Source organism: Schistocerca americana, chromosome 2 (assembly GCF_021461395.2).
Source record: "Schistocerca americana isolate TAMUIC-IGC-003095 chromosome 2, iqSchAmer2.1, whole genome shotgun sequence".
Classification (NCBI taxonomy): domain Eukaryota; kingdom Metazoa; phylum Arthropoda; class Insecta; order Orthoptera; family Acrididae; genus Schistocerca; species Schistocerca americana.
Window position 1 is genome coordinate 658,907,548 of NC_060120.1, and position 72,089 is coordinate 658,979,636.

A 72,089-nucleotide genomic window follows, 5' to 3' on the forward strand; every position below is an offset into this window, starting at 1 on the left:
GGTCATATTCTGAGGCATCAAGGCATCACCAATTTAGTATTGGAGGGCAGTGCGGATGGTAAAAATCATAGAGGGAGACCAAGAGATGAATACACTAAACAGATTCAGAAGGATGTAGGTTGCAATAGGTACTGGGTGATGAAGAATCTTGCACAGGATAGAGTAGCATGGAGAGCTGCGTCAAGCCAGCCTCTGGACTGAAGACCACAACAACAACATAGCGAATATAACCCTATAGTTTCGTTTCTGGTGTTCAATGTTTAAGTCATATCTGATCTCTTACATTGAATGGTAGGTATATGTGAATACTATCTCAGAAGGTGTGGCGAAAGTTATTAGTAAATAACTGATGCGGCAGTTTTATTGCATGAGCAGCAAAGATATAGCAAGGCTAGAAGTTTAACCTTTCATCATTTTGTGGAGAGTATGAGCGAGAAAAAGTTTCGTAAAAGTTTGAAATTATGGTTAAGTTTGTTGGAAGTCATGGATGCAGAATCGACATTACACCTGAAATATAAATATTTCAGTGTACTCTATTTTGAAGGTAATTGGAATTGCAACAAGCTGGTCGACTCCCTACAAAATAATTACATTGACACCAAAATGAAACAGGCCCTATCAGCGTTTTCGAGCGTTTCGTGACGTCATCTCAACAACTAAGAGATCGTTAGATTTTGATGTAGTGGTACAAAAGGCTGCCCTTTGTGGCTTCTTCTGTAAAGGACATCTCATATGTTGATTATAGTAAACATATATAATCTCAGAATGATTAACGTTTATTTTCATGAACTCTTTTAAGAGAACTTAATCGTAGCGGTATTATGGAATGGTTGTAACATATCTTTAACCACAGAAGCGATAAATACGCCGTTTTATTCACTGACAGAAATTATATTGCGGTGCGACAACCAAAGTGACCACCACTGGCCACGCACCACGCGCCATTGCGCCCTCTAAAAACGCTGTGTACCCAACCTAAAAAAGCGACAAGGAACATGGGAAGCAATTCGTCGAGACGGGTTCAATGGATCCCTGTCAACGTCCGTTGCAGAGTGATCTCAGACACCTGATTATACTCGTCTGATCGAGCGTCTGTTAAAATCTAGATTGTCTCAGATTACAGCTCTAGCCATTCATTGTTAGACGATGGAAACTTTAGATAATAATTTTCTCACCATAACTTAACTGAAAATACGTCCAATGAGGAATCTTACATTGCAGAAACCACGAACCACATTGTTCATTGCCAGAAGAACGTCGGTGAGCAGGGAAATTAGGGAGAGGCCGCCCTTGTTTATTTAATGCTGTCTTCAGTCAGAAATTGCTTAGTATGAGTCGACGAAGATGTTGTGCCTAATCTTATGTTTTAGCCATGATGAAAGATCTGCTATTAGAGAACTTAGGTTCTACTTTGTTCTTAAGACAGTCTTAATCACCAAGAGTTTCAGTCGGGTAATCCCACTGGAAGGTTCGAGTGTGCTACTGAGGGTGCGTTTATAACAGAAATGACTGTGGAACTCCTTCACCAACCGCCAACGTTTCGTGCTAACAATTGCTATGAACACGCAATGCACTACTCGCAGAACACCATACTTTAACAAATGTGAAATGGTCTCTTGAAACACACCAGTAATGTCTTACAGCCAGTGCGCTATACCTCACACCCAACCTCTGCAGAGTGGACATTCGAACAGTGCAGATAATATAGTTATCAGCATTTCGATAACGGAGCATTTATCCAAGCTATAAATGGATCGCCACATATATCAGACATGGCAACAGATCTTTCATCATATCCGTAGTCTATCAGGTAAGTAACGATCTTTCTGCAACACACAGATATTCTGCGGCAGTAAGACACGAGAAACTGGTCACCAGACACATATTTCTGGATTGGAAGTGATCTGACACACATGATTCGTAGCCGATGAAAAGCCTGAAGCATAGTGTTTATGGGTTTTGAAATGTTTCACAGTGGCCCGTTAGTATTTTGTAACTGACATCAAGAGTTCAACAACCAACATCTGTTATCTTCGTTGATCCATTAGGATCGTGGGATAACGACTGGCTTGTATTTCTTGATGTAATAATTTACCAACAGCCGTATGTATTGCAGAAATTTATTTTATGAACTTCTTATGTGCTACCAGTTTCGGCATTACATTGATGCCATCTTCAGGCCCCACACGACTGTGGCGGTCTACGAATGTGGTTGTACTGTCACGAAATCATTGCACTGTATGTTGCTTACATAGGATGCTCCTATTGCGAAAGCTGAAAGGCTTTACTCTTCCGTTAGTAGCCAGATTTTCTTCTTTTTTCACAGCCTGCTCCATTCCAATGTTCGTAATACTACATGTGTGTGTGTGTGTGTGTGTGTGTGTGTGTGTGTGTGTGTGTGAACTTGTGCAGTGTAATGTTTGTGTTGTATGATGATGAGAGAAGGGAGAGGCTGAACCCCTGTGCCGGAACATAACCTACTTCTCGCGAAAAGCACTGAGGGGAGCGCCGCGTCCACATCCGACGGACGGGTCACACATGCCTTCACTTCAAGTGCCTCTGCAGAGAGGTTTGGTATTTGAACCAGGATATTGGCGCAACATCTGGTGATGAGAAATTTTACGCCAACACCTCTCCTCCCCTTGCTGGCCAAATACTGGAAGTGAAAATCTTCTCCAGTACCAAGAATCGAACCGGCTTACCGTCGGGTCGAGCTCCACGGCGAAAGAGTGCATTAGCGACCTCAGCAGTGTAGGCGGGCTCACTAGCCAGAATATGATCGCGTTTAAACTTGTTCTACGAAAACCCCTACGTAACTAGAATGTCATTTTTACACAGGAATAAATGTCGAAAAAGTCTTTTGTATCTCGAATATTACTAATATTACCATACAGGCACTATTACCATGGGTTATTTGTGAAGAAAGCTTCAGCTAGCTCTTATTGCAGTTGGAATCAATTTATACGAATGTAATTAAGTCTATATTTTCAACAACCGCATGTATCTGGATAATGATGTTCATAACAGTGACGAGGAAAATTGTAGCTGACGTAGTTGGGAAGAAAGTTCTTGTAACGCGCTTCCTAAAGTAGAAAGGATACACAAGTATGTAACGTGTTACCAGGGAAGACCGCCGGCCGGAGTGGCCGAGCAGTTAAAGGCGCTACAGTCTGGAACCGCACGACCGCTACGGTCGCAGGTTCGAATCCTGCCTCGGGCATGGATGTGTGTGATGTCCTTAGGTTAGTTAGGTTTAAGTAGTTCTAAGTTCTAGGGGACTTACGACCACAGCAGTTGAGTGCCATAGTGCTCAGAGCCAGTTTTTTGAACCAGGGAAGACCAACACTCGTCCTGTCCAAGGTGGCACCACTGTATTGTTTACTTTTTGGAAAGTGACGAGAAGGAAGTCAGAGTAAGCAACAACGTGGTCTTACAATTGATTTGCTGTCACGCGCTAACGTCTAGATTCCCGAGCGAATTGATTTTTTTCTCCCTAAGAGTATGCCATAGATTTTAAGGATTTGAAAATATCTCATAACGAATCCAATAATAATCCGTTGTGTGGATACCATTCTTTATCGATTAATAGTTTCGATCATGCGATATCCTGGCCGTTATAAAGCGTGTACACGGCAGCTCCCTATAAACACCCTATTTCCCACCTTACACTGAATATAACATATGTCTGGGGTCATCAGACGTAATGGAGTTGATAAACCTTTTCTGGAGCCACGTTTATTTACATGGTGTCAGAGACACTACATTGTGATCGCAGCTTACCTTGGGCATATATACCCGACAGCAACGGACCTACTGTACAAGGAGTTGCTGTCTTAATTGTAAATAGCTACCAAAAGCATAGTAAAACAAATAATTATCTAATATGTTGGCTGCAATTCAAGACCAGTCTTCAGGCATACAGCCCATTATCAGTTGCTTCTCTATCAGATATCTGACGCTACTATGATGGGCTGTGTGTCCAAGTATGGTCTGGCAAATAAATACTTTTGAACTGCAGCTCAAGGTATATAACAAAATGTTCTTTATCAGAAATTATTATCAATTCAGCAGTGACTTCATGATGACATTTTGAAATGACGTTGTAACAAGCACTGTAGGGCACAATAAGAGAATGTACATTTATCTCTTGTTAACTGCTCTTGACTATACTTAGATAACCATGTGATCGATGTTTCAGCGAGTCGAGTGATAAAGACCAGGCGCCAGGCGCCGTAATTTCTGGAGCGCCTGGGGATCACTCCTCTTTCATCATACTTTTTAGTTCATTTATTTAATAAATATAATTGTATACTTCTGAACATGGAGCAATACTGGTTGGCTGTTTCGTTTTAATGGTCAGTAAAATACTGGGCCGTGATTGGGAGAGCAAAATGTGTGTGTGTGTGTGTTTTGCATACGAGGCAGAATTTTTGCTTACGTAACTGTGTATCAGGTTCCTGCTGACACGCTCCTGCAAGTGGCAACCACATGTGTGACGTTATATTCAAGGACAAAGACAGCACATGCCGAAAGTAGGCTTTCAGTTCAACTAATACTTAGTAATTACAATTACGAGTAGCTTAAAATGGAACGATCAAATAGATGTTGTGAAGAAGGCAAAACAAAGACTGCATTTTATTGGCTGAACACTTAGAAGATGCCACAGGCCTAGTAAAGGAACTGCCTACACTACGCATTTTCGTCCTCTGCTACAGTATTACGGTGCAGTATGGGATCCTTACCGGACAGGATTGACTGAGGACATCTAAAAATTCCAAAGATTGGCAGATAATTTTGTATTATCGGAAAACAGGGCAGAGAGTGTCACGCATATGATACGCGAGTCGGGATGGAAATCATTAAAACAAGGTCGTCTTTCGTAGCGACGAGATCTTTTCGCGAAATTTCAATCACGAACTTTTTTCCTCTGAAAGTGAAGATATCTTATTGGTCACCAACCTATATTCGAAGAAATTATCATCGTAATAAAATATAAATCAGTGCTACATTTAAGTCCTCTTTCACCCTATGCACTGATAGGGAGTCGAACGGTAGATAAATGGTCTAAAGATGGTCTGAACACTTCTCCAGGCACTTAACTGTGAACGTCAGAGTAAGCATGTAGATGTAGATTTATATGTACATACAAAGTTCAAGAATGCATAGCTGTACTACTATCACGCATTTGAGTTGATCAATAGATTGTAGATATTTGTCCAGCTTTTTCCACGCCTTCCAGTTATTCTCAATTTCCGCTACCAGTACCCTTGTGTTCCAAAGCATGGGTAAATATTGTAATAAAATGGTCAAAAATCAGGTAAAGTTATATTTTTACTCCGTATATTTAGCAGTTTTTCTGCCTCACTCTCAGTTAATAGCAATAATTTTCGATAATGACTCCTCATTTCTTGCTTATTGAGTATCATTGGTTAGTGAATGTTATTTTCATTTTTAGATGAAACGACACGTCCGGGAACAGACTTTGTTCTGGACTGTATGTGGAAGGCGAAGTTATCATTATGATTGCAAGTTCTCGTATGTCTACTACCAAGTTTTAGGTTTCTTGCAGCATGTTAGCCGGTGTTGCATCATATCCTCTACGTTACAGCGATGGGCTTGCCCTATTTTATGTAGTTTGCTGTTTGTAATAATCTTTTGATGGATCCCCTGTGCCACAGATATCGTGCACTGAGTTGATCAGTCTGTTGTAGATATTTTCCCGTACGTTTTTCCACTCCTTGCAGTTATTCTCAATTTCAGCTTTGTTCGTATATTGCATTGCATACCTCCCTAGTCGTTGTAATGCCTTACACTGAGTTTTGCACACAACTGAACTCTACGAAGGATGTTCGGATGCATCTGTCAACTGAGCAGAACAAGCAAGATTGATGAATCGCCCTTTAATTCCAGTCTCGGTCACAAATGCAGTTTTAATCCACGGGGAAATTTCAAATCAGTCCACACTCCACTTCATTCTGAAAAGCTGTAATTCTTTGTCAGTAATATTCGTGGAACACTTCACTTCTTTCCTCAACGTAATGTGCACTGCTTTTGCCAGTTTTGTGTCGGTAACGCTACGACATTGATGAGCACTTGTGCAAACTTGTGTTGTAGTTGTATTACTATAGACGAATACGAATAAGAAAGGAAACCCACTTCTCTATGGAAAAAAGAGAACAGGATGAGCGCCGAGCTTAAAGTTCGCATCCGAAAGGTTAGTCTTCACCAACATGCTAGACACATTCACTTTAGTTCACTTCAGTGAGACGCAGCAGAGAGTTTCGTGATTTATTCCACGACCGTGTTGTGCAGAGTATCTGTCAGGCCATACGCGCCACATCGCCTCTTTCCCCGTCTGCCAAACACAATGGTCGGCAATAACCGCACGCTTAAAACCAATACCGGTACTTCAGTTCTGAATAATCGTTATTTTTCGATATTTGTTTGGTCTCTGCTATAACAGGTATTTTTGTTTTCTTACTGATAACCAGATATGAAACCGATACGTCAGTACACCATGGCAGTGGTGCTAAAATTTTTGGTTTTTAAATAAAATTTATTTTAAAAAAGATTTTCACAGAAAGTTCTGTGGTTTCTGAAAGATAAGTATCGTTATTGAATGACAGGAGTCAATTTACAGATCAAAGCATCACAGAACGAGAATTTTTGAATAAATTGGACAGTAAATGTTGACTAATCGATTAATTCATTACTGAACTTTTACTACTCTCATATAATGAGTTTGCTAAATATTACAGATATATATTATATTTTGCATAATATGCAAACTGTTCACTTCAAGTTTTTGAAAGAACATTTTTGGTTTTACCAGTAAAAAATCTATTGTATTCAAATTATCCTCAAAATATAAAGATACATATATTTAACTAGAAATGATTAAAGAAAAAGAACCTATTTTTCACAAAAGGTTATTATTTGTTTGTGATGCCTAAGAAAAAACAAAAGGGAAAATATGTTATGGAAACAATGATACACTAAAAACTTCAAAATATGTTCATTGTTCACAATAGCACAGATAGTAGCTGATCTGCTGTCTCTCTCTACGTAATAAGCCTTTATCTGCTCCTCATTATTTTTCGAGAAAAGCAGCAAACGATTGACTGGCTAATTTTTGTTTTATTTGCCTAATTTATTTGACATTTTGATTCTATGTCTACATAGAATTTTTCATTCTGTGTTTGATGCCTAAGTTTGTTGCCGGAAATCATAGCAACAAAAATGCCCGAAAGTGAGTCATTTCAGAAACTGCTTATTTTCAGCCGTTTTAAGAGACAGGATAAACTGGAGATGAAAAACCGGTATAACTGAAAGCCGGTTGTTTCAGCGGTAACCGCCATCCCTACCAAACACTGGTAATAAAATTTTTTCCAACATCCCACTGGAATCACTTGCCTCTAGCTCTAGTACCGCCGTTATCGTATGCTGTACGCTGATCACCTACCTAATAGCAGGTATGTCCACCTTCGGCACGCATAACAGCGGCGACGTTTTGTGGCATAGAAGCAATGAGGCCTTGGTAGGTCGCCGGAGGCAATTGGCACCACAACTGCACACACAACTCACCTAATTGACGTAAATTCCGGACAGGAGGGCAATAAGCTCTGAAGCCACGTTCAATCACGTCAGGGATGTGTTCTAGATGGTTCAGATGTGGTGAGTTAGGGGGCCAGTACATCACTGGAACTCTTCACTGTGTTCCTCGAACCACTCCATCACACTGCTGGCCTTGTGACATGGCGATTATCTTGTTGAAAAATATCACTCCCCTCGGTAAACATGATCGTCATGAAAAGGTGTACGTGATCTGCAAACAGTGTACGATCCTCTTTAGCCATCACGGTGCCTAGCGCGAGCTCCACTGGACCAATGGATGCCCACGCGAATGTCCTCCAGAGCAGAATGGAGCCACCGCCAGCTTCTCTCCATCCCGCAATATAGGTTTCTAGGAGCTGTTCTTCTGCAAGACGACAGATTCGTGCCCTCCCATCGGCATGATGAGGAAGGTATCGGGATTCATCAGACCATGCAACGCTCTGCCATTACTCCGACTTCCAGTGCCGACGGTCGTTTGCACATTTCAGTCTTAGTTCCGATGTAATGGTGTTAACGTTGGCACACGCGTGGGTCGTCGACTGCAGAAGCCAATCTTTGGATTGTTCAGTGCAGTGCCTGTTCATACACACTTGTACTCTGCCCAGCATTAAAGTCTGATGTTAGTTCAGCGACAGTTCGTCGCCTGTCCTGTTCTACCCATCCGCCTAGCCTACGAGGTCCGATATCTGTACTAAGGGGTGGTCACTCAACCCCACGACGTCTGGGCGTGGTTTCTCCTTGATTTCACCACGAGTTGAAGACACTCGCTTAAGCACTCCTCGACCACCCAACAAGTCGTGCAGTTTCCGAAATGCTTCTGAGCCATCACAACCTGCCCTCGGTCAAACTCAGATACATTGCGCGGCTTCCCCATTCCACACACCGACAGAGCAGTCACTAATACTACATGCACCGTGCGTGTTTCTGATTAACAGTCATTCCTCACCAGGTGATGTTGCTATCGCCTATACGATGTATCAATAGTAGGTCAGTGGTCAAAATGTTATGGCTGATCATTGTACGTCTTCGCTTACTGACAATAATATTTTCTTCGTTTCTAGGTCCAAGCAGTTCAACCAGCATGGAGAGCGTGGAGAAAAATCCCAGTGACGACGAATGTACACCATCGTGGCTGGACAGGGATTTCATTGGGAGGGCTCTGAAGAACGACGATCCTACCATCGACGCATCCAGTGTGGAGCTGATTTCTGTACATACAGCAGGCGGCGGCTACCTCAGTGAGACCCTTCGGGTGGTCGCGCGATCAACTGGTGGTAGCGCAGCTGCTCGGGAGACGTCGCTGTTTGTGAAGGCTGCTCTGAAACCGACGGGTGTCGCACGCGATATGACAGCGTTTGGAGTGTACGATAAGGAGGCGATCGCTTACAGCCACTTTCTGCCTTCGTTGCACTCCGTTCTTAAGGAGGTCGAAGGCCGAAAGTTTCAGCCACTGGCGCCGAAACTGTACCTGCAAGGTTCGGAACCGCTGGTGTTCATGGTACTGGAGGACCTGTCCGCCACAGGCTTCCGGCCGTGGCCGCAGGGAGACAACCTGGACCTGGCCGCTTGCACCACCGCCATCAGGGCCGTGGCCCGCATGCACGCCGCCTCTGTTTGCCTCCTCAGTCACGAGCGGTACTCGACAAAAGTCTTTCACCAGTCACTCGTATTCAACGAATTTGTGCTCCAGCGTCTCGATGAAGACGAGGCTGCCTTTAAGGAGGACCTGAGAATCTTGGACGAGAATCCGTGGTTCCGCAAGTATACGGACAAACTGCGCGCCTGCGCGAGGGTCCTGCTGCAGACACCTGTACTGAGGGTGAAGTACTGTGCCGTTGACTTCAAGGTCATGCTCCATGGAGACCTGCACAAAAACAACATGATGTTCCGCACCGATGAGGACGGTTCGCAAGTCCGTTTGTACGATTTTCAGGTTAGTATAATCACTAGCACATTTGGATCCTGACTGACACGTATTTCACCTTCATTTTCTTTTCGATATTTAGACAACTTATACCTCAGATGACACATGGGCAGGCATTGGTGAACGCAGGCCTGATTCATATACTCTCTTAAGCTCGCAAGTCGCCTAGACACGTGACGCGACAGCAGTGGTCTTAGGGCAGGAAGTAAGAACTATAGCATCCGTGAAATCTCCTTCTTTTTTCTGTCTTGAATTCCTCTTAAAGTGTCATCTTAGCTTGTATAGGCGTTTGTATGTATGTAATGTATGTGATACATTCAGGGTACACTGAACGATTGATTGAAATAATTAAATTTTAGATTACTAAAGCTGTGTAATTGTAATGTCCTGCGATGTCTTGTTCCTGCTACTTCTACACTGATAAAAATCGATCTCGTAACTAAGTGAAATTATTCTCGTTAATTATCCAAAGTCCAGTATACGCTCGGCTTCAAGACTGCCTGTGTCGCAGTCATATGTTATTAGACACTTCCTTTGAGTTGTCAAGACTGTACGCCTAGTTGTTTAGGAAGGAGTTGAAGTTTGTAATGTCTGAAGATGGGTGTAATCCCGAAACGCGTAACATGTTCTAATAAAAGAGTCAATTGAACATCCCATGACTTTATTGCGGTTGTACAGCATTGGTTGCCAATTATTAACATAAAAATGATCACAGGCCTCAGACGGGATTTTATATCCTGTATATCAAAGTCCAGACTAACGTAGCAAGACTGAATGGTTCTGTATTATAGCGTCAAAGTCTCGCAGAACATAAGCATTAATCGTTATGTCTTCGTTGAAACCCAGTGATACAGTGTTTTGAAACGGAGTTGTAACTTGCCAGTAATAGTGAAACTGCAGCTATGGAAACTGGTCGAGCTCGTAATGAAGAAGTAACTGTTTTTAAATAGGAACTTGTAAAGAATCCTCGGATGCTGATTCGATGCAGTTCTGTTCGCATTTGGTCATATAATGCGCACATGTAAAGCAGAATTGTCCTCATTGCAGTAAAACACTTTCTGAATTTCGTTGAGCCATGCTTGCAGATTCATCAGCAAATATCACTAACCAAATGTTCGAAGTTCCTATACAGAAGCCTGGCACAAATTCACTTTCCACAAATTAACCTGCTGAAAATAATTAAGGCTTGTAGAATTACCGTTTAACATACGAGGCGTGTTTTTTAAGTAAGTACCGTTTTGAAATTAACGAAAGACGTGCTAAAATATCTCAATAATTTTATTTTTACATGAAAGCCTGTACCTTAATGTACTTTTATACATAATTTCCGTCAATATTGAGGCGCTTGTCATAATGTTGTGCCAATTTTGAATTCCCTCCTCATAGAAGTCTGCCGCCTGACTTGTTAACCACTGCATCACCACTGTTTTGACATCGTCAACGTCTTGAAGACGCTGACCGCCCGGGTGTTTCTTCAAGTGCAGGAACAGATGGTAGTCACTGGGCGCAACATCGCGGCTGTACGCAGGATGTTCTAGAGTTTCCCATCGAAAAGATGTGATGAGAACTTCAGTCTGATTCGCCACATGCGGACGGGCATTGTCTTGCAGCAAAACGATGCCCTTGCTCAACTTCCATGGACTGTTGGTCTGATTCTGGTGTGACGTACGACACCCATGTTTCATCCCCCGGAACAATTTGGCTTAAGAAATCATCACCGTCGTTCTGGTACCGCTCAAGGAAAGTCAATGCACTGTCTAAACGTTTGGTTTTGTGCGCATCCGTCAACATTTTCCCTACCCAACGTGCGCGCAATTTTCGGTAATTCAAGTGCTCGGTCACAATGCCATACGAAACACTACGAGAAACATTAGGAAAGTCATCCCTCAAGGAGGAAATCGTAAAGCGTCTGTTTTCTCTCTCCTTATTGTCCACTTCCTGCACCAAACTTTCATTAACGACCAAAGGACGCCCACTCCGTTGTTCATCATGCACATTTGAGCGGCCATCTTTAAATGATCTCACCCACTTTCTTACCATCCCATCACTCATAATGTTTTCTCCGTAAACTGCACAGATCTCACGATGAATATCGATCGCTTTTAGGCCTTTAGCACTAAAAAATCTTATAACAGCCCGTACTTCACAGTCGGCGGGACTCACGATTACCGGAGGCATCTTAAACACTCAGTACACAACGTAAACAAGGAAGAATCAGACTGAAATGGCGTCAGTGTGTAGATTAAGGCACAAGCTTTCATGTAAATATAAAATTATTGAGATATCTTAGCACGTCTTTTTCTAAATTTCGAAACGGTACTTACTTAAAAAACACGCCTCGTATTAGTATATTCGTGCTGAAACTTACACTAATAGCTTCTTTTTAGCTTTTTCTATACTCGTCAGACACTTCAGTTCCAATCCATTTTACAACTGGAGTCCAACAACAGACATCAGGATCGTATACATAATCAAGCTAGCGTTTGTTGATAGAGTCCCCGTTGATTGTTAATTTTTTACATAAGTGATCCGTTGACCGCGAAGTAGCTATATGTCACGGAGTAAGCGCATTTCTCCTACAGGCGAAATGTGCTAAATCACTGCTTTTTATAAATTTTCACCATAGCAGCACCACAGCCATTGACCTGTCAGCTGATGGTCTCAGTATTAATACAATTAATGATAAATTATCGCGAATCCTGATTCTCTCCATTCATCTCAGAGCGGCACCAGCAACCAACGACCCCAATTGCTTGCTGGGCGCACCCCAATCCCCACCCCACCCCAAACACGCCCCCATAGCAACCTCCACACCCCGCCCAACGTTACGCGATAAGTCACACAAATCTGAAGACTGTAAATTCAGCTAAGTACTTAGGGATTACAGTTACAAATAATCTAAATTGTATCACATACATAATATTGTGGGTAGAGCAAACCAAAGACTGCGATTCATTGGCAGAACACTTAGAAGGTGCAACAGGTTTACTAAAGAGACTGCTTACACCACGCTTGTCCGCCCCATTTTGGAGTACTGCTGTGCGGTGTGGGACCCGCATCAGGTGGGACTGACGGACGACATCGAAAAAGTACAAAGAAGGGCAGCTCGTTTTGTATTATCGCGAAATAGGGGAGACAGTGTCACAGACATAACACGTGAATTGGAGTGGATATCATTAAAACAAAGGCGTTTTTCGTTGCGACGGGATCTTCTCATGAAATTTCAATCACCAGTTTTCTACACCGATTGCGAAAACATTCTGTTGGCTCCCACCTACATAGGGAGGAATGATCATCACGATAAAATAAGAGAAATCACGGCTCGCACAGAAAAATTTAAGTGCTCGTTTTCCCACGTGCCGTTCGAGAGTGGAACGGTAGAGAGACAGCTTGAAGGTGGTTTATTGAACACTCTGCCAGGCACTTTATTGTGAATAGCAGAGTAATCACGTAGATGTAGATGCAGATGTATATGTAGGACACAAAACACCCCCCCCCCACCCCACCATCAGGGAGCCATCATGGCACCTCCTTCCTGACACGTCATGCCCACAAGTGATGCCTTCCACAGAGCGCATTCATTTCATGTCCACGCTATCTTCAAATGTTTACTTTTATCTATGTGCAATGAACATTGTTTCCTTCCTTACGACGTCTTAAAGCCTTCTATTGCAAAATTCTGCGATGTAGCACTTTCATTTCATGTCCACGCTATCTTCAAATGTTTACTTTTATCTATGTGCAATGAACATTGTTTCCTTCCTTACGACGTCTTAAAGCCTTCTATTGCAAAATTCTGCGATGTAGCACTCTCTTTCCCAATAATTCGTTCCGCTGGCCATATTGAAATCAATCGCGGACCAGATGCCTCAAGCGGACCGTCCGTTGTCCACCCTTTTTTAAGATAGTCCTTGACCACAGATATTTTCTCACCCCACCATTCCTCACAAAAGTAACTTGCCGTTACCATCAGTTTCAATATCGCATAGATGCTTAGGATATTGAAACAAATTATTTTCAGGGTTCTGTAACTTAGTCGGACTATTTAAGACCGCTTTTCCTCAGGAATGGATAGACGAATGAATTTATGTCACATACTGTGGTCGGCGGTCCCTTGGTGCTGCAAAAAATTGAAGCTTCTAAGTCAATGCAATTAAAAGCTACAGTCTTTTATGTCACATATTTTGATACTCGCAAACTCTCTCAACAAAATCCGTGTGGTAACTTCCCCCTCACCTAGAAAAACATAATCTGAGGAAAAGCGAGTTATCAAAGTAAAAGTAAAGGAAAAAATCCGATGATTGTTAATTTGTAATTATATCACAGAGAAGAGCAACGTTATGCCATTTATTGTCCATCTGTCTGTCTGTTAAGGATGCTCGTTCTCAGCAAAAGGTGGACGTATAAAGTTGAAATTTTTTCACATACTAAAGTCTATGATCCTTTGGCGCTGTAAACTCTTTAAGCTTCTAAGTCAATGCAACCAAAAGAGACGGCCATTTATGTCACATATTTTGATATCTTGTCAGTACCGGTATAGATGACAGGAAAAATCGTCAAAATTCTCGATTTACAGGATGGGTAAACTATCGATGTACATAAAACGATGCGGAACCTTGGATAAGCGAGTCTTACTCGCCCTTATTCGTATTTTTACGTAATAACATTAATTTGTGTAAATCAGTGATTAATACGTCGCCCAAGCATTGCATTAAAGAATTATTTTTTTCAGAGGATTACTTCATTTGAAAAGAATTCGTCACAAATTTGGTACAGCGTATCTGTCATACAATTCATATAAGATGTATAACAGCAAAAACTTTGACTTTGTTATTTCCGGAGCATAAAGTGAAAGCATGCGATCGCCATTATCAGTATTTCAGTTATAATTATAAATGTGCCAGAAAATCTAGAGACTATGGCTACACAAGTGTGAAAACGGAGAGAAATGCTGTTAGTTTTGGTCGTTTTCACCTACCCTTGGTTAAATTTGGATTTACTTTGAATTCCGCCTTACGCAAAACACTATTTATTACCTTTTATTCACCCAAACACCTATTGACAGCTATGTGTCATATTCTGCGGGTCAAATTTATTTCAAGGTATAATACAAAGTTTATGGGCGTTTATCTGTTGTAAGCCTAAAATTCATAGTGTCTACATATCGTTTGGCTTGTTTCGATTGCTTGCCTCAAAATTACGTTACTAGCGGAAATGCATTTTACACATCAACTTTTCGTCCTTTTTTTTTTTTTTTTTTTTTTTTTTTTTTTTACAATATGTCATCTGCAAATCATGAAGAAAAATTTATGCATTTTTGAAGAATTTTTTCGTTGGTATTGGTTAAGTATGTTACATTACTTGCGTATTGCATCGCATTCCATATATCTGGTGGGTATCTCTTTCTACTGCTGTTGTGTGGACTGTTCGCACGCCGTTATTTTATGTAGTTTCACTCTCACGTTTACTTCACACGTGTTTTCCACAAAGCAGGCTTTGAGCACATACTTTTGTCTCGATACCTACAGAGAGGTGTTACTGTCGCTGCTCGCTTGTTTATCATTTACCTTAAGTTTAGTATGGCGCTAATTGTAATCGTCTCATGAGAACTATTTTGATGCCTCTGTAGGGGCATAGCCGGTCACTCCACCGACCCACCTCTCAAGTACGCAACTGATAAATACAAGGTGTTTCCGTAGTAGTGGTAGTAGCTTTATTCGTCTGTAGATCTCTTTTTACAAGGATATAGGACATGTCGAATTATTTACAAACTTAGATCAACTTAAAATAAGCTAATTCGTATACACATACATTTACAGACTTCTAGTTATAGACGATCATTAGATTTACTCCCCAAAAAGAAGAAGGAGTGTTAGTATTGGAATATGCATAGATTAGGCGTAAGTTTTTCTAGAAAAGGAAAAAAAAAACATAGTGTGAAGGTGTTACGAGGAATGTTGGATGTTTTATAATCATTATTATTATTTATTTGTGTAACATTTTTTTTTATCAAACCCCTACTCTGTTTTATCTAAGTAATCCTTCAATGTATAAAATGTATTGCATAACAGGTACTTTTAGCTGCGTTTTTAAATAAGTGTATTTTTGCAGTTTCTTTTATCTCTTGTGGTAATTTATTATACAGTTTTATAGCTTGGTAGAAAATTCTGTATTGAGTTTTATGTTTATTTTTTATTGTCAAATGCAAGTTGAGTCTACCTCTTGTTCCATGGTCATGGACAGAACTGTTTGTGCAGTAATTCCAATGTTATTTTTAATGTGTACAGCTGACTGGCAATTGTCTTCACATGGGGCAGTTACAATCCCTAATGTTTTGAACAGATATTTACAATGAGCTCAACTAGTACTTTTGGTTATTATTCTTATGGCTCTTTACTGGAGTTTGAAAATTGTGTTCATATTTTGTGCATTTGTTCCCCAAAAAAGAATACCATAGCTAATAATTGAGTGTACATATGAATAGTATGTAACTAAAAGACACTGCATTCTACATACTGATGATAGGATTCTCAGGGCATAACATGCTGATGACATTCTGTTTGCAAGTACCTTTGTGTGTTCACTCTCTTTCAATTGAGAATCAATATTCATTCCTAGAAATTTTGTATTTGTTACACAGTCTATAGAGGTGCCATCTACATTTAATACACTTTCCCTCTTGAGACAGAAATTCATGCCATTACTTTTCTTTATGTTCAATGTCACTTTATTGCTTATTGACCAATTGTAAACTTCCTTGAGAGTTTTATTTGCTTTCTCTGCAAGGAGTTCTCTTGTTTTCTCAGTGACTGTAATATTGCTGTCATCAGCGAACAGAATTTTTTCACCATGAGCGACACTACTGGGAAAATCATTAATGTATATCAGGAATAGTATTGGTCCTAATATACTACTACCTTGCAGAACCCCTATATTAATGAATTTTGGTTCTGATAAGTGTTTTATTAAATATGTAGGTCTATTTGAAGCATGTGTTATCTCTACTCTTTGCACGCTATCTGTTAGATATGAATGAAACCAATCATTAGCTGCCCCTCTTATTCCTCATGCTCCTAAATATATTTAATAGAATCTTGTGGTCAACTGTATCAAAGGCCTTAGAAAGATCCAAATACATGCCTGTGACACACTCATCTTTATCAAGAGCATCATATACAACCTTTGTGAATTCTACTACAGCTGACTCCGTATTTTTGCCACTTTGGAAACCAAACTGTGATTTTCTTAAAAGATTGTATTTATTCATTAATCTGTCTTCCATAATTGCTTGTATTATTTTTGAGGATGGTGACAGCAGGGAAATAGGCTAGTAATTTCCTATGTCTTCTGCATTGCCTTCCTTAAGCAAAGGTACAACTCTTGTCTGTTTTAACTGCTCTGGAAAAGTCCCTGATGTGAAGGATTCATTTATTTTATTTGTTAACGGGCCCTATATAATCCTTATGCATTGTTTCAGTTGACACATTGGTACTTCATCTAAGCCTACTGACATTTTATCTTTTAGTTTATAACTGTTTTATTGACTTCATTCTCTGTGGTTGACAGTAACATCATCGTATTTAGGGAAACATTATTGACAGGTTTTGGGGAACTTTTCTGTAACTTCTCCACAATACTTGAAAAATGCTCATTTACATAGTTTACTAAATGTTGTGGATCATTTATTACCTTATCACCCTTCCTTGGCAGTATGTTATTCTGCATTTCTTTGCCTCTCCCCATTTCCTTTTTTATAGTATCCCAGATTGCTTTGCTTTTATTCTCTGCATTATATGTTATTTTGTCATTAAATGACTTTGTTGCAGCAATGAGCACCTTCGTATAGATCTTTTTGTATCTATGATAAAAATTTAAGAATTCGGGATCTTTGTGACTCCTTTTCATGGAACTGAGGTATTTAAGTGTTTGGGAGGCGTTCTTAATACCTGCTGTTGTCCATCTGTTTTTGTGAGATGTTGATACAGGCATGCATACTTTTGGAAATGCCTTTTAAAAGTTCAACTTAAATAATGTGGAGAATTTAGAGAGTTTCATATTCACAGTGGTTTCTTTATACACTTCATCCCAGTTTTCTTTAGCTAGTTCCTTTGAAAAATCTTTTATTTTGATTTCTGATGGATGTCGTTTGCAGGCTTGTAGTTTAGGGCATAATTCGATGCCTGATTTTATTGTTGTTATTTGACACAGGTGGTCTGATAGCCCGAGATCTTTTACAGCTACATTTTTCCCTGTCTATATTTGTAGCCACATGGTCGATTACTGATGCAGTCATTGTAGTAACCCTTGTTGCACTATTGACCAATAGGAACATGCCAAAACTTTGAAGGATATTTATGAAGGTGCTGCTGGATTCATTTATGATACTAGTGCTGATGTTAATGTCCCCACAAAGAATTATTTTGACATTTGTACTTGATACTTTATGTAGAACTTCTGTTAATTTATTGAAAAAAGTGTCGACACTACCACTGGGAGATCTATACACACATAAAATGATTAATTTCTTGATGATATCAAGCCCTTTTAATTCAATAGCTGATATTTCAAAGTGTTTGTCTTCACTTGATGTACTGAGGCCATGTCTTCATTTGAACTGTGTTCCTTTTTGATATAAATGCATGATTCTCCACCCCTTGAAGCGGTTCTGCAGTAAGAGTTTGCCCTTTCATACGATGATAACATTACGTGTTGGATTTCTGTCTCTCTACACCCATGCTCAGTAACACAAACTACTGTGCAATTCAAAGATTGGAGCTCAACTTCTAATAGTTGTATTTTATTCATTATTGATTGGATATTTTGATGGAGGGTTGTTAAGTCTGTGACATGCCCCATGTTACTCTTTCCAACTGTTTGTATTTCTTGTGACATCTGGCATGTGTGATATTTGGAGTGTTAAAATCTGTCTTGTGAGTGACTGATTCAGCATTTTTAGTGCTGGAGATATTCTTTAGGTAGGGGAACCTGTTGTCTGGATTTATCCTAAAAAAATACTTACTTTTCCTACCCATGACAACAGGTATTTAACCACGTATGGCCCTGGATCCACCCCCTATACTTTCATGAATCAGCTGTACCAATCTTCCCTTCGCAGTCCTGTTTGTGTGTAGGCCATGCCTAGTGAAACCCCATCTGTTGATAGTCCCGATGGGCACCAGAGAAACTGGCTGTGCTCAGAGCCATCCCTCACTCCTAGATTCGTCACACAGCTCCATCAAGGTGTGATCAATCATGACGCTGAAACAGCTCAACAAGTGTAGTTGGTGCCATGAGTCAGGGAAGCTATCTTGTCCAGGTCACCACCTATATCATATACCCCATCCCTGTCCAAACTGTTTCTTGCCCAACCCACTATCACTACATGGTCCTCTTTTGTAACATCCTTACATAAGGACCCTAAGTCATCTATCACGTGACTTAGCCCCGCATTTGGCTTGAAGATACTGGTGGACTGGTATGCTGCCCCTAAACTTTCTTGTAACTGAGGGCCTACACCTCGCTCATGGCTACTACCTACCAGCAGCACTTTCTTCTCCCTAACACTTTGTACACTCCTAGGCTTCTTGGCCTCGGTTGAAGTGTGCTGCACATTTTATTTTCCTCGTTCTACCTGAGGCTGTTCTCCATCTAACTCTGGCAGTGGTAGATACCTGTTTTTGGTGTTTATTATAAAACTGTCAGATCGCGTTCTCTTTCTTACTATCCTCCTACCAGCTGCCAGTTCCCAACCGCCATCCTCCCCTCTAAAACTCCGTGATCCTTATCCGTTCCTTCCTGCATCCTCCAACTGTACCTGAAGGGCAGAGATTTTCCTTTACTGTTCCCCAATCAAAATGTTCCTACTGCATGCTCTGCAGTTCCAGGAGAGAGCCTCCTCTGTTGTACCAACAGTCTCCCCAGTGAAACTATTTCCTACAAGATACGCAAAAAATCCCTCTACTCACTACCCTGTAACAGCTCCCATATTTCTCACTCGTGGTCAGTTTCGAAAGAACAATTAAGTTTAAAGAATGTTTTAAATGTGTCAAGGAAGCGAGATTAGGGGGTATGTAAACAAAAAAACCAAACAGAGGTTTTATGTGCGGTTGTCGTTGTTTTTGTACTGATTTGTAGATACAATGACATAATAATAAATCAGTAATTACTTTGCTGTGGTCAGGTTTTTAAACTTTTTATAACTTGGACAATTTAAGCCTAGATTGCATCTATCTAACTAGTAAACAATTCGAAATGTGTTAGTTAAATACAATTTAGAAACTTTCATTACATTTTTTTGCGACAATAGACACAAATTGAACTAGTAGCTGTCTTTCTTTAACGAATTTTCACTATCAAGAAAACTTAAATAGAATTTTTTGTGTTTATGACACGCAAAATTTAGGGTTATGTCGCGACTATCGGGACTTCACATAACGAGAAGTTTTTTCAAGAACAAGGTCTGCTGGGACGCTAATACTCAGTTATGCGACAAGAACGGCCATTACAGCAAGTATAAGAAACAAACAGAATTTAAATTTGACACTGTTTCCTCTTAAATAAGTTCATTTAACGGACGAAGAAAATACCTGTGATCTCACTCGACGGCCATCTTGAGCACTTCTCTAAACAATTTGAGGTAGGGAACGTGGCCTCTGAGAAGCCAGCTTAATGAGATAACAGAAATAACCTCACATTACTGTATACATTTTTTTACAATAGTTAACTGCAAATATCATCACTAACACAATGAACGTACCATTTGTACTTTTCTTACGAAATCGGCTGAAAATGACTCCCATAAACCTCAAAGCAAACAGAAACTGGGGAACAAGATTCTGACACAACCTGACAAATATCCCTGGTTTGTTTCGAATCACATCACAGGCAGCTACAATTCTGGCAGCTAATTATATCTCCGTATCCACTGGGTTCCCATACATAAGTGACTTTAGATACTCGCATTGGAAATAATCAAGAGGATTCAGGTCAGGTGACCTCGCAGGTCACTGGACAGGACCTCCTCTTCCAGTCCAGAGAGCAGGAAATACTGTACCGGTGCTGTTCCATCGTATTGTGCTGTACGTCTATGAATAACTGAGTAATGACTGGGTCTATCGTCCACTCATAGAACTTTGTATCGTGGGACAATGTAAATACGATACAACAGAGCCGCCTTATGGATACGTAAAGTAAACAAAACCTGCATCATGGATTCCTGGTCCTTGCAGGAAATAAAGAATGTGCATGTATATAAACAGCACAGTACGTGTAAACTTGTATGCATGTTAGTTGTAAATGAGCTGGAAAACAGTAATGCTAGACTAGGCATAGCGGTAGACAAGCTTACTTCCATATCTCATTAAGCTGGCTTCTCCGGCCCCAGGTTCCCTATCTCAGTTTGTTCAGTGGAGGATGTGTTATTACATTTCTACACGCTCTTACGGAAACACCCTGTAGAGTTGTCCACAGTTTTCGAGACCCTTAGTTTTCCGCAGTGGTTAAACACTGGACTCGCATTCGGGAGGACGACGGTTCAATCCCGCGTCCGGCCATCCTGATTTAGGTTTTCCGTGATATCCCTAAATCGCTCCAGGCAAATGCCGGGATGGTTCCTTTGAAAGGGCACGGCCATTTTCCTTCCCCATCCTTCCTAATCCGATGAGACCGATGACCTCGCTGTTGGTCTCCTTCCCCAAACAACCCAACCAACCTTAGTTTTCATGTTACGTTACATGCCATTAAGTTGGCTAAGTTTTGGAGACTGACGTGTGTAAAAGTATAAAGAATTTGAGAAAATTGTTATTTGGATGTTGGTAACCCATGACTGTCCTCTTGGAACTGCACCTGTACCCGGCAAGAAAGCAGCTACTGAGGAAATTTTTATCAACAGAGCTTAGCCAACAAGACCATGAGTACGCTTCCTGGTCACAAGACTGTTCGCCATTACCCTGGCTTAAATCGCAAAGTTGTCGACGTCTGCGATTTGCTGTCTCGTAAGGCAAAAATCTTGGTTTCGAATCCCGTCTCCTGTATGGAAGTTGGAGACAAATGTGCCATTTCTCTGTGTACTTTCTACGTAATCAAAGCTGTCCCGGGAACTGCCGAGTTGACCACTGGATTCCACGGGAAGCGGACCCGCCGGTGGAAAAGGATTTGATGAGTATTTTGATCTGAGTAGAGAAGCAGTAACACCATACTGAGTCGTCAAGAGAACTCAGTGATTTCGAGCGTGGGCTAGTCACTGGATGTCACCTGAGTACGAAAATCCACCAGCTCAGGTTCAACCCTTCTAAAGTTTTCCAAGTCACTTTTAGTGATGTGATTGTGAAGTGGCTAAACCAGCTAGACCAACGTCAGGCGAACCTCATATATTGACGGACAGGGACCGTCGAGCATTGTGGGGAGAGGACGTAAGAAATCGCATGAAATCAGTGGAAGGGGAAAGCAGCGTTGCTCACGTCCGTAGGTTTAACCTTAAAATACCCTACATGTGCCTCCTGGATGGTGCTAATTGAGCAACAGTGATTACAGACAGCTAGATTATCCATAGGATTTCCTGGCAATGACATATCAACTAAATAGCAGAAACAGTTCTTTTCAGAGCCCATTAACAAGAAACATTGGACCAACTATGAGACTCCTTCAACTTAATATCGCAGGCATTAGCAGGGCAGAAACGTTACTACCTGTCAAAATTTTGCTGGACAACTACATCGATGTCGTCACCATTCAGGAAACTCGCGTTTCCAGCGAAGAAATATCCCGAAGCCGAGATCGAATTCCTGGATATTCTGCACTTGAGGTAACTTACCACGAGGTGTATGGAATTGCTACGTATTTCCGTAACAACATAAACGAAGCTTCACTGCTTTCTGTAAGTGTAGAGGCAGATATACATACAGTTGTCATACAATTGCACGGAATTACTATTACAAATGTTTACAAACCACCCGAAACAACATGACCCGATTATGTCCTACTCACGGCAGAACATCCTGATTTTTACATAGGAGACTTCGATAGTCACCACGAACTTTGGAAGAACTCTCAAAATGATGAAAATGGGAGCATTCTTGCAGAATGGTTAGAAGAGAATAATCTTCATTTAGTGTTTGATGTCATAGATCAAGACACTTTCAGGTCACCTGCTTGAGACAAGGATTCGAATCCTGACTTATGCTTTGCTGGCTGCAAACGAAAGTGACTTTCCCATCAAATCCACAAGAAAAGTGATAGATGCCTTTACTCACAGCCAACACAGACCTGTAATAATACAAACTGATTGCCGGTTTCTCTCATACGGTCAACCCTGCAAGCTCGATGGAATTTCCAGAAAGCTGACTGGACGAAGTTTTCAATAGAACTGGATAAGACCATTCGTTGGATACTTCCATCACATAAGAACTATCAACGCTTCATTGGTGCAGTAACAGCAACAGCTAAAAAGTGTATGCCAAGAGGATACAGAAAATAATATGTTCCAGGATAGAATGATGAAAGTGAAACACTGTACCAACGCTTCCAGCAAAGTGGAGACCCAGAGATAGCTACGGAACTATTGTCCAGCTTGGACATGTCTCGGAGGCATAAATGGGCATAAACAGTCGAGCAGGAAAGCATGGCGTCTTCTGAGAAGACTGGGGAGAAGTCGACCAGCTTGCAGAAAAAATTCTGAAGTAACACCAGACCAAATTGGTTCCCGCGTCATTACTAGCTCAAGAGTGCCTCCCGACAAGAAACATACAAGACATATCAGACGACAGCTTTATGACCTGAAAAAGATGGCATCTTTCTCATCTGAGTATGCCCATCCCTTCATAGTTCCAGACATTGACTCTGGAGTGAAGGACCTCAAACCTCTTAGGGCGCCTGGATTCGATGGTATCCATCCAGAATTCCTGATCCATATGGGAGGAAAAGAAATGGCTGGCAGAATTCTTCACTGACGTCCTGCTGACTGGTCAAATTCGATTGGAGTTTAAAACGGCGAAGATAATATCTGTTCTGAAACCTGGAAAACCTACCAATATGGTAGAAAGCTATCGCCCCATTGCCCTACTTAGCTGCTGCTACAAGCTTTTTGAAAGGCTAGTATATAACAGAATAAGTAGCGCTCTCCTAGAGAATGTTCCAGTCGATCAGGTATGCTTCAGACCAGGACGTAGCTGCTGCTATCAAGTATTGTCTCTCACATCCTTCATAGAGTCAGGATACCAAATTAAACAGAAAATATCTGTGGCGTTTGTTGATTTAACTGCCGCCTTCGACACAGTGTGAAGGGAAAGCCTCATCTACAAGTTTGTCCGCATCATACCCTGCACAAAAATGGCTCGACTGATTAACAGCATGCCAAGCGATCGGAAGTTCCAGGTAATCACTGGAAGCAACATAAGTAAGGAGACGAAGCGAAACAGTCGATTGCCCCAAGGATCAGTTTCTCACCATTTCTGTTCAATCTATATCTATCTGACTTACCTGACACTTCGTCCAGAAAATTCTGCTATGCTGATGACCTGGCTCTATCTGTACAACACCAGGAGATGAAGGTAACAGAAGAGATTATAACCAATGTCCTGTCTGTATTAGGTAATTACTTCAAAATCTAGAGGTTCTAATCCAGTGTGAGTAAAACAGAAGTGTGTTACTTCCATTTAAATAATCGGTTGGCGAACATAAAACTGGAAGTAAGTTTCAGAGGCAGAATTCTTCGTCATTATTGGAACCCGAAACATCTTGGTGTCATCCTGGACCGCACACTATGCTTCAAACAACACCTTCTTAACTCAGCTTAAAAGTTAAGGACTCGAAAGAAACTTCCTCCATGAGCTATGCGGAACTACCTGGGGATCTTCAGCAACCACCATGCGATCTTCAGCTCTGGGCTTGATGTACTCAATTGCTGAGTATTGTGCACCTGTTTGGATGAACAGACATCATACAAGGCTTGTTGACACCCAGCTGAATACGGCAATGCGCATAATATCTGGCGCAATCAGATCTACTCCAGTTTATTGGTTTCCACTGTTAACCAGTATAATGCCTCCTGATCTAAGCAGATGTACTGCCCTTATAAGGGAATTTCACAAGATCTTCAGGAATTCTAACCTACCTGTGCACAGCGACCTGCCACTTTTAAATCGTAAGAGACTGAAATCACGCCATCCAACTCTGTGCGATGCTGCTGACATGGTTGCTAAGGATTTCAAACCCCTTGAATAACGGAAAGGTTGGTGGGAAGCAGTGACAGATGTGCGGCTGCATAACATTTTCTCAGGTGCTAAACTTCTAAGTGGATTCGACCTACCATGCAGGACCTGGACTAATATCAACAAAATCCGTACCGGCTTTGGCCAATGAAGGGATGCTCTCTTTATGTGGAAGAAGCTGCCTGATCCAGTATGTGACTTCTGGGCTCCATACCACACTGTTCACCACATTGTCAGTGAATGCAGGATTCGAGCCTATGACGGTGTCCAAGAGGACTTCCTGCTAACAACTCCAGATGTAGTGTGCTGGACTGAAGGATTGGATATTCATTTGTAAAACCAATCTTAAGTTTCTTGTGTGTAAATATGTACATACGTATATGTAATTTAATTTTATGATATGTCTGTATTAGCCATACTCTCAATAATAAAATAATAGAAGGATTCACTCGTGAGTTCCAGATTGGTATCAGCAATCCAACTAAGCACAAAGACACTGCGTCTGGAGATCAAATGAATGGGATACAACGGTCAAGCAGGTACCTATAAGTCGCACGTTTTCGTAGTCAGTGCTGCTCGACGCATGTGGAGCTGTAAAGTGCGGCGCCGCTGGACAGTCGGTGACAGGAAACGAGTGACTTTGAATGTGAATCACGCTGCGCCCGACTTCACTCTGTGGCAGTCTGATAGACAGATCTGTGTTTGGGAAATTCCTGGAGAAAGTTACCTCACGTAACATGTAGCGCCAACTACGAAATTTGGAGGAGACGGTGTTACGGTATGGCGATGTGATCGGGTAGTTGTGCCCTTATTGTGCCTGGAAAACGCTAAATGCCGAAGGATATGAAAATGTTTTAAAGCACTGTTGTAAGACGTCGTGGTCTCCTGACCTTGATTGCTTACATATTCCGCCTTCACAATCATATTCCGAACATCAAGACGCTTCATTCGAACCCAAACTCGCTAAGATAAAGTCAATGTTGTACGAATTCATGTAAACAATATTCAAATAACAGGTAAATCGCAAATGCGCACCGTGGTTGAAATACCCGAGGCTCGCGTACACACACACATTCAAGACATGACGGTCACAAAAGCTTTTAGTTCGGGAGAGGCAAACCACATGCCAGGAGGCCAGTCCCTTCAGAGGACGAGTCAACCTATCTACCTTGACCGGCCACCGCCCGTAGAGCAGACAGCGTTTGCCTGAGTGAAAGGGAGAGCGACCCCGTGTTTGGCTTAAAAGCAAATTCCGCTACATTGTGTGGGAGCGCCCAACCTATGCATTCTTTACAAACGTAGCACACAGTTTCAGAGGTTTTCACAGGGAGACAGCAAACGCCAAATGCCGGTGCTAGAGATTTCCGGATTGGTCGCCTTAAATGAAACGTCATTCTCCCGTTTTAGAAGAGCAATGCTGATTGGCAGACGATACTCTTGACGTCTTGAGCTGAAGGAGTAATGGAAGAGACCGAAAGATAGACCCCATCACGTCTGGCGTGGAGAGAGGCCATTCTGTTGTCGCTCCTGGAGCAGGAACACGTAACGAGAGCGTGTGCGCTCGTACGTGTACTCAAAGAACAAGCAACAAGTCTCTCCTCAGCACTTCACTGAGAGAGCACCTCTGTCGAGAGCGAATCAGAGTGCTACTGAGTCCTTGCGATTAAGCGTTGTTCACTGTGTTGGCTGCCACACTTTTTGTGCGGTGTGAACGGACAGTTATTAAACGCCTGTGAGTGAATTCTCGAGTGGCATCGCGGTGGACTGGTTATCTGACCAGTGTACCACGCCAATAGTTAAGACTATTGGAGTCCTTCATCAAGGCGTAGGGAGAGTTTGATTGGCGAAGGTCAATCCAGATGGAACGAGAGTTATCTTATTTGTCAGCAGCGAGCGACGCAGACAGCAGTCATTGCAGCTTACGGTATTGTGCGCTACAGCTCTTGCGAGCCCCATATTTCCTCCACAACAGTAAACTTCACTTCATTTCACATGTGACAGCCTCGACCATACCTAGCAACATTCAAACGGATAATTATTCAAGTTGAGTAGGCGCGGATCTCAGCCATTCTGCCAAGTCAATAACAATCTTAAACTTTGTATAGAAATTTCATTAGTGAATACTATCCTTAAGAGGTAACTTCGCATTCTGAAAAGAACCCGGAAATAACTTGTTCAGTTCATAACTAAAAGTGCTACTGTGATTTCTCAGAATTTTTGCGAAAAGAAATAATCATTTTCGTTAGTTTCACGTTTTTTTTTACACTAACTAGTACTACTCCAGTACCCAAGTATCCCACCAGCTATGTAAAAAATTTTGTAAATTTTTGTGTCATTTCCTTACAGCGGACGACTCCAGAAGATATTTATTGCTGAACGTTTTTCAGACATTTCTCTTTAGAACGTTAGGAGCGTCTGTCTGACTTCTGGAGTAGTGTGAGGGTGGAAATTGCATCTTGCAGGAGCCACAGGGTAAAGGGTACATATCAGATTAATTCGTTGTGCAGAATGACAGAATAGCACCCACACGCTCACAGAAAATGGCGACCCTGCCAGGACAGGTAAAGTAGGTAAGCTACCAGGGCAGGAAAGCGTCAGGATAGTTAGGTACGGCAGGTCGCAGCAGTAGCACTTTGAAGAACTTTCTTTCTTTCATGTATCAACCCTCCCATTACCAAGCATTTTCACACATCTAAGGAGGGTATTTGGACTACCACAAAAGAGTTTTGAGTTTTATTGTAATATATATTCTCAGATTTCGTTATTTCCATTGAATGGGTTTATTTAGTATTAATAAAGAGCTTTTCAGGTTATTAGAAGTATTTAATCAGAACACAGATACAAAGTACAAAAAAATTTTTATATCTTTCACTAAAAATCAGTACTCAACGAACAGAAAGTTAATAATCTATGTACTGCGGTCACTGCAGTAAAATAACACAAGATTTTTTTCAACTTTTCAGTCAAGTACATTTTTGCACTGCATGCACTTCACAGTAACAGTTTCTTCTCCGTGTATATTACGAACAGGTTTCTTGCACGTTACACAACAGAATCTTGTTTTCCGATCTTCGTTTCTCTTGCAATCTTGACATCGTTGTGGCATTGGTAATTTGGAACATTGGGTCTGGATCACTGCTGTAGGAATTGCAATACCACAAGCTTTCAGTGCATCTTGTACATCTTTATGAAGACCGTTGATATTTTTGGCTCTTTCTTCCATGTTGCCTTTGCTGAGTCCAAATGCCAGTTCAGTCGTGAAGAGTTTACGTCGGCTTCGGTTATTCTTCTGCCAATCAGGAAATCTTTGAGTGTACAGAATATATGCATTCAGTGCTACAATATCTATAATTTCCATGAGGATTCTTAGTGGCCACTGCCTCGTTCCTCTAACACAACTGTATTCTCTTGTCATTTTGTCCCCATTATCTACAGCAACTTTGGTTTTGTTGTAGTGCAGTATGATTTCGGGTTTGTGTTCACTTTCTTCACCATTCACATGTCTCTCATTACGCTGAGTAGAAAGTAGTATTACTGCCTTTCCCTTCTTTGGAACATAGGAATCTATGGTCAAGTCATTTGTGAAACTAAACATTGAAGAGTGAGCTTCTCTCTTTCTGTTTGGCAAGAATTCCTTCGGAATCTCTTTTTTATTGGAACGCAAGGTACCAACCAATGTCGTGTTTCGTTTTAGTAGTACAGCACCCAATGGAAAACTGGTGAAAAAATTATCAGTTGTTACACCATGACCGTTATTCAGAAATGGTTCCATCAGATCCAAAACAACTCTCTGTCCTTGATTCTCTTTCCGAGTATTGTCCACCATTCCTGTCTAAAGTAAGATGTCTTCACATCAGCACAAATCCAAATTTTAATTCCGTACTTGCCAGGCTTGCTCTTCATATAAACCCTAAAAGGGCTGTTTCCACGGGACGTTGCTAATCGTTCATCAATAGTCACGTATTCATAAGGATAGAAGTTCTTGCACAAGTTAGATTGAAATTTGTCGAACACTACCCTGATGGCTTGTAGCTTGCACTTGGTTTCTTCAATTCTCTGTGCTCTTGTGTCTCTGTTGTCAAATCGCAAGAATTCCAGTATAGACAAAAATCGGTTTCTTGACACGGCAGCAGAAAAGAATAGTTGCCGAAAGGCAACACTACCTCCCCACAGATCGGAAACACTTGTGCGATGTCCTATTAGAATTACTAATACAGCGTACACTTCAGTTGCATTTATATCTCTCCATGTCGATTTGTTCGAAAAATGAGCTGCATTTCACAAAGAAATTACTCGTTTGGCTTCCCTGTTCGTTTCTTCTACAATGATGAGATAAATAATAAAAATGACTCTGTTATATTGTTTTGATTATTTTCACTGGGCCAGATGTTACGTTCAAAATGTTGCGACGTCGACGCCGCCCACCTTTTGGTGGTTCACTAGAAAATTGTAGTCCACTTCTAGAAACAAACAAATCTCCAGTGTCTTCGTCTTCTTCATCATAATACTCTTCTTCTTCTTCTTCTTCTTCTTCTTCTTCTATTACTACTACTTGTTCACGTGAATGTGTAGTGTCTTCTGATATTTCATCATCAGCTTCATCTGATGCTATGATATGGTCTTTGTCAAGAGGTTCCATATATTCCTTCAGTTCATTATCAATGTCCCATTCATTTTCATCGTCACTGGCATCAGAATTGTATAGAATTTCCATGATTTCTTCGCTAGAAAATCCTTTGGACATCCTTACTTGCAGATGAAATACTGACTCGTGTAATGTCAGCTCAACAGTGAACGTCAAATTCAACTCAACAGTAGTAACCAGCAACAATAACAAACATTGGATATGGCAAAACTCAACAAAGAAGATGAATGACAGATATATTTCCCAAAATCGTCTTTTTCTACAAATAAGAAAATAAGACGTTTCATACCAAGCGGGGTAATCTCACAATCCGACCAATAACTGACTTGAATAACAATGATAGAGCCAAAAAAACTAAACAGTCCTGAGTGTGAATTCAACATCAATCATTTTAGTACAAAATCATGAAACCACAGTCATGAGCCCCTTCATATAACATTATTATAGCGAAAAAATCAACCTGGGGTAGTCAGAATACCCCGCTTGGTCATGCGAGGGTTAAATAGCTATTTGCAAAGATTGGAATCAGAATAGATTCAGGTAGTGGAGGAAGCAGAATTGTAGGGAAAAGAGCGTGTCTTATTGAGTTGGAAAATTTTGCATTTTTTACGATTTTTGTGTAGCTGTTAGGGCATAGGATTTTCAGGTAATAGGCACAGACGCAGAATGACAGAATAGCACCCACATATTCACTCACACTGTGACCTGCGTACAATAGAAAAGACTTCCGAGACTACAGACGTTTATATCGCCAAGACAGAGCACCCTCTCATAAAGCAGCATCTGTGAGGAGATGGTTTGTTGACAATAACATTCCTGAAACGAACTGGCCTGCACATATTCCCGACCTGGACGCAATGGAACACCCATGGCATGAGTTAGAACTTCAACTTCGCCGAAACCTCAGTGTCCAGCATCACTACATTCTCTGGTTACTGTTCTTGAGGAACAATGGAGACATCCAGACTCGTTACTGAATGTGTCCTCAGCAGATTTCAAACCATCATAATAGCGACAGTTGGGCACATCCTATATAAACGTCCACTATTAGGTATTTTCATAAGGTATTGTACATTTTAGGAAGAGAAGAGTTTATTCTCGGCCTTGTACAGAGATGGTGACGATGTAAGTGATTTTGTTTCGATATGTTACCAAACGTTACGCATTAATTGAATTCACATATCTCCTAGTGTTGTGAATTACAGTTCTACATTCTCAGACAGTCAAAGATTAGTTCTTAGATATCAATGGCCCACTGTAATATTTGGACCCACTGATTTGCGGAAGTTTTCCGCCTAAACACGTTTGTTTTTCTTTCCTGTTATTCGGAGAGTTTCACTTGCGTGCTCGTAGATTTAATCGACAAGTACGTTGCACGTTACTTTTGAGGTAGACCTATTCATGTAAAGGGTGCATGTCCTAGGGAAATCGGTCCGAATCATCTGTTGTAGATTGATGGTGGCCTCTCTTTGACTAGTTTTAATCTACACAGTGTTTGCATGGTGTTTAAGTTATTGAATTTTTCAACTCTCCTAAACCATGTCTTCACGTTACCTGGCTGTGAATTCACGTTTGCAGTTAATTACTTTCAAATATTATATTGTAATCTAGCTCACCTTTCTCTGCTTATTATTGTAGCGGCTGTATCAATTTTTCCTCTCTTTCAGGCGCGGCTCGTAATTAAAGGCTCTGAGGCGGAGCCGCCCCAAAATATATGTTAAAGTAAATTTCGCAAGAACATATCACATAATTTAAATTATCAGGACGAATTTCGCATAATTCCCATTCCGATTAAAATAACGACGGTCGACGTTTTTGGAACTGTTTGTTTCGATGGATGTTTTCCGAACGGTTAGTAGTGTTTAGGCTGCAACTTGGAACGCCCGTAAGCTGCATGTAGTAGCGGTTTGGGGCCGTGGCTTCTACATAGTACTGCTCTTTTTGGGCGACCAGAAGGCTCAGAGCTTGCAGCCTAAGGATGTCATACCAACCACCACAAGTTTTTCACGTTCCACTGTCTATGTAATAATGGAATGTAGAGTGGCCGAAACTTCGCTATCCAATCTCTGTCTCTGCACATCTCTACTACGCTTCGATGCGTCATTAATCAACGTTTAGTATTATTGTTTTGATAATGTTTTACGTAGTTGTTTTGTTTCTGCCATTGGCTATTTTATCCACGTTTAGAATAAGTTTGCAAATATCCCACCAGAGTGCACTATTTTTTTTTAGACTACAGTAACATAGCAGTACCGCCATCTAGCGAGAGTTTCATAAGTGATTAGAGGACAAAGCGCGCGAAATTTGTCCCATTACTTTACTTTCCTTGCTTGCTGATGCTGACTGCTTTTGTTGATATCTTGTAATATTAGCAAGTTTCTTTCTCGGAGTGTATTTTGTAAGATTTTAGTGAGTTTTACTTGCACAAGACCTGTGACGTAACCAAAACATCACAGTATCGTCATGCGAACTCGTAAACTTCGAGCTTTGGAGGTAAACCACAATAAACGCCTTAAGTTTAGAACTGAAAACACCTAAAATATTAAGCAGCCGCAAAGTTAACATTCATCACATTAAAGATATCTCCGAAACTCGTCTTTTCATATGATTTGCTGCAAAGTGTCAGAAAATGTAATGATGACGTTTAAAAACACTAACCAAAGATTTTAACTCGAAGTTAGCTTCTAATGATATTTAATACCTGATTATAGAAGATACAGTACGTAAAATTACGGGTAGAGAGTGATATGCCCACCCCCCCTCCCCCTGAATTTTTAGTTGTTTATGTCAGACTAATCTGTAGCGTAACCCGAGGTCTATGTTGGCTCCGATCGATAAATACCGCAGCCTTCCCCAGTATAGAAACCACGAGCAGCGTCTGCTCTCTTTCGATGTTTATACGTAGAATTTATTGAACTTCAGGGAAGGGAGACGGGTGGTTTTGATAATGTTCTCACTTCCGCCTCTAACTTTAGTTAACACAATAATGGGAAACTGTATATATGTGTCATACAACAGTACATTTTTATCATTGCATCTCGTTCTCATGACGTAGAAATTGACGAGTCGATAAACTGTAACTTTAATTTCTCATTTCCTTCTCTCTCTCTCTCCCTTCCTCTCTCTCTCTCTCTCTCTCTCTCTCTCTCACACACACACACACACACACACACACACACACACACACGCACATTGTATCCGGTATTCCCAGCCTCATCTTACTGATGTTGCACTTCTTTCTAACGGTAAGAATCCTAAGAATGCCATCTGACTTCGAATCATTGTAACCATTCTCTGTGCTGTTGCTTTTCAGTTGTTTTTGAATTGTCTTCTTGCGACAGGTACGGATAGTTAACGCGAAATTAATGCATTTGGTGTGGGAAATGAAAATGTCTGAGAGCTTCATCGGCGGTTGTTAATCTGGTACACGGATTCGAACCTGTCTCGCTCACCTCATAGACTCGCGTAAGGAAGAACAAATTCGATGTTCTTCCTATGTTTAATTCTTTAGATATGGTGCCAAGCTCATATTACGAAGAAACCGGCCACGGAGTCTTTTTTGCACTCTTGCCCGCGGCTTCCTTCAATTTCTCTCGCAAATCAGCACTTTTCTCTATACGAGGACCATTATAATGGAAACAGGTTATGGTGTAAATAAAAGTCCTTCACCAGTAACAAATATTTTTTGTCAAATACTGAAATGTGAGTCGAATAATGATCAAGCAAAAATCCAGATAAGTATTGGTATCGCTGAATGTTGTTCCGTGTTTAGCAACGTTATTCTAGACGCATTTAGGTAGTAAAAGATAATGCTATACAATGGGCAAAGGAATAAATCAAGAGGTAGTATGTGTAGCAGCACTTTAAAAACTCTCACTGCTTAATTGATTGTTAACATACCACGAGAATTAAAAAACTAAAATGTTTTATGGAGAATCAGAGGAACGAAGGATGTCCTTAGGAAATTATTATTCAGTTCAACTGAAAAATTATGTTTGTGAAACCGAGAAGAATTACCGATACTGACGCCCGCGGACCATGGATTTTGCTGCAGCAGGGTGGCTTGCGTGCCTCAGTAATACAGGAGGTCATGCCGCGGATGCAGCCACATCTGTTGAGTTTGTGAAGATAACGTGACGTTCTACATAATGTTTTTTATTTGTCTAGATCGCAATTTATACAGTTCAGATCATTAATGACTCAGTACTTGATTGTAAAACTTGTGACGAGTTACACATGGTAAGTAAAGTGTTACGATCAGAAGACGATTGCTAGCACCATCGAAGCTGGTCACATCAATGTATACATTTGCGATCTAGATAAGTGAATATTTTATACTGTAAATTAGAATAGTTGTCCCACATACTTGACCACACAAAATCTTATAAAAATAACATGTTGTTGTTGTTATTCATGTTGTTGTGGTCTTCAGTCCTAAAACTGATCTAATGCAGCTCTCCACGCTGGTCTTTCCTGAGGCAGGGTTTTCAATTCTTTGTAACTACTGCAATCTACAACAATTTCAACTTCCTTACTGTAGCTAATCCCTAGACTCCTTCTATACTCTTCATCCCCCCTCGTCTCTTGATACACACTTCTCCATTCCCAAACTGACAGTCCCTTAATGCCTCAGAGTGTTTCCTATCAACCGATCCCTTCTTTTAGTCAAGTTGTACTATATCACAAATTTATTTTCTTTCCAGTTGTATTCAGTACCTTTTCTTTAGTAATGCGAACTACTCATATAATCTTCAGCATTCTGTATAACCAAATCCTAAAGCTTCTTTCATTTCTTGCCTGAAATTCTTTTTGTACGCGTTCAACTTCCGTGCAAGGCTGCACTCCAGACAAATAATATTAGAAAAGACTTTTTAATATTTAGATTCATATTATATGCTAAAATACACTGAAGAGCCAAATAAACTGGGTACCTGCCTAATATGATATAGGATCCCACGAGCACGCAGATGTGCCGCAACCCGACGTGGCATGGACTCGACTAACGTCTGAAGTAGAACTGGAGAGAACTGACACCATTAATCCTGCAGGGCTGTCCATAAATCCGTAAGAGCACGAAGGGGTGGAACAAGGCAGCCCAGATATGCTCAATAATGTACTTTTCTGGGGAGTATGATGGCCAGCGGAAGTGTTCAAACTCAGGAGAGTGTTCCTGAAGCCACTCTGTAACAATTCTGGACGTGCAGGTCTCGCATTGTCCTGCTGGAATAGCCCAAGTCCGTCGGAATGCACAATGGACCTCAATGGTTGCAGGTGATCAGACAGGGTGCTTACGTACGTGTCACCTGTGAGAGTTGTATCTAGACTTTTCAGTTGTCCCACTATCACTCCAACTGCACACGTTCCACACCATTACAGAGCATCCGCCAGCTTGAACACTCCCGTGCTGACATGCAGGGTCCATGGATTCATGAGGTTGTCTCCCTCCATACCCCTATACGGCCATCCACTCGATACAATTTGAAACGAGACTCATTCGACCAGGCAACACAGTTCCGCTCATCAATAGTCTAATGTCGGTGTTAACGGGCCCAGGTGAGGCGTAAAGCTTTCTGTCATGCAGTCATCAGGGGTAAACGAGTGGGCGATCTATTCTGAGAGCACATATCTATCATGTTTCGTTGACACTTCATGGCCCAGCATTGCAATCTGCTGCAATTTGCAGGACGGTTGCACTTCTGTCACGTTGAACGATTCTCTTCAGTCGTCGTTGGTCCGTTTTTGCAGGATCTTTCTCCAGCCGCAGCGATGTCGGAGATACTAAAGGTACACTTGTGAAATCGTCGTACGAGAAAATCCCTACTTCATCGCTACCTCGGAGACGATCTGTCCCATCGCTCGTGCGCCGACTATAACACCACGTTCAAACTCACTCACATCTTGATAAGCTGCCACTGTAGCAGTAGTAACCGGTCTAAAAACTGCGCCAGACACTTATTGTCGTAGATAGGCGTTTCGTACTGCAACACCGTATTCTGCCTATTTACATATCTCTGTATTTGAAAACATATACCTGTTTACATATCTCTGTATTTGAGAACATATGCCTATACCAGATTTTTTTTTTTTTTTTTTTTTTTGGCGCTTCAGTGTACTTTTTTTATTCAGAAACGCTTTTCTCGCCCTAGCCAACTTGCACTTTACAGCGTCTCTATTTCTGCCATCCTGAGTTATCTACTGGTCAGACTACATAAAGGTCGTCCCAGATCGAGTCCGCGCGGCAGATTAACAACGAGGGCCGGTGTGCCGGCCAGCTTGGATGTGGTTTTTAGGCGATTTTCCACATCCCCTAGGTGAATACCGGACTGGTTCCCATGTCCCGCCTCAGTTACACGGCTCGCAGAGATCTGAACACTTTCGCAGTATTCCATGGATTAACCTAGTCGCAGACAATTGGGGTACACCAATTCCTTCCCGTGGGGGTACGGGGTGGCGGCAGGAAGGGCATCCGGCCACCTCTTCAGCTAACATTGCCACATCCGATTAACCACGCCGACCCTGCGTCTCCGTGGGAAAAACGGAACAATCAAAAGAAAGAAAGAAAGAAAAGACTACAAAGGGTCGTCGGCCTCGCTTTGTCCCGCGGCACTGAGCTAAACTTCTGACGACTACAAAATCAATACCAAAAACCCGGTAGCTATCTGAATACTCTCTGAAAGACCTCTAAATCCAACCCTGTGATTCGAGCGTGTGCTGCGCTGACAGCCAGTGTACTGCTGTATCTACTGACTCCTAGCAACATCACCGATGATCTCCACAACAACAAAACAGGAACACATTTTTAAAGTCAGCAGGGAAAAAGTCACACAGTACCGTTACACACAAATATCCACCGAAACATGAGCAGTTTATTAGTTTTAATTAAACACTACCTAGTCTCTCTCGTTTACTAAATACCTTTTTTTAGGCGATGCTCCGCAAAATGTCCTGTTGACTGACATTTTAGGCACCTATGAAACTGGTCAGATATTGCGATGTAAATGCATATAATTTTGATCCTTACAGAAACACTATAGCGCTCCTGCAAAGCATCATCTCGCAACCTTCAAGCACGGCCATCTATAAGGTTTCTTTACGATTTTCAAAGAGCGCCTACGTGCTCCTAGTTAGGCCGTGGGATAGCGGGGACAGTGACCTGGGCTGCACAATGGCCCTGTGTTATCATTTGGGACGCTATGGCTGAAGACTGTTTACTGGGGTCAAGTACATCCTGAGTCAGTTCGTTGTCCGAGTGGACGCAGATAGACGGACGATAGTTTAAACAGCCCCTGGTGGGTTGAGTTAGCCAGTGTATTGTATCTGGTCGCTTCTGTTCAAGGAAGGACAAAGACATTCGTCTCTGACTTTTATCTCGGAATGAGCGAGCGCACTGCTGCCAGCGTTCTTAAGTACGTTCCAGTTAATGATACAATTCATAAATGCTAAATTATATCGACCAGGAAATATTAGAAACAAGTCAGCTTGGTGATACGTTAAGTTCTAAGACCTAAGCCGATAACGTTATCGATTAAAACTGCATCCAAGTGTTGTACTCGTCATCTGACATGGAAATCCGAGCACGTTCAGCATAACATGTGTCGGCAAAGTTTTTATTCACACATGTTGTACACAATCTGCTACTTTCCTTCTCAATGTCGGTATACCAGTTTTTGTGCTCTTGCAAGGGCACATACCTCAGCTTTATTCATAACAACGCTTTCGATCAGCAACAGGTTTTCGTCTACAGGCAACGTTGGGAGATGTCTCTCTTGTAGGACGATGGTGTGCTTTAGAACTATTTCAAGATTGTCCATGCACGTGGCGTCTTTGTTACTACTGACTGTAGCATTTTCTCAGACACAGACGACTGCAATATACACTACTGGCCATTAAAATTGCTACACCACGAAAATGACGTGCTACAGACGCGAAATTTAACCGACAGGAAGAACATGCTGTGATATGCAAATGATTAGCTTTTCAGAGCATTCGCACAAGGTTGGCGCCCGTGGCGACACCTACAACGTGCTGACATGAGGAATGTTCACAACCGATTTCTCATACACAAATAGCAGTTGACCGGCGGTGCCTGGTGAAACGTTGTTGTGATGCCTCGTGTAAGGAGGAGAAATGCGTACCATCATGTTTCCCACGTTGATAAAGGTTGGATTGTAGCCCATCGCGATTGCGGTTTATCGTATCGCGACATTGCTGCTCGCGTTGGTCGAGATCCAATGACTGTTAGCAGAATATGGAATTGGTGGGTTCAGGAGGGTAATACGGAACGCCGTGCTGGATCCCTACGGCCTCGTATCACTAGCAGTCGAGATGACAGGCATCATATCCGCATGGCTGTAACGGATCGTGCATCCACGTCTCGATCCGTGAGTCAACAGATGGAGATGTTTGCAAGACAACAACCATCTGCACGAACAGTCGACGACGTTTGCAGCAGCTTGGACTATCAGCTCGGAGACCATGGCTGCGGTTAACCTTGACTCTGCATCACAGACAGAAGCGCCTGCGATGGCGTACTCAACGACGAACCAGCGTGCGCGATTGGCAAAACGTCATTTTTTCGGATGAATCCAGGTTCTATTCACAGCATCATAATGGTCGCTTCCGTGTTTGACGACATCCCGGTGAACGCACATTGGAAGCGTGTATTCGTCATCGCCATACCGGCGTATCACCCGACGTGATGGTATGGGTTGCCATTGGTTACACGTCTCGGTCACCTCTTGTTCGCATTGACGGCACTTTGAACAGTGGACGTTACATTTCAGATGTGTTACGACCCGTGGTTCTACCCTTCATTCGATCCCTTCGAAACCCTACATTTCAGTAGGATAATGCACGACCGCATGTTGCAGGTCCTGTACGGGCCTTTCTGGATACAGAAAATGTTCGACTGCTGTCCTGGCCAGCACATTCTCCAGATCTCTCACCAATTGAAAACGTCTGGTCAATGGTGGCCGAGCAACTAGCTCGTCACGATACGCCAGTCACTACTCTTGATGAACTGTGGTATCGTGTTGAAGCTCCAAGGGCAACTGTACCTGTACACGCCATCCAAGCTCTGTTTGACTCAATGCCCAGGCGTATCAAGGCCGTTATTAGGCCAGAGGTTGTTGTTCTGGGTACTGATTTCTCAGAATTTATGCACTCAAATTGTGTGAAAATGTAATCTTAAGTCAGTTCTAGTAAAATATATTTGTCCAATGAATACCCGTTTATCATCTGCATTTCTTCTTGGTGTAGCAATTTTAATGGCCAGTAGTGTAGTATTGTGGGAGCTTATATGAGGACTATTGGGGGAGTAAGGTCCGATCCACGCTGAAAATAAGAAATGTCTTATTTCCAAAAGTCATCTACACCTTCCAGCTACTTTTCTATGTAGTTGTTGCTCCGACTTTCGTCACAGCGTTGTACTAACTTTCCAATACTCCCGTCAATTCTCTATGCTGGTCTACAGCTCGTTGTCTGCGGCAAAAGCGGTTCAGATGAGCAGAGATGAAACTCAGGGAGAAACAGCTTCCATTGAAAACGCTGGAGGAGCATCTTCGTTGCCCCTGCAGACTGCGGCCAAAAATTGTCCTGAAGAAAGAAAAGCATGAGAGTTATGGCTGCATGATGTCAGGCAAATTCTCTCACTACTCCCTCCTAATTGAAGGGGAACATAATTTTATAGGCATCTTTACATGCTGACTGTGCACTCAGATGGGAAAAGAAAGATGGACATGCTAAACACACTGCCCAACACATCTGTGCAAAGCTTTATTGGACTTTGACTGTGGTTTCCATTTAGAGCGTGATCTGACCTTACTTTCTGAATAGCCCTCCTATTTGGTTGTCATATTTTCCCTTTTCCCTCTGTTCAGTTCCAAGGCACAAAATGACAGACTTCATCGCCAAATATCATCTTTTCAGGCTATGATGTTTCATCGTCTTGTCTTTGGCATGAAGCTTCGTAGTCATTTCTTTGGCAATTTATATTTCCATCAACGAATATATCTTCCTTCATAACGCAGCGGTAGCGTTATCGCCTACCACGCAAGAGAGGCCGGCTTCGATTCCCGGCAGGGAACTGGGTGCTGTGTCTCCTTTATTATTATTTTCATCATCATTGACACGCAAGTCGCCGGAGTGGCCTCACTTAAAAGGACTTGCAATACGGCGGCCGAACCCCGAAGGGGATATCCCGGCCAATAAATGCCATACGATCATTTCATTTTCTTTTTTAATGTTACATCTACATCTACATTGATACTCCGCAAGCCACCCAACGGTGTGTGGCGGAGGGCACTTTACGTGCCACTGTCATTACCTCCCTTTCCTGTTCCAGTCGCGTATGGTTCGCGGGAAGAACGACTGTCTGAAAGCCTCCGTGCGCGCTCTAATCTCTCTAATTTTACATTCGTGATCTCCTCGGGAAGTATAAGTAGGGGGAAGCAATATATTCGATACCTCATCCAGAAACGCACCCTCTCGAAACCTGGCGAGCAAGCTACACCGCGATGCAGAGCGCCTCTCTTGCAGAGTCTGCCACTTGAGTTTATTAAACATCTCCGTAACGCTATCACGGTTACCAAATAACCCAGTGACGAAACGCGCCGCTCTTCTTTGGATTTTCTCTATCTCCTCCGTCAACCCGACCTGGTACGGATCCCACACTGATGAGCAATACTCAAGTATAGGTCGTACGAGTGTTTTGTAAGCCACCTCCTTTGTTGATGGACTACATTTTCTAAGCACTCTCCCAATGAATCTCAACCTGGTACCCGCCTTACCAACAATTAATTTTGTATGATCATTCCACTTCAAATCGTTCCGTACGCATACTCCCAGATATTTTACAGAAGTAACTGCTACCAGTGTTTGTTCCGCTATCATATAATCATACAATAAAGGATCCTTCTTTCTATGTATTCGCAATACATTACATTTGTCTATGTTAAGGGTCAGTTGCCACTCCCTGCACCAAGTGCCTATCCGCTGCAGATCTTCCTGTATTTCGCTACAATTTTCTAATGCAGCAACTTCTCTGTATACTACAGCATCATCCGCGAAAAGCCGCATGGAACTTCCGACACTATCTACTAAGTCATTTATATATATTGTGAAAAGCAATGGTCCCATAACACTCCCCTGTGGCACGCCAGAGGTTACTTTAACGTCTGTAGACGTCTCTCCATTGATAACAACATGCTGTGTTCTGTTTGCTAAAAACTCTTCAATCCAGCCACACAGCTGGTCTGATATTCCGTAGGCTCTTACTTTGTTTATCACGGGACAGTGCGGAACTGTATCGAACGCCTTCCGGAAGTCAAGAAAAATAGCATCTACCTGGGAGCCTGTATCTAATATTTTCTGGGTCTCATGAACAAATAAGGCGAGTTGGGTCTCACACGATCGCTGTTTCCGGAATCCATGTTGATTCCTACATAGTAGATTCTGGGTTTCCAGAAATGACATGATACGCGAGCAAAAAACATGTTCTAAAATTCTACAAGAGATCGACGTAAGAGATATAGGTCTATAGTTTTGCGCATCTGCTCGACGACCCTTCTTGAAGACTGGGACTATCTGTGCTCTTTTCCAATCATTTGGAACCCTCCGTTCCTCTAGAGACTTGCGGTACACGGCTGTTAGAAGGGGGGCAAGTTCTTTCGCGTACTCTGTGTAGAATCGAATTGGTATCCCGTCAGGTCCAGTGGACTTTCCTCTATTGAGTGATTCCAGTTGCTTTTCTATTCCTTGGACACTTATTTCGATGTCAGCCATTTTTTCGTTTGTGCGAGGATTTAGAGAAGGAACTGCAGTGCGGTCTTCCTCTGTGAAACAGCTTTGGAAAAAGGTGTTTAGTATTTCAGCTTTACGCGTGTCATCCTCTGTTTCAATGTCATCATCATCCCGTAGTGTCTGGATATGCTGTTTCGAGCCACTTACTGATTTAACGTAAGACCAGAACTTCCTAGGATTTTCTGTCAAGTCGGTACATAGAATTTTACTTTCGAATTCAATGAACGCTTCACGCATAGCCCTCCTTACGCTAACTTTGACATCGTTTAGCTTCAGTTTGACTGAGAGGTTTTGGCTGCGTTAAAACTTGGAGTGGAGCTCTCTTTGCTTTCGCAGTAGTTTCCTAACTTTGTTGTTGTACCACGGTGGGTTTTTCCCGTCCCTCACAGTTTTACTCGGCACGTACCTGTCTAAAACGCATTTTACGATTGCCTTGAACTTTTTCCATAAACACTCAACATTGTCAGTGTCGGAACAGAAATTTTCGTTTTGATCTGTTAGGTAGTCTGAAATCTGCCTTCTATTACTCCTGCTAAACAGATAAACCTTCCTCCCTTTTTTTATATTCCTATTAACTTCCATATTCAGGGATGCTGCAACGGCCTTATGATCACTGATTCCCTGTTCTGTACATACAGATTCGAAAAGTTCGGGTCTGTTTGTTATCAGTAGGTCCAAGATGTTATCTCCACGAGTCGGTTCTCTGTTTAATTGCTCGAGGTAATTTTCGGATAGTGCACTCAGTATACTGTCACTCGATGCTCTGTCCCTACCACCCGTCCTAAACATCTGAGTGTCCCAGCCTATATCTGGTAAATTGAAATCTCCACCTAAGACTATAACTTAACTATATGTTAAGATCTGTCTCACGGATTTAATTGGTCTGTTTTCCAACATCATGTTTTTGCCTGTTGCCCTTGAAAGATTACCGTCAAACCTCCTTGCCTAGGGACGCCAGTTGGAAGTTGATGTCGTCAAGCCCTGAATGAAAATTGCGCAACGGTTAACTGGGGAGGGGAGCTTGAGAGCGCTACCTAGAGAGCGTGCCCTTTCTGTACGATACTAGGCAAGGGGCTGATGTGTGGGTCCCTGCATTCCATATCTTCTATTTTTAAATGAATTCCTTTAACTGGACGCCTATGTGATTTTGTTAAGGTATGTTAAAGATTGATGACAATTGATGACCTATTTATTTTAAACATTATCACTCGATTTTACAGCGATTGCAGCAATTGTTCCAGTTTACAGATATTACAATTTTACAACTTATAGCTCGGGTACATTACATACTAATTTGCACGCACATTTCTACGGGCAAGACGGAATTGCGTTGGCCAAATGTATACCACCAAAGTCTCCCAATATTTTACATGGGACATCCGCTATGTGAGGAGGATAACGGGCAAACTGGGGACCAGATATATTAACACAGGGGGTCAAATTTCCGGAATTAAACGAGGACACTCATTTCCTTACACAATCCAAAGCTGGAAATAAAAGAATTAGCACAAATATTAAAATACCTCTCTTCCACGCGTGAACATTGAGACAGACGCACTGAGGGCACGTCTGCTCACTTACCCATCTTCTGTAAGACTCTTAGAATATGGCGCGCACCCGGAGGTCTTCCTGGGCGCCGGAGGAGGGGGTGGTCGAACCACTTGGCCGTGACCAACCTCTCCACCCCAAATCTTGTGACACTGGAAAGTCTTTGACTTTTACCTGCCTGTTCTGTCTCTCTGAGCCCCTACCAGGAGCAAGGTTGGCGCTGCTACACTACAGAACTGCTTCCCAACTAAGATTTGGCAACGCTTTACGAAAAAGTGTGAGGAGGATTAGGAAAGTTCATGTGCAGATTCACATTCACGTACAAGAAATGCATAATACACGACACATATAAATACGTATTATGAAGCCTGACGCACTTCTTTCCACCCGTCCACATGGGTTCTGTTGCACCCGCGGCCGGCCGCGTCGCGTAATAAAATTGGCGGCTCCGCCTATTTCCCGGTGCGAGCGAGCAGCGAAACCTGTTGCTTATGGAGCGGAAACTACTGTACCGTTTCATTACTGTACCATTTCACCCATTACCTCCTATCCCTTTATGTATCTTACCTTGGAATCATTTTCCTACCACAATGTTTTCAAGGTTTCGTTCAGAAAGTGATGTATGAATCTAAGCTCGTGATTATAACAGAACTTTTTAAATATCGAGTATCACGCACAATATAGTTATTTGCTTTCGTGAACTACAATGAAAAAGAGCGAAAATTCATTTTATACTTCACCTGGGATTCCGAATGTTTATATGACATATAAGTTACTTGTACCTTTAAATTAGGTATGTTGGTCTGTTAAAGAACAATTCGCAAGTAGCTCCCGATATTATGTTACTACCAGTAGCTGAAATCAAAGTACTGCTGTAATACTTTCGTCAAAACTTGTTCATAAATTCTGCTGCCCGCGGTCCCAGGGCTATCCTAACTGGCAGCGGAAGCATTGATAACGGGTACGGTTCCCAGCAAATCGCGATTCTGCTATCAAGGATCTTTCTGACTCAGGAATGGCCTTATGAGTCCATATGAAAAGATGCTTGAATATATAACCATAGACATTCTCACAGAAGCCGCCGAAATGCATTTTTTTTACAATTGAATTCATATTGTAACATTCGTTTCCATCTTTACTGTCTCTACCACACATTGTCGATATGTTTCTGGGAAGAACCTAGCCCTCCTAATTTGGTCTTACTCTAGCTTCCGCTAGGTCTTATTCCTCAGTCAGCTGAGTGAACATGTGTGCGTAATAAGGTCACTGTTATCATGCGTATAACGTTTTCTGCTGCCACGCAGCATACAATTATCAGCCGAAACAGACAACAGTCACGCCGGAAAAAAAAAAAAAACGGAAAGCTTTTCTGTCGTCCTAACGATAGAATTAGTGAAGCATGGCACACTTCTGTAATTTCAAGTCTGGTACTGGCCGTCTGACTGACATTGGATCGTACAAAGAGCGACCCTTGCGATACACGTTCACCTGATCACGGATCGATTTCAACAGCCGTGCCACTCAAAAACACAGGCTCCGTTTGGAGCGAAGTAACTATTGCTCAAGGGCACTGTCTATGACAACCGCACGAAAGTGTAGAATTTTGGAACACGTATTATGTTCGAGTATAATGACTTTTCTAGAGACTAGAAATCTACTCTGTAGGAAGCAGCATGCGTTCCGAAAAAGACGATCGTGTGAAACCCAGCTAGCGCCATTCGTCCACGAGACTCAGAGGGCCATAGACACGGTTTCCCAGCTAGATGCCGTGTTTCTTGACTTCTGCAAAGCATTTGATACAGTTACCCACAGTCGTTTAATGAACAAAGTAAGAGCATATGGACTATCAGACCAATTGTGTGATTGAATTGAAGAGTTCCTATATAACAGAATGCAGCTTGTCATTCTCAGTGAAGAGAAGTCTTCCGAAGTAAGAGTGATTTCAGCTGTGCCGCAGGGGAGTGTCTTAGGACCGTTGCTATTCACAATACATATAAATGACTTTGTGGATAATATCGGAAGTTCACTGAGGCTTTTTGCGGATGATGCTATAGTATTATCAAAAGGTTGTAACAATGGAAAATTGGACTGAAATGCAGGAGGATCTGCAACGAATTTACGCATGGTGCAGGGAATGCAACTGAATCTCAATGTAGACAAGTGTAATGTGTTGCGAATACATAGAAAGAAAGATCCTTTATCATTTAGCTACAATATAGCAGGTCAGCAACTGAAAGCAGTTAATTCCATAAATTATATGGGAGTACGCATTAGGGGTGATTTAAAGTGGAATGATCATATAAAATTAATCGTCGGTAAAGCAGATGCCAAACTGAGATTCATTGGAAGAATCCTAAGGAAATGCAGTCCGAATACAAAGGAAGTAGGTTACAGTACACTTGTTCGCCCACTGCTTGAATACTGCTCACCGGTATGGGATCCGTACCAGATAGGGTTGATAGAAGAGATAGAGAAGATCCAACGGAGAGCAGCGCGCTTCGTTACGGGATCATTTAGTAATCGAAAGTATTACGGAGATGATAGATAAACTCCAGTGGAAGACTCTGCAAGAGAGACGCTCAGTATCTCGGTACGGGCTTTTGTTGAGGTTTCGAGAACATACCTTCACCGACGAGTCAAGCAGTATATTGCTCCCTCCTACGTATATCTCGCGAAGAGACGATGAGGATAAAATCAGAGAGATTAGAGCCCACACAGAGGCATACCGACAATCTTTCTTTCCACGAACAATACGAGACTGGAATAGAAGGGAGGACCGATAAATGTACTTAAGTTACCCTCCGCCACACACCGTCAGGTGGCCTGCGGAGTATGGATGTAGATGTAAATATGTAGTTCTAGAATCATGATACAGTTCAGGCTGGTAGTACTATTTTCATAAATGAAATGCTTACGTTGGGGATCTCTGTAGGTCAGGCAGCGAATGGCACAGCTCAGCGCTGAAATATCCTGCACATCTGTTTATTTTCCTCTATCACCCTACTGGAGATCTGTATCAAAACCACTTTCCAGCTTTTTTAAAATGATTGGAGGAACGTTACAGGCACATGGCGGCTCTTTCTTGGCTCTTCTGTTCACGCAGTCGCAGTTTTTTGAGCACATCTGAAAAATTGTCAAACAAGTCCTACACGTCTCATCTATAATGTCTTGAAACATGTTCTTACGTGTGTGCAGAACGATATCTTAGTACGGTTACATTTAAAATTGAAAGACCGTATATGAGATGCATAAGTGATTGTGGTTGGATATCACTCCATAATTCCTTGTCAGAACGTTTTACCATCATCACAGGAAGCATAATACTACGCTGTACAAAGAACTCTAACGTACCCAAGTTCACAGCCAATTCAAGAAATTCTCATACTGTTAGCTACCTTCATAGTTTAGCTTACACTAATGAGACTCACCATGTCTAATCCTAGAATGCCGTAGCCCTACCCTCAGTTCTCTTCAAGTTGTACGAGCCTAATTCATCGAAAATTCTCAGTAAAAACGTAGCAATACTATTTTATAAACTTCTTTGCACAGAAAATTAGCTTACATACGTCTAAAGCTTAGAGTACTATACTGTGAGTAAGAACTACGCCGAAGCGCCAAGGAAACCGGTATAGTCATGCGCACTGAAATACAGAGATACGTAAAGAGACAGAATACAGAGCCGCAGTCGGAAACGCCTATATAGGACAACAAGTGTCTGGCGCAGTTGCTAGATCGTCTACTTCTGCTACAATGGCAGGTTATCAAGATTTAAGTGAGTTCTAACGTGGTGTTACAGTTGGCGTACGAGCGATGGGACACAGCACCTCCGAGATAGCGATGAAGTGCGGATTTTCCCGTACGGCCATTTCACGAGTATACCGTGAATATCAGGAATCCGGTAAAACATCAAATCTCCAACATCGCTGCGGCCGCAAACAGATCCTGCAAGAACGGAACCAACGGCGAATGAAGAGAATCGTTCAACGTGGCAGAAGTGCAACCACTGATATGGGCTTTCAGAGTCGAAGGCCCCCTCGTGTACCCTTGATGTCCGCGCGACATCTACATACAGGGTGTTACTAAAAGGTACGGCCAAACTTTCAGGAAACATTCCTCACACACAAAGAAAGAAAATATGTTATGTGGACATATGTCCGGAAACGCTTACTTTCCATGTTAGAGCTCATTTTATTACTTCTCGTCGAGTCACATTAATCATGGAATGGAAACACACAGCAAGAGAACGTACCAGCGTGACTTCAAACACTTTGTTACAGGAAATGTTCAAAATGTCCTCCGTTAGCGAGGATACATGCATCCACCCTCCATCACATGGAATCCCTGATGCGCTGACGCAGCCCAGGAGAACGGCGTATTGTATCACAGCCGTCCACAATACGAGCACGAAGAGTCTCTACATTTGGTACCGGGGTTGCGTAGACAAGGGCTTTCAAATGCCCCCATAAATGAAAGTCAAGAGAGTTGAGGTCAGGAGAGCGTGGAGGCCATGGAATTGGTCCGTCTCTACCAATCCATCGGTCACAGAATCTATTGTTGAGAAGCGTACGAACACTTCGACTGAAATGTGCAGGAGCTCCATCGTGCATGAACCACATGTAGTGTCGTACTTGTAAAGGTACATGTTCTAGCAGCACAGGTAGAGTATCCCGTATGAAATCATGATAACGTGCTCCATTGAGCGTAGGTGGAAGAGCATGGGGCCCAATCAAGACATCACCAACAATGCCTGCCCAAACGTTCACAGAAAATCTGTGTTGATGACGTGATTGCACAATTGCGTGCGGATTCTCGTCAGCCCACACATGTTGATTGTGAAAATTCACAATTTGATCACGTTGGAATGAAGCCTCATCCGTAAAGAGAACATTTGCACTGAAATGAGGAGTGACACATCGTTGGATGAACCATTCGCAGAAGTGTACCCGTGGAGGCCAATCAGCTGCTGATAGTGCCTGCACACGCTGTACATGGTACGGAGACATATGGTTCTCCCGTAGCACTCTCCATACAGTGACGTGGTCACGTTACCTTGTACAGCAACAACTTCTCTGACGCTGGCATTAGGGTTGTCGTCAACTGCACGAAGAATTGCCTCGTCCATTGCAGGTGTCCTCGTCGTTCTACGTCTTCCCCAGTAGCGAGTCATAGGCTGGAATGTTCTGTGCTCCCTAAGACGCCGATCAATTGCTTCGAACGTCTTCCTGTAGGGACACCTTCGTTCTGGAAATCTGTCTCGATACAAACGTACCGCGTCACGGATATTGCCCTGTGCTAATCCATACATCAAATGGGCATCTGCCAACTCCGCATTTGCAAACATTGCACTGAATACAAAACCACGTTCGTGATGAACACTAACCTGTTGATGCTACGTACTGATGTGCTTGATGCTAGTACTGTAGAGCAATGAGTCGCATGTCAACACAAGCACCGAAGTCAACATTACCTTCCTTCAATTGGGCCAACTGCCGGTGAATCAAGGAAGTACAGTACATACTGACGAAACTAAAATGAGCTCTAGCGTGGAAATTAAGCGTTTCCGGACACATGTCCACATAACATCTTTTCTTTATTTGTGTGTGAGGAATGTTTCCTCAAAGTTTGGCCGTACCTTTTTGTAACACCCTGTATACATCTACATTTATACTCCGCAAGCCACACAACGGTGTGTGGCGGAGGGCACTTTACGTGCCACTGTCATTACCTCCCTTTCCTCTTCCAGTGGCGTATGGTTTGCGGGAAGAACGACTGCCGGAAAGCTTCCGTGCACTCTCGAATCTCTCTAATTTTACATTCGTGATCTCTTCGGGAGGTATAAGTAGGGGGAAGCAATATATTCGGTACCTCATCCAGAAACGCACCCTCTCGAAACCTGGACAGCAAGCTACACCGCGATGCAGAGCGCCTCTCTTGCAGTGTCCCACTTGAGTTTGCTAAACATCTCCGTAACGCTATCACGGTTACCAAATAACCCTGTGACGAAACGCACCGCTCTTCTTTGGATCTTCTCTATCTCCTCTGTCAACCCGACCTGGTACGTATCCCACACTGATGAGCAATACTCAAGTATAGGTCGAACGAGTGTTTTGTAAGCCACCTCCTTTGTTGATGGACTACATATTCTAAGGACTCTCCCAATGAATCTCAACCTGGCACCCGCCTTACCTACAATTAATTTTATATGATCAGTCCACTTCAAATCGTTCCGTACGCATACTCCCAGATATTTTACACAAGTAACTGCTACCAGTGTTTGTTCCGCTATCATATAATCATACAATAAATGATCCTTCTTTCTATGTATTCGCAATACATTACATTTGTCTATGTTAAGGGTCAGTTGCCACTCCCTGCACCAAGTGCCTATCCGCTGCAGATCTTCCTGCATTTCGCTACAATTTTCTAATGCTGCAAATTCTCTGTATACTACAGCATCATCCACGAAAAGCCGCATGGAACTTCCGACACTATCTACTAGGTCATTTATATATATTGTGAAAAGGAATGGTCCCATAACACTCCCCTGTGGCTCGCTAGAGGTAACTTTAACCTCTGTAGACGTCTCTCCATTGAGAACAACACTCTCTGTTCTGTTTGCTAAAAACTCTTCAATCCAGCCACACTGCTGGTCTGATATTCCGTAGGCTCTTACTTTGTTTATCAGGTGACAGTGCGGAACTGTATCGAACGCCTTCCGGAAGTCAAGGAAAATGGCATCTACCCGGGAGCTTGTATCTAATATTTTCTGGGTCTCATGAACAAATAAAGCGAGTTGGGTCTCACACGATCGCTGTTTCCGGAATCCATGTTGATTCCTACAGAGAAGATTCTGGGTTTCCAGAAATGACATGATACGCGAGCAAAAAACATGTTGTAAAATTCTACAACAGATCGATGTCAGAGATACAGGCCTATAGTTTTGCGCATCTGTTCGATGACCCTTCTTGAAAACTGGGACTACCTGTGCTCTTTTCCAATCATTTGGAACCTTCCGTTCCTCTAGAGACTTGCGGTGCACGGCTGTTAGAAGCGGGGCAAGTTCTTTAGCGTACTCTGCTTTACGCCTCGCCTGGGTCCGTCGACACCGACAGTGGACTGTTGATGAGCGGAGCCTTGTTGACTGGTCGGACGAGTCTGGTTTCAAATTCTATAGAGCGGAGGGACGTGTACCGGTATGGAGACAACCTAATGAATCCATGGACTCGGCATGTGAGCAGGGGACTCTTCAAGCTGGTGGAGCTCCGTAATGGTGTGAAGCGTATGCAGTTGGAGTGATATGGGACTCCTGATATGTCTAGATATGACTACGACAGGTGTCACGTACTTAAGCATCCTGTCTGATCACCTGCATCCATTCATTTCCTTTGTGCATTCGGACGGACTTGGAGAATTCCAGAAGGACAATGCGACACCCCACACGTCCAGATTTGCTAGAGAGTGGCTTCAGGAACAGTTTTATGAATTTAAACACTTCCGCTGGCCACCAAACTCCCCAGATATGATCGTTGTTGAGTTTATCTGGGATGCCTTGTAACGCACTGTTCAGAAGAGATCTCTGCCCCCTAGTGCTCTTAAGGATTTATGGACAGCCCTGCAGGATTCATGGTGTCAGTTCACCCCAGCACTACTTCAGACATTAGTCCATGCCACGTAATGCTGGGGCACTTCTACGTGCTTGCAGGGGCCCTAAACGATATTCGGTAGGTGTACAAGTTTCTTTGGCTCTTCAGTATAAATTGTGCAAGAAGGAAATGAATGCATATGTTCTGAACAGTATTTTGGTACGTTCAAGACATTTCGCACACAACAGTACCTAAAAACAAGTAATTAGAAAACGTCTGAAAGTGAAGACAAATTTTTTATTAATAAAATCAGGAAACATCTTCTAGAATAACAAGAGTTATAGCGAACATATCGATAGGCGTGTCTGACACCTATCTGCACCAGAGCTGGTTCGAGAACATATTTCGACACGAGCGACGTATTATTTACCCCTCTCACCCTTCCCCCCTCGGCTTCCTCAGTCATTAGCTACTTTTCCTTGAGCTTCTGTTGAGCCCGGTGAAGATTTTGCTTGTGCCCTCGCGTCAAAACACGACACGACTCTTGTGTCGCATGGACCTAAAACCAGACCTGATCGCTACGGAATTACGCTTCTGTAGCTTGGACCTAATACCAGACCTGATTGCTACACATCCTTCAAAGCCACCTTCCAGACATAGCATACGTCAGGCCGGTCACTCCGTCAGCACTGAGACACCTTAACCAACGTCCAAATATGACACACTGCCAGTTAACGCGTGGCTTACTACTGCGGCAGGAGGATCTCCCAGTCTGTGATGCCTGTGGTGTGTAAATCACCATATGCAACTCTTTAACGAGGTGCGTTTCATATTTTGAAGAGTGGGCAGAAGCAACTTTAAGTAGGTATTGTAACATATCCCGTAAGTCAGATTAAATTATTTTGTAGCAGTAGAGTGTCAAAATGCTCACTGACGGGGCATATTGCAACAGCTGCAGCTGAAAAGGAAATGACTTCGAAAAATTTTAAAATAAGATTTGGTGGTATAACATTCCCCGCTGTGGCTGATTCTGCTCGCATTACTGTTTCCTTCGGTGTTGTTTTCAGGAGAAAGGCGTAGTATTCGCTGTTGGATAGCAATATATAGAGTGATATGAGACCGTGTAAAATTGCAGCACAATCCGATGAAATATGTCGCGGTGGACAGCAATACAAATCAGATTTCGAAGTCAATGAAAATCAGACTACATGCTCTAACGTAAATGAGATAATTAATCACGTAACAGCACGTGTACGGAACATCGTCATCACATCACCGAACTTATGTTTCACAGCGATAACGAACAGCTAAAACACAAAATCCATACGTATAAGTAATTAGGGGTACTGGACAAGTATGTCTACATAAAATTAATTCACAATATGTGAAAATTATGACAACTATTTCGTTCAACTTACATCTACTACAGTAGACATCTTACATGTTGAACGGCAGAAGAGAGAAAGCCGAGTATGAAGGACTCAAATGTTTGTTCATTTGTCTTACAAGAAAAAAGACGTCTGAAATTCTACTAAAGACACGTAATTGATTCCCTTATGAGGGAATCGATAAAATACCTTCCCTCAACTGATGACGAGACGAGTGCCGGCCGGTGTGGCCGAGCGGTTCTAGTCGCTTCAATCTGGAACCGCGCGACCGCTACGGTCGCAGGTTCGAATCCTGCCTCGGGCATGGATGTGTGTGATGTCCTCAGGTTAGTTCGGTTTAAGTAGTTCTAAGTTCTAGGGGACTGATGACCTAAGATGTTAAGTCCCATAATGCTCAGAGCAATTTAAACCATTTTGAGCGAGACGAGTGCATTAAGACTTAAAACTCTGTGTAGCATCTAGACTCTACACTAAACTTTTAGGCGAGAGATTTTAGTGGGTTCAGAGCAGTAGGATCATCCTCTTTATTCCCACGTTCAGGTAGCCACATTTGTCCGTTGTACACTTTTAGAATTTCCTTGTGAATTTCTCTTCGCTTCGTAACTTGACAACAAAGTTGATTTTAGTACTTCTGAGCTTGCGTGTGTGTGTGTGTGTGTGTGTGTGTGTTTGAGCGCGAGAGTGCGCGCGTTTTAACATGTGTCATGATGTGCATGGATTTTTAATTCTTGTTGAATTTTTATAGTTTTATTACTCTCAACTACGCCACTCGAAAAGACATTTTGTCATTGGCGCGTAAGACCAAGCAGTCGTAATCCCGAAACAGTGCATCACCATCATCATCATCATCATCATCATTATAAACAACAAGTACTACTACTACATGGAATGGCGTGACTGAAGAACTGTGCATTGCCAGTGTACCGACACATCCAATATACAGAACTTATCCACCGCAGCGCCAGATGCAACTGGAAAGTGTTTGATATATTCGAGAGACAGAATAGTCAAGCTGCGCTAAATTTCATCTTTCAGAGGTTAGAAGCCCCGGTTGCCATTTTTTCGTGTTTTCCATCTCTCTCTCCTTCCTCCTCCCTCTTCGTCTCTTTCTCTCTCTCTCTTTAGTATGCCTTGTGCAAAAAACCGTGTGTTTTCCATTTTCTAAATCCCTTCCCATATTAACTTCGATACTTACGTGTCATCCTCACTGGCTCCTGTTCTATTTGTGTAAAATAGTACACACACTTAGTACGGTTCTCTATTTTGGGTCAAAAGACTAGAACATGCGCATTGTATTTTGTTGTTTCTCTCCTGAAACTGCATTAATTTTTAACATTAAGTTGTTCATGTTGACCTATTATTTTTACGTTCTATGCCTTTTCTTATCTGTAAAATACTCACAAAAAAAGCTTCTTTGCTCAAAAGTCTTTGATTTTGTATACTTTCCTCGAGAATAACGGTAGTGGATGTTGAGTTCAAAATACTCCGAAAAGTATAAAAGTAACAGTAGTCGATGTTTAAGTTCAGAATATCAACTAAACATCAAAATGCGTAAGACAAGGCCAAACAGTACAACCCAGCCTTTGTAATAAGCGCAGTTAAGTGTTCGGTAACACTAAATATCTACATCTACATCTATAATTTAAAAAATCAATTCTATAAAATACTAAGACAAAAAAACAACAAAATTATATTAAATATACAAAAATCAATATACTACATTTATACCCCGCTGGCCACCAAGCGGTGTGTGGCGGAGGGCACAATTCGCGCCAAAGTCATATTCCCCTCCCCCCTCACCCCCCCCCCCCCCCGCCCCCTCTGTTCCACTCACGGATCGCGTGAGGGAAAAACGACTGTCCGAAAGCCTCAGTATGAGCTCTAATTTCCTTTATCTTTGAATGGTGATCATTGCGCGATGTGAAAGTTGGTGGTAATAGTATATGCTCTACATCCACGGCGAAGATTGGATTCTGAAATTTAGTGAGCAGCCCCTTCCGTTTATCGCGTCGTCTATCCGCAAGTGTGTCCCACTTCAAACTTTCTATGAGATTTGTAACGCTTTCGCGATGGCTAAATGTACAAGTCACGAATCTTGCCGCTCTTCTCTGGACCTTCCCAATCTCTTGAATCAGACCCAACTGGTAAGGGTCCCTTAGAGAGGAGCAATACACTGAGAGTGGACGAACTAAAGTATTGCAAGCAATTTACTTTGTTGAAGGACTGCATCACTTCAGAATTCTATCAATAAACCGCAATCTAGAGTTCGCCTTACCCGTTACTTGTGTAATCTGATCATTCCATTTGAGATAATTTCTAATATGTTTCCTTTAATTTATGTCTATGGCCACAATCTTTTCTGTAACAGATTACCGGTTTCGGTCTTTAATGACCATCATCAGATGTGCAGCAAAAATGGGGAAATATAAATACACTCGCAAACTGTATACAGCTTAAGAACAATTCATAGAGCATATTGAAAAGTAGTACTGACAAAATTTACATTTGTGCGCTTTAAATGGGTACGAGGGGCCCTCTGCCGGTCACGTTCCTCCAACTACTTCCCGCCTGCGCGGAATTCTAGAGGTAGCGCTAGCAGAGGGCGCTGATTATGTGCAGAACTATATTTCGTGTCATTTGTGGCTCCTTTAGCGATTTGTTTTATGTTGTTTATATTACCCGGTGCAATATCAACGGTGTTTAATATTTGTGTTATTGCCTAGAATATTGGCACCAGAGCACATGTCAACCACCGTTTTTTAACTCTTCGTCTTTTTAACAATATTACTTTTGTCGTGTTCTTCTTTTTATTGCTTTTTACTACTGTAACACTTTTTGTACTTTATAAGCTTATTACAGACTTTAACTATTGTATCCCCCTCCCCCTTTTATTTTCGCTGTTTCAATTAATTATTGAAAACTAGTGTATGCTGACATTAGCAACATCTGGTCAACTTACTGCACAAACATCTTGTGGCTACTGTACGGCAGCTTGTTTTAAACAGTAGTTTTACTGACAACATGACTCGTGCATGTGATGTTACTTATATGTATTTGACGATGCTGGTGCTGATTCCGCATTTAACAGTAGACTATGCCACTATGGCTACAGTGCATTAGGACTTCGTTTTTATGAGACAGGTATGCCTCTTCACATTTAAAGCTCACAAATGTAAATTTTGTCAGTACTACTTTTCAATATGCTCTATGTATTGTTCTTAAGCTGTATACAGTTTGCAAGTGTATTTATATTTTTCCCATTTTTGCTGCAGATCTGATGATGGTCATTAAAGACCGAAACCGGTAATCTGTTAAACAGAAAAGATTGTGACCACAGACATAAATTAAAGGAAACTTATTACATACACGGGTCACTGTGTTTTTTCGCGACGATGTCGCAGCTTGTGTAATTTCGAATAGTGACACCTTCATACTTGACGGACGTTACCGCTTCCAAAGACTGGGCATTTATTGTGTACTCGTACATTAATGGGGATTTTCGCCTTGCTATACGCAGTAGATTGCAATTACTAATATTGAGAGATAACTGCGAGTCATTACACCACGCATTTATTTTCTGCAAATCCTCATTGATTTGTTCACAACTTTCGTGTGATACTACTTACCTGTAGACCACAGCATCATCGGCAAAAAGTCTAGGGCCGCTATCAATACCATCAACCAGATCGTTTATGTAATCCGTAAAAATCAGAGGACCTATTACGCTGCCCTGGGGCACACCTGAAGTTACGCTTGTTTCTATTGAAGCCACCCCGTTCAGGACGACATACTGCTCCCTTTCTGTTAGAAAACTTTCTATCGAACCGAATATGTCATCGGATAGACCGTAAGCACGCACTTTTTGTAGCAAGAGACAGTGCGGAACTGAGCCGGCCGGAGTGGCCGAGCGGTTAAAGGCGCTGCAGTCTGGAACCGCACGACCGCTACGGTCGCAGGTTCGAATCCTGCCTCGGGCATGGATGTGTGTGATGTCCTTAGGTTAGTTAGGTTTAAGTAGTTCTAAGTTCTAGGGGACTTATGACCACAGCAGTTGAGTCCCATAGTGCTCAGAGCCATTTTGAAGTGCGGAACTGAGTCGAACGCCTTTGTAAAGTCGAAAAATATGGCATCAACCTGGGAGCCGGTATCTAGAGCCTGTTGTGTATCATGCACAAACAGGGCCAGCTGTATCTCGCATGACCGCTGTTTGCTAAAACCGTGCTGGTTTCTGCAGATAAGCTTCTCAGAGTCTAGAAAGGTCATTATGTCTGCACACAAAATATGTTCCATTATACTACAACAAGTCGATGTCAGTGAAATTGGCCGGTGGAACTTTCCGCCGTTCCCATGATCTTTGATAGATGACGGATAATAATGGAGCTATATTTGTAGCATAGTCACATAAAAACTTACGGGGATACCGTCTGGGCCAGATACCTTCCTGACGTCTAAGGATCTTAACTGTTTTACAATCCCAGATACACTAAACACTACGTCAGCCATCCTTTCGTTTGTTCGATAATCGAAAGGTGGAATGGTGCTGCAGTCCTCTACCGTAAACGAGTTTTTGAAAGCTAAGTTTAGAATTTCGGCCTTCTGTTTATCATCATCAGTTACATTACCCGTAGTATCAGCAAGAGAAGCTGTTGAATTATTTGTAGCGTTCATAGATTTTACGTACGACCAAAATTTTTTGGGGGTTATTTTTAAAATCTGCAGATAAAATATTGCTTTAAAATTCGTTAAAAGAAAGGCACATTTTATTTCCTTAGGCTTGAGACAGGGAAACAACCTATAGTTCGTGTAATACACTCTAAGACAAAAAAAAAAAAAAATACGCACCTCGAAGAAGTTATCTGAATGGGACGGAAGTAGGTAGACACGTGGCACAAACAGATTGTTACAGTTTCAGAAAAGATTGATATTCAAGAGAAGGACATTCACAAACTGAGCAAGTCAGTGACGTGTTGCTCCACCTCTGGCCGTTACGCAAGCAGCTGTCGTCTTGGCACTCATTGATAGAGTTGTTGGATGTCCTCAGTGAGAGATATCGCGCAAAATTCTGTCCAATGGGCGCCTTAGATCGTCAGAATCCCGAGATGGTTGGAAGGCTCTGCAGATAATTTTCTAAGCTATTTGGCGACCTTGCTGGCCAAAGTAGGGCTTGGGCAGCACGAAGAGAAGTAGTAGAAAAGTGTGCGGGGGGGCATTACCTTGATGAAATGTAAGCCCAGAAAGGCTTGCCACAACAAAATGTGGCGTAGAATATCGTCGACGTGCTGCTGAGCTCTGAGGGTGCCGCGGATGACATCGAAAGGGGTCCTGCTATGAAATGGCCATTACTCAGGTTGGTATCCCGTCGCTGTCCAGGGCATCTTCTGACTCATCTTCGCCATCATCGGGGCTCATTTCGAAGAGGAACTCATCAATGAAGACAATTCTATCCTGTCTTATGAGATTCCAGGCCGAATGTATCCGATACCAAAGCAAACGGGCTTATTGGCGTAGGCGGCGCAAGGGACGCAGTGAGCTCAGCCCTCTTTCTATGATCCGCCTCTTGATGGTCCTTTTGGTCATTGAAACACCACGTGCCCGTCGGATCGATTATAATGATTAATCTGTGTTCCGCCATGGTTTACTATTCTTGGCTACATTGTCGAATGCTGGTATCGCCCCTATTCAAATGTCGAACGATTCGCCGATTACTGCAACCGGTACCTTTGAGCCCAACCAGACTTACCCCCCCCCCCCCCCCTCCCAAATGCTGATGCTGACATCTCCCTATATTATTGTTCACACGCCTGTCTACGAGGCATAGTTACTGTCCAACTGAGTTCATGGAATGAAATTTGCAAAGACTTTATGCCATAGTATCGACCTGCCCCCTGTTTAATATCGTTGCCAGCTCCGCGGTATTTATACAAGGGCGAGTCAAATGAAAACCTTAAATTTGTAATAACAAATCTAAATTTCGCGCCGTTATCCTGTAAGTTGGTAAGCGTGCTACAAACAGCGTACAGAATGGCCTGTAGGTGGCAGCATAGAGCGGATGCACACATACCGTCGCAGTATCAGTATTAAGATGTCCGCCCCACTAGCGACTTGCACCAGGGAAGAAAAGCGTTCCGTTATTCGGTTTTTGAATAGTGATGGTGTGAAACCTATTGAAATTCATCGACGAATGATGGTTCAGTACAGTGATGCATGTTTGTCACAGCAGGAAGTCTACGAATGGAGTAGGAAGTTCGCAAATGGTGTGACTTCAGTGGAAGATGCTCCTCGTCCAGTTCAGGCACAACGAGTTTTGACTCCACAGAACACTGCAGCAGTTGAAGCCATAGTGAAGGGAAACCGCCGAGTGACACTGAATGACATTGCAGCATGTTTACAGATGAGTCATGGGTCAACACACCACACTGTGCATGATGTACTCCAGTTTATCTGCAAGATGGGTGCCGTGGCAGCTGACTCCTGAAATGAGAGAACGACGTGTTGATGCTTGTGAATAGCTTGCTGGGCGCTTTGAGCGAGAAGGTGATGGCTTCCTTGCAAGAATCGTTACTGGAGACGAAACTTGGGTTCACTTCCAACAACCGGAAACGAAGTGAGCGAGCAAGGAATGACGCAATTCCTCATCACCAAAACCAAAGAAGTTTCTAACAGAACAATCAGCAGGGAGGGTTATGTTGACTCTCTTTTGGGGCGAAAAAGGCGTCATTTTGGAGCATTACATGCCTAGAGGGACCACTGTCACCAGTGCATTATAAACAGATGTCTTAAAAATATCATATGCGACATGCAATCAAATCAAAGCGAAGTGGATTGCTGTCAGCAGGTGTCATTTTGCGACATGACAATGAAAGGCCCCACACTGCCCCTACAACAGTTGCAACAATCACAGACCTGCATTTTGAGTGTCTTCCTCATCCACCATACCCACCAGACCTTGCCCCAAGTGATTTCCATATATCTGGACCACTCAAAGACGCAATGGGAGGAAAGAAGTTCCGTTCTGATGAAGAGGTACGCCAGGCGGTGCATGAGTGGTTGTGCGGACAACCAAAAGAATTTTTTTCTGAAGGAATTTATGCACTTTGTAACCGCTGGAGGACTTGCTATGAGCGTGGGGGAGATTATGTTGAAAAGTGATACAGCTTTGTACCACTTCTGCAAAATAAACAATATTTAAAAAAATATTTAACGTTTTTATTTGACTCACCCTTGTAGTATAGTTCCACTGAAGTTCACACAAAGATGTCGAAGCACGTGTGGCGGACAAAGCAGTCAGAGTTTCTAGAAACCAAGCTTGAAGTAATTTTGTTTTCCTTGTGTTAAAGTATATATTGATATGCTTGTCTGAGATATGAAATTATCTCAGGTGTATGTTCCAGGGCTTGCACGTGGGGTCTCCAGCGGAAGACCTGCAGTACTTTTTACACTCCAGCGCCAGCCTTGAGGTGCTGCAGCACCACACGGACCTGCTGCTGTTCGAGTACCACAGCACCCTGCAGCACACACTGCGGGCCCTGGGGCTGCAGCAGCAGGCGGATACCTACCCGATGGAGCAGCTGCGCAGAGACATGGACCACTTTGGGACAGTAGCTGTCATAACAGCCTTCAAAATCCTGCCGTTCTTACTCCGGACCGACGACATGGGGCCTCCGCTTGACTCACAGTCTGAAAACTTTAAGGAGCAACTGGAGAAGTTCCGCCGAACATCCTATAGGAGTGAGAAGTACTTCAGGTACTTAGAGTGTCTCTTGCCTGTCTTCGACTCCAAGGGATATTTCGAATCACGAAGTACGTGAACGCTCTGACCCAATTACCTTCTCATCTTAATAAAGTTCCTAATTAGTGAATGTTTAATTTCATGTTTTCTCATACCTCAATTTTTAGCACTTAGAAATTCATCATTACCCTTTGGATTCCATGATAAGCTATGAACTGTTTCCTGTTTTGATATTTTGGAAATAGCGTTGACTCATATAACAGCACACTCTGCCTCAACTATTCGATTTAAGGCAATATACCTTGTGACATTCTCGGAGAATGTTTTACTGATTCTCTTCAAGCACTTTTTTTATTAAATTTTATTACACTGTCAGTAATCAATAAACACAGTACCTGATATTCCTCTTAATGGAATACAGTTGGGTTCAGATTTCAGCAAAATTTGGCCAGTATTCTTTTGACTTGCATAGGAATCTGATTTTCAGCAGTGCAGGAACTAGGGCAACGTCAAATTTGCTGTCGTTTCCCTAAGTCCCTTTATACTTGTTGTCTTTCAAGGTAGTTAGTAAGAACTAATGCATTACGAATGACGACTAGAAAACGTGTTTGCTACTGTACACCCTGTGCAGCCTGTAATGGCTCCAACACAGAATGCCTCGTTTTTGTCGTATACGATCGATTTTCTACGACATGAAATTGCACAACAAGAGCTTAAGGAGTTCCTTGAGTGAAGAAGTTTTTCGTATGAAGTGTGTTTTTAGAGCTTCTACACGCCGTGAGATACAAATACACGGTGCGATAAATGTGAACTACACAATGATGTATAATTCAGCCATATGATTTGCGCAGCCTACTTTGGAAATTACACAACATGTCATAATTTAAGAGCTAATTTATCTTCTGTTAAGGAAGAGGGCATTGTACTTTTACTCATACTGGTCATAGTGATTAATTCCTTATTTATCGCCTGCCTCGGTGGCCGAGCGGTTCGAGGCGCTTCAGTCCGGAACCGCGCGACTGCTACGGTCGCAGGTTCGAATCCTGCCTCGGGCATGGATGTGTGTGATGTCCTTAGGTTAGATCGGTTTAAATAGTTCTAAGTCTAGGGGACTGATGACCTCAGATGTTAAGTCCCATAGTGCTCAGAGACATTTGAACCATTCCAGGAAGTAAACACTTCTAACGAATGAATGTTCGTCTTCTGTCTAAAATGGATAATCAACTCAATTTACCAAAACTTATATTTTCGGTAAGAATATCATACATTTTTTCATTTGAGTTTCGCTGTCTATAACTTTTTTCGAAATGAAAATATTACTAAATATACATGGAGCACAAAGAGGACTAGATGCCTTATTGATAATGTAATTGCTAACACGAGGATAGCCTCATAAGTGATTGACACACATACTTTTAGAGGACTGAATATTGACTCAGATCTCTCCATGATAAGCTCAAACTTCAGATTTGGATTAGATAAAGGAAAACGAAACAGAAAAATAGCCCTAAATGTGTAGGAAAACACAAGATTCACCTCCTCCAAATGAAAAGTTTTAGATATCTCTTTGAGTCAGGACTAGCTAAACAAACTGTTGACTGTAAGAGCCCTAGATTCGATTGAATCTGCAATGAGCAGATGGAGAAAGCAGTGAAACAAATACAACCTATAATATAAACCTACAATCACATTCTCAAGAAAACCTCCTGATGTATAACATGAAACGAAATGTAGCTAAAAATACAACGAGGAAAAAGCAACAGGGATGATGGGAACGTTTCATTAATGATATTGAAAATGGCATTCACAGGCGATAGACAATAGCATACAAATTAATGACACATAAACGAGAAAGAAAAGGATACAGTCAAAATAAATGTAATAACTTTAGAAGGATGGGAACAGCATTATAAAATCTCTGGTTGATGATTCACGCCGAAAAATGCTATGAAAACTGTCCGATCAACTAAAACATGAATGAGAATTAACACTGAATGGACGTACTGCACAATCATCTATCCATGTTCACAATTATACTCGCAAAGTGGGGAGGGGGTGGTTTAGCTATGACACTGAAGTTGAGGAGACATGCTGTCACATCATTGGCCGGTGTTGAAGTTACAGTAAAATTGCTAAAATTACTCACACTATCAACTGTGATGCTTATTATTACAGTATATTGGTGGTGTCTTTTCCATTCCATCCGTACATTGGCGCGCTGTTGGTTACCACATAATGATTGACTGACAGCGCTTGTCTGAGTTGAGGAATGAGATTTTTCGTGGATGGGTGACACCTTCTGAGGATTGATAGCAATGGAATAGTGCTCGCGTACGTGACTGCAATATGAGGAATGAGCCGAAATGGAACATAGAGCTATCAGCTAGTCTATCAGTGTGAGAGACGAGTCTAAATGTAGAGCTAGTGAATGACCTTCGGACTGTAGTTTGGGGACTCTGCATAAAGCGAGCAAACTCTTCCAGTTTCCTTATGTTGTAAGCGTCTTTCGTTTACAATAAGTTGATGTGTGGCTTGTTATGGTATCCGCCGTAAGACACAGGAGGCAGTATCAGCAGCAGTGTGATGTGTAAATTCGGATAGGGGCTGCATATACCATTACGAATAATTTGATGGCTGCGCGCTGCGCTATTCTGGGGAAGAATAGCGAAATCTCTTTCTCCGCGCTGGACCGCTAAACAGCTACGTGTCATTGCGCTATCATCGGTGTCTAGGTGACTTGTAAATCGGATGAGCTTTTAAAGTTCGTAATTTTTCTCTGTTGGGGGTAGATAATAACGATGATAGCATGTTGTGCTGACTGATTTGAATGGACGCGAATCTGCTTCGAGCAGTAGTATCTGTATCTAGTTTGGATAAGTACCACGTTGCGCGCATTTCCACAGGATGTTCAAAACACGGTCCTGTTGCTGTAACTCAGGTCGTGCTGTTTCTACATGGGTTGCAGAAGGTGGTGTATATGTCTTTCTCCAACTTATGTTCAGTTCCGACTTAAATTGGAACGATCACATGCGGAAAGTTGTAGAAATGCGAGCAGTTGCAGGATGCGTTGGGGGTGACTAAAACCATGTTGGAATTTTACTGTAGCAGCTAGATTCGGGAGAGGTGACTCGTTTCGAGATATGAGAGTGCCAGAAATATGATTGAGTAATGGTCGTAATAATTAAAGGAATTGTCAATAGGATCCAACACAGGTATGTGCTTGAATGGAAAGACCCGATTCAAAATAATGGACATCATTTCTAGCGGATAGCGTAACACTAGAGATCTGAGAAGCTAGTGTACATTTATTAAGACCTCAATTGGCACATCATCTACCACTATTGTTTGTCTTTTTTCCCAATCAGTCATCACCTATAACTCAGTGGGTATATCGCAGAAGCTCTTATATGGTCTCGACAAAGAATGCGCTAGAAATACCGTAGAATTATCGGTTTGAGGGAGTGGTTCAAAGTAGTTCAAATAGCTCTGAGTACTATAGGACTTAACTTCTGAGGTCATCAGTCCCCTAGAACTTAGAACTACTTAAGCCCAATTAACCTAAGAACATCACACACATCCATGCCCGAGGCAGGATTCGAACCTGCGACCGTAGTGGTCGCGCGGTTCCAGATTGGAGCGCCTAGAACCGCTCGGCCACCTCGGCCGGCTGAGGGAGTGGTAAATACCGCTTACATACTACGTTCCTTAGCAGAATCACTTTCAAAATGCTGTAATTTTTTAATGAGGTTGCATTGTGGGCTGATAATACACATTCCTACAATCACCGTCACAGTATTCGTCTGGAAAAAATCACCTCATTCAGAGGTAATGTCGTGCCTCGATTCGTAACGTGGGTATAGCTTTTGACATGGATACTTGTGTGCACCTGTAGAACCAAGATTGCTTGTGAGAGTAACATGCAGTAGTTGTTGTGATCGGTTTTTTTTTTTTTTTTTAATATCTGGACAATTGTGTCTCTCTTTCTAAGACACAGTGGTTGCCCTGGCAGGAAGAAATCTAAGAGACATGCACACGTATGATTGATTTTCAGTCAGTATTATTTGGTATTGTAGGCAATCATCTATTGATGAAGTATTATACTTAGTAATAAGGGATGCGTTAAATGTTCACATTTTAGTATCAGGTTTATAAAGTAAGTGTTTATGTAAAGGAAATTATATTCAGTCATAGGGTATGGAACTGACTTGGAGTACTGTGATAGCAAAGGGAAGAGTATATCGAGTCATCGTAAAGGTAGTGATTTTCATATTTCCAAAGCAACTGCCGACAGCAGGGTGTATTACCGATACTTTGCTCATTGTCGAATGACGTTCAATTGAGACAGTGATCGTAAGATGGATAGCTTTCATGATCAAGTGGAAATTTGAGAAGATTATGTATGGAGGTGTGTTTGCGCTGGACCGTTATTCCCTCCCATATAAATGGTTCGGTTGACGGCTTCTGCAGATTTCGCGCCTTTATTTAGTTGAGGGAAGATCGATTGTGGTGTGTGCATCTGGCATGTGGAAGATACGTTTGCCTGTTCTCTAGACATGGGAAAGACCTTAGTTGGCTTGTAAATTATAGGGATGATTTGGAATCTCTTACATGAGCGAGATCGGTATTCGTGGGTGGAAATATCATTTTTTATGATTTTGTTTCTAGTTACTCAGTGGTCTAGAGCACGCGCCACCTAGCTAAAGTTTCTGCTTTGTAGAGAAATAATTTCCAGTCTATATCTTCAGAATTATGTTGCACGAGCGATTGGGAGGCTACTGCTGTGTGCTTGATATCGAGAAGTACCGCGAAAATGATATTATAGCAAACCATGCGTAAATACTTGTGTTTGTGTAATCCCAGAGTCTGAAGATGGGTGTAGAAAGGCAAGCAAGCAGGCAGGTCTGGACCAGAAACAGTAGCGCGTTTGTACCAAGGGGGAAACGAGCCTGTCTTTGCACATCAGTTGTGAGGGTTACTTCGATTCAAAAAATGGTTCAAATGGCTCTGAGCACGATGGGACTTAACTTCTGAGGTCATCAGTCCCCTAGAACTTATAACTACTTAAACCTAACTAACCTAAGGACATCACACACATCCATGCCCGAGGCAGGATTCGAACCTGCGACCGTAGCGATCGCGCAGTTCCAGACTGTAGCGCCTAGAACCGCTCGGTCACCCCGGCCGGCCTACTTCGATTCACTGAGGGCTTTCTGATGAAAAAGGGGTGATTTTGTATGGCGTAGGATTCGAATTGTATGTTTACGACATCGACACGGTACGTGTTGATATATTGCTGAGTTGGAGATCGAATTCATTCACTAATATTCAAGCTCCTGGCCTCAGAGGGAGGACAGTGTAATAGAGTTGGTGTCTTTCCATATTTGACGATATGTATAACACTTTGCGAGGTTTAGTTCTCGGTGTAATAAGGCGATCAGTGTAAAATAGTTTATTGCCGCTAAGTGTCAGGTCTGCAGAAAGAAAGAAAAGGTGGACGGTGCTTCCCTAGAACCGAGGAACATTGTGACACAAAGTCGGTGTGAGTGTAGGCATACGACAATTTTCTTGGGTGCTGTACAGATATAAAAGATAACTGCACTGTTTGTGTAATATGTGTATATATTGCTTTTTAAATTTAATGTGGCTTACGTTGTGTAAAATGTGTATATATTGCATTGTAAAGTTACTGTGGTTTATGTTGTGGCATGACTAGAGAGGATGACTGCGTGTCGTATCGTGAGGGACGTATAGATTAAGCACATGGATAATGGCGGAGATTTTTATGTGGAAAATGAGGTGCACTATACATAATGAGATTGGTTCCAGAAGGACAACCGTCAAGAGGAGACATTAACCGTACATAGATCGGTGTCAGACTGTAGCAGCAGTCATAATATTTAATTGTAGTTGTACTGGTAAATGTGCTCTTGGCTTCTAATATTCTTGTGAGTCTCATATGTATATGATGATCTGTAAACAAATTTGGGGGTTTAATTGTCAATGAAATTTAGCGATCTATGTAAAATAACTATACCTCTGAAGTTCCCAGAAAGAAGAGGCGGATGGTGCTTCAATACCAACGGCATCAGTAATTCGGCTGGTAGATTCGATAAGAGACAATCATAATACTCGATTCATTCACATCCCTTGTGCTGGGTTATAGGAGCCTCTACATAGCGGAGGAAACATTTGTGTGTGTTGAAAGCAGGAAGGGTAACACATGATAGACTGGGGTATCATGTTAGGATCACTAGGAAGAGTACATTCGATGTTATTCTACGCTATTTTCGTAAACTGGTTCTGTTAGGCATGAATTTCCGTGCATACAAGGTGAGACAACATGAAAACTCCTACAAAAGAGTATGTGAAGTATTTCTGGGAGACTATGCAATTTACTAGAGTTCGACTTGGTTATTATTTTAGATAGTAATGTGACTTCCGTATAACATTGAGAACGTTGCTAGATGCACTTGCGATGGTAAGTAGTTACACACGGTGAAGCGTCAGCCCATCGTCCATTAGAATCGCTAAGGAGCAAGCAGCTTCTGCTATTCTGGAATGGATTTCTGCAGCATCTTCGCCAGACTGCAGCTAGAGCCAGGGTAGCGACGAACCCATGTGCGAGGGCCAGCTTCGAGTGTCTGTGCTCTGTAAATAAGTCTTCACTCCCATCCAATCGTGTCATCAACGGCGCCTAGATGCCACTTTCACCTGTGTTTGGAGTGGCTTGCAGCTGTGCTCCCGCCTGATCACGTCAGCATGTGTGTCTAGGTGAACATGTATTTGGAATTTCTCAGAAATTAAGTATGAAAGGGATGTCCCCACCTCATGCGTGCGGGCAACTCAGCGTGGTTTGACAGCTGACAACCGCGTCACTTCACAGTCCGGTGGACTGGGTGTGGCGGGAAAGGGGGGGGGGGGGGGGCTTGCACGCGTTGATTGCATTATTTTGCGAGTGGGTCTGCAGGCTGTGCCATGCCTTATTTGGACAGTTTACGATTACTGAGAGTGTCTACACATCACTATGCTGAGTTATTTAGGAGCAGTTTGCAGGTCTGTACTGAAATTATTTCGGAAAATTAGGAGTTGTTTGCGTGTCTGCAGACTGTGTATTGTGACCCCAAGCACATCAGGACGAGTGTTTTGCGTCAGCGTGATAAATATATTCCATCACTAAATAAAATGTTCCAAACGAAATAGAGTGCACTCCTTCCTTACGCTCCCCAGCAGCCCAGCACAGCCTGAGTCATTTTCGCGCTATATTCCCTCTACAGGCCACCATCTGGGATTAGGTTACAGGAAGGATGACAGTACCCTCTGGTGACAGTAACATGTACTAGGTCACTTGGAGTCCAGATCTCATGGTGGAGACATTGCTTGCAAAACATTATGACATGTTTGGCATAGGCATTGTCGTTTTCCGGCCACTTCGCCCCACCATCTTGGATACCATCATGCACTGTGCGCATTAGTACACGTTGTTGCACATTAGTGCACGTTAGTACAATTACCAGCCAACATGGGTTGTTAGGGGACATGGAAGTCAGTAGAGGATCGTGGTGGACATCAGGTGGTCGTGGCACTCGCGAAAATTCATTCAAAGTCCATGGTAGCGCTTCTGGTGGTGTCAATATGTACTACGCCTCGTGGTGAACACAGTTTGCCGCCATCTTGGATTACGGTACTTGGATCATCACCTGATGTCACGGTAGCGCTCTCTGGTGCCGGTACTGTGTACTAATTCAGTTTGAGTCCAGACCTCATGGCGAACACAATGTATGCCGCCATCTTAGATTACATCACAGATGAGAGTGCCCTCTGGTGGTGGCGATTTGTACTAAGTCAGTTGGAGTCTGGAATCGTGGTGAACACACTGGATGGCTGTACTGTATAAAAATAATAAAATAAACACTTGTGTCCAAGTCCTTTTCCCACGAATCCTTAGGAGGAGGTGGCGGTCGGATGACTGAGGTTAGTATAAGTGTACTTTCTTTAGCGCCATTTTCTTAGCTTACTAGAGGGATGTAAATTGATCTTTGTTTAGCACCAAAATTCAAACTTCTTCATAGGAAGAAGTGGCGGTCAGGTGACTTACGTTAGTGCAGGTATGCCAAGTGAGCTATCTTCTAACGATTTTCTTTGCTTAGTAGAGATAACCACAGTGTGATGCATTATCCTGTAGGAATTCAAACTTGGTGCCAGTTCGTAGGAGGAGGTGGCGGTCGCATGACTTAGGTCAGTACAAGTGACCTATCTTCCTGCAATTTTCTTAGGTTGGTGGCGAAACCCCAAGTGACCTTTGTTTATTGCAAATCTTCAAACTTGGCGCCAGTTCATAGGAGGAAGTGGCGGTCGGGTGACAGGTTAGTGAAGGCAGCCCAAGTGAGCTATCTTCCAGCGATTTTCTTTGCTTAGTAGAGATAACTGGGGTGTGGTGCGTTATCCTCTTGGAATTTGAACTACCAGCCATTTTTTCTGGGTGAGGGGGGTCATGGCACTTTCCCGCCAAAATTCAAACTTGATCCAAAATCCTCCATGTTGAATGACGTCACAGCTACCATGTTGGATGACGTCATCGAGGCCATCGTGGATGACTTCATCGCCGCCATCTTGGATAACGGTACTTTGGGGTCGTACACAGGTTGTCCCAGTACTCACTGTTAGATCATTTTAAAAAATTTCTGCTGACCTTATTTCTGGCTTTAGTCAGCCTTCTGTATCTATAACTATTTGAGCTTCAGTGCTTTCCATTAGGGCTGGGAGCTCTGTTTTTTTGCCATGACAGCTATCACAATTTACAACTACTATACCAATCGTTTCTATACCTACCTTGCACTGTTTTACCCACCCTGTTTTAGACGGACGGCCTTTCTGTGGTTTTCTAAGACACTCAAACCTAAAAAAAACGCCCAGTCCCTTCCACACAGCCCCCACTACCCGTGCAGCTGCTTCGTGTCTGTAGTGGACTCCTCACCTATTAAGTGGACCCGGAAACACCACCCAATGGCGCAAGTCAAGGAATCTGCAGCCTACACAGTCATTGAACTGCCTGACCTCTCATTCAGACCCTCCACTCGGCTCTCCACCAAAGGACCACACTCAGTTCTATCGACGATGCTCCAGATGGTGAGCTCCGCCTTAATCTCGCAAGAAAGACCGGCAGTCTTTACCACTTCCGCTAGTCGCCTGAAGCCAGAGGGAATCTCATCCGATCCAAAGCGACATACGTCATTTGTACCAACATGAGCCACCACGTGCAGCTGGCTGCACCCTGTACTCTTCATGACATCAGGAAGTACCTTTCCCACATCCAGAATGACTCCCCCTGGTATGCACAGGGAGTGCATACTGACTTCAAAAAAAATGGTTCAAATGGCTCTGAGCACTATGAGACTTAACTTCTGAGGTCATCAGTCCCGTACAAATTCTGCAGTGAAGCAAAGCAACCGCGACTTCAGAACGACTTCCTGAACAAACCAAGTCGCAAACTCGAAATTGGGTCGATACATGATTTTCGTGTACCTGAGCTCGCTTGTTACAAGTCAATATAACAGTCGCTGAGTGCAACAGCCTTCTGAATGGAAGGTAACCTGATGAAGATTGAGGGTTGTTCTGAAGTTATAATGAGTACCATAAATATGAAGAAAAAAGGAAGGGACGTTGAAACTGATCATTTGACAGCGTAGTGTTTACAGAGGGGAGAAATTAAAAACGTGCAGGATTTTATCAAATAAACGATATTGAAGAAAGGAAGTATGCTTTTCTCAAATGTAAACATGGCGTTCTAGCTGTGGTCACCAATTTTGTCTGTAAACGTAGGAGTCCATTGGTAAAAGAGGAACGAGGGCGCGAATTTGAGCAGGTAAAAAAATTTCTAAAAAGTAAGTTTCAGAAGATACACTGGCGAGCAGAATGTTTTAAGAGACAACGATTGTCGATTTGCACCTGGTGAACGAAAAACATTACTTGTATTTTCATAAGTTTATATATAATCGTAATTTAATGTGTAACTTATAAGAATTTTTGAGGGTTATATTGCTTGTTTAAAAGGAATGTAAGATGTATGTAGACCCAATTTTGTGCAAGGAGAGTATCGACATTAGCCACACGCCTCTTGGTGCGCTGGGGTCGGAAAAACATAATTAATTTTGTTATTTACGTAAGAGAAGAATATAAATTGTTCTGTACGTAAGACATGGGGGGAAAATTAAAGGCGTTATTTATGTTTGTTAGTTGTAGTAATTTAGATCGATTCCTTGTGTAATATGTATAATTGATCTGCAATTCTTGTTCACACGAAATTTGTGTGTGGTACTACTGTACTGAGCCCTAAGCACTGTGGATTTGTATAGTTGGCTCCAGCCCCCACGTGCTATGGCACGAGAACATATATAATTGCTACATTCAACATTCAGCTTAATTGAGCTGCCCAGAGATGTGGCTGGTGTCAATCTTTGGTTACGTTTTCAGTCATAGTGTGCCAGCTCAAGCCTGTCGTAAACTCAATTTTCAAGTTGAAATAAAAATATAAAATAACCGATGCAGGCAGGTATTGAGGTGAAATTTAAAAAAATATATTAAGTCACTCAAGTTGATTTATAATTTGAACAAGTAGATTTTTTCTATTTTTCCACGAAATTCTTCAGTATATTGACTAAACACGTAAAATGCTGTCTGAGGCGTTTTTATGTAAGGGTGGCCGTTAATGACTGATGCTACAACACTTCACTATAAAATTCATATGTCGCAATGCGATCACGGCACTCGACAGTCTATTCACAGTTCACGAAATACACTGTTGTCTGCTGCCCTAAGCCACTATATTGCGCTCAACTTGTTCGTTTTCGAACGTCGCTACATACATACTTGTCCCCGATCGTGGCTATCAACCCACAACTCCCCCCACATTCGCGGCACGTCCGGCTCTTAGCGTAGCTCAAAACCAACTTCACTGTCCTCAAAGATGACCACCCTATGCACCCTCGAAACGACTACCCACCTCAAAACAATGTTTGACAACAACAAAAATTACGAATATTCTAAAACTAAACACAAAAACACGTATGATACATTGAAAAACATGGAAATTTTCCGGGCAATAACAATCCAAAGACCATTTTCTTCTGTATCTGCCACCCTTTTCTCACAAATAATGTTATTTTGGCGTGATTTCACAGTTTCTCTTTGTCGAATCCCATATTCCGACCTCTTATTCGAAAATGTTACATATCCTGCTAAACTGGCTATAATTGCTCGATGCAGCTCTACTAGCCACATTCTTAACACTTTGTTCATATTAATCGGCAAATGCATTGCCGAGATATTAGGTTTTGAACTTTCATAAATTTAAATGTTTTAAGATAACAATAACTTTTACACTATTATATATATTTTTGGCGCGTCTGGATAATTTAGCTTTACATAATTTCCTGTCCTTGAGTGTCAACTCGCACGTGCGTGTCACTCTTAGTTCAGTTTATATCAACTTTTCTCTTGCATATAATCTTCTCCAAGTGTACAAACACGGGCCAAGCTTCCGCTCGGGTTTTCCCAAGGCCGCGTAATCGCTCGCCACGGCCCCGTAGCAACCGTCAGCCACGTGCTCTGCGGCGGAAAACTGCCGCTCTAATCCCCCCCCCCCCCCAAAGCTTGTATGCTCACAGAGGGGTCACCAGACCTTATTGAAATTTTAATTGTTTGTGGGAGTAAAACATGAAGTTACGTGCAAATTTTGATATAAGTTTTTTGGGTTATGTAATTCGGTTAATTCTATGATAAATGTTATTTTGAAAGGGTATCTAATAGATTTGTATTAGTAAACTTCACAGTAATAATTCTATGATTCAGTGCTTTATGACGCTAATATGATATTGATTAGTTATGATCCAGTTATGCACTGAATTAAAATGAAAGCTAGATGTGCGATTTCTGCTCAGGGTAGTATTAGTTTCAAAGCTCCTAATTAGACGGAGTAAAATTGTAAGAAATGATAAAATGTTAGTTGATTTATGGTGCAGAACGAATTTCATAACACAAAAGACGTGTTTTCTGATGGGAAGATGGACAGAATATTTGAAATGTCGAGCTGAATCAAGTGTTTTGCTTATGCTACAAATCAGTTTTTCTTTTTTTTTTTTTTTGCTTCGCTGCTCGTTTTTGAATGTATCGGTACCACTGAGTAGAGGGTTCAGTGCCTGATCTATGGGGATTTGGGGAATCATATGACTGTCAGTAATTAAACGACAGTCGTATTTCAAGAACTATAGTATTCTGGGACTAATGGTGACTGCAAATTGACGCAAGTTTCATCGCAATGTTTGGCCGAGGGTGATACGAATTTCAGCAGAGGCTCCTGGACTGTGAACCACCTAAACTTCGATGCCAGGACACAAACTGTACGTTGTGTCTGTGATTACTTATTTATAGTATGATGATACAGAGCTTGAATCAAACACGTAATTTTAAGAGTATACAATGTAAGAAATGACAAGCAAAATACATGTACAGAATCAAATGTTCAAAGTATTATGCTAAATTATCTACACATTACACAAGTTCTTAGGTTTCTAAGTCCAATCTGTTGATCCAGTTGAGCGGTTCAGGTGATGCATGGTGGATGTCATTTATTGATCCCCCAAAGACTCGTTTTGGGC

General features: G+C 42.2%; 1 protein-coding gene across 1 annotated transcript; it reads left to right on the top strand.

The window, feature by feature from the left end:
• Positions 1–8,685: 8,685 nt before the first annotated feature.
• Positions 8,686–59,534, top strand: LOC124594299. The gene is made up of 2 exons (XM_047132662.1): positions 8,686–9,547; positions 59,099–59,534. Exons 1-2 carry the CDS (start codon positions 8,696–8,698, stop codon positions 59,513–59,515), a joined length of 1,269 nt encoding a protein of 422 aa, XP_046988618.1. The 5' UTR covers positions 8,686–8,695; the 3' UTR covers positions 59,516–59,534.
• Positions 59,535–72,089: the final 12,555 nt, after the last annotated feature.

What these genes read in the sequence shown, in the direction of transcription:
- LOC124594299 (XM_047132662.1), top strand. Translation starts at nt 8,696, where the DNA reads ATGGAGAGCGTGGAGAAAAATCCCAGTGACGACGAATGTACACCATCG. An exon ending in TCCGTTTGTACGATTTTCAG is followed by an intron (nt 9,548 to 59,098) that starts GTTAGTATAATC and finishes TGTATGTTCCAG; the next exon opens with GGCTTGCACGTGGGGTCTCC.